Source organism: Oryctolagus cuniculus, chromosome 4 (genome assembly GCF_964237555.1).
Source record: "Oryctolagus cuniculus chromosome 4, mOryCun1.1, whole genome shotgun sequence".
Taxonomy (NCBI): domain Eukaryota; kingdom Metazoa; phylum Chordata; class Mammalia; order Lagomorpha; family Leporidae; genus Oryctolagus; species Oryctolagus cuniculus.
In genome coordinates, this window is record NC_091435.1 from 143,655,609 (window position 1) to 143,726,761 (window position 71,153).

Consider the following 71,153-nt stretch of genomic DNA (forward strand, 5'->3'; position numbering starts at 1 on the left):
AAAAAGTTTATTGTTACTGCAGACATACACATTACACGCTCACTATAGAAAACTTAAAAAACAGAATAAAGAAAAATAAATGCCCAGTCCCAGCCCAGAAAGACAAGAACTTTTAAGTGTGGTTCTTTTCATTCCAGTTTCTTTTGTTTTCCCATGATTCAGATCATGTCATTATGCTGATGATTTTTTTTTCTGTTTCATGTGAAGGGGAAGCGATGTCTCCACCTACTTGTGCAGACTGCTTAAACATCAGTTGCATTGTTTGCATGATATTTCATCTGCACCATGATTTACTACCCTCCTGCTGTGAGAATTAAGTGTTTTTTTGTTAAAATTTCCTTTTCCTAGTTTTCCAGAACTGCAAACAGCTCCACATTGAACTGTGGGCTCACAGCCCTTTTTGGGGTGAGGATGATTTCTTGTGCCAGGTTGCTAGGAAAGGGATTAATGGTTCCCAGAGGATGGACAGCTGGGCCCTGGTGTGTGCTGCCAAAGAGACTATGAAGGGCCATTCAGTGCCGTGGTAAACTTGGGTAAGCTCCTTGCTGGGTTCTGTCTGTGCCATTGGTTGTGCCCTTCAGCAGATGTATCACGCCACAGAGCTGCTGGTGGGAGGACCCTTGCCGCCTTTGTAAGAAGACACAGTCACATCCATTCAAGGTTGACTTCCACAACGCCTCTACCCACATCGTGACCCCGCCCCGCCCCCACATGTTTGCTTGCAGCTGGAGAGTTTTGTTCCCCTCACCCTCTTCACTATGACGTAACTCCTGAGATGTGGGCAAACACTTCCAGCATCCTAAGGGGCTCGCTGGCCGGCTGGGCAGCCCATGCCCTGTTGTGGTTTCTTATTTACCTTCTGTCCAGACCGTGTCCTTCTTAGTGGAGGGATCACCATGGCAACCTCCCTCCTTTGGGCAATAAGTATGGGCGGCAAAGTCCTAGATGCTTAACATGGTTGATATTTTACCTTTCAAAAAATTCTTTGGGGAAATTCAAGTTAGCCCGCTGAGCAAAATAAATAAGCTCTTCATTGTCAACGAGGGCTACGGGCGGCAGCTTTGATAACAGGGAGAGCCTGGACTGGTGAAAAACCTGGGACCAGAATGACCAGGCCATGTCTAGCTCCACTTGAGACAAGAAAAGAATGGGAACCCTCTTGGTGCTGGTGGAAACGGACTCCATCCTACGCAGGGCTGGGACAGAAGCTCAGAGCTAAGGCAATCCCTGGGACAAATGAGTCTCTGGCCAAGCTCAGCCTTGGTCAGGGGGACTTCTGACTGCCCGTGGAGGGAACACGTGTTTCTCCCACAGACTGTGCACTCCAGGCGTCCTGGGCCTGCCCTTCTGGGTGGCCTCCCACCACAGTGCTCTCTAGCCTGGAAGCGCTTGGACTGCACACATGCCACACACCGCAGCGAGCACATGGAATGCTGTGCAGGGCGGGGACCAGGGCGCCTGATGACCTCCCCCTTCCTCAGCCTGTCTGGGCCCCATTTATGACGGACATGTTCAAGTTCAGCTTTTAGTTTCAATTTGAGATTTTAAAAAATTAGTTTTATAGAAAACTGTCTTTAAGCATTATGCCTTTGGCTTCATAGGCAGCTATTTTTTTTTCCTTTAAAGTAGATTTACATAACTCCCTCGGCTTGTTGGTTCTTTTTCACTCCCTTCCTTCTTCTCTTCCATTCTTTTAATGTATGTGTCAATTTATTTTGCTTCTTCAACGGGATTCCCTCCGGCCCAGTGGGGAGAGAGGCAGGTGCAGAGCCCGACAAGCCTGGTTGGAATCATGCTTTTCTGGTTGCAGCTTTAGTGCAGCCGCCCTGGTTTGCTTGGGGCAGAGAGGTTTTTAGGAAAGCAGGATTTTCAGGGCTGAAGCCAGGATGGTCACTGTACTTGGGCACTGTCTGCCTTTCTGAGCCTTGGGTTCTTCATCTATAAAAGGGGAGAATTTAAGGGGTCCTCAAAAAGCTTATGGAAAAATACATATTATGAAACAACTACATAGGGATTCCAATTACAGTTTAATTCCATCTTCCCACACATTTTTTTTTATTTTTAAATTTAATTTTATTTCTTTTTTTTATTTTATTTATTTTTTTTGACAGGCAGAGTGGACAGTGAGAGAGAGAGAGACAGAGAGAAAGGTCTTCCTTTGCCATTGGTTCACCCTCCAATGGCCGCCGCGGCCGGCGCGCTGCGGCCGGCGCACCGCGCTGATCCGATGGCAGGAGCCAGGAGCCAGGTGCTTTTCCTGGTCTCCCATGGGGTGCAGGGCCCAAGCACCTGGGCCATCCTCCACTGCACTCCCTGGCCACAGCAGAGGGCTGGCCTGGAAGAGGGGCAACCGGGACAGAATCCGGCGCCCTGACCGGGACTAGAACCTGGTGTGCCGGCGCCGCTAGGCGGAGGATTAGCCTAGTGAGCCGCGGCGCCGCCCCACACATTTTTTTTTTTAAAAAGGATTTATTTATTTATTTGAAAGGCAGGGTTACAGAGAGAAGGATCTTTCATCCGCTGGTTCACTCCCCAAATGGCCGCAATGTCCGGAGTTGTGCCGATCCGAAGCCAGGAGCCAGAAGCCAGGAGCTTCTCCTGGGTCTTCCACATGGGTGCAGGAGTCAAAGGACTTGGGACATCTTCTGCTGCTTTCCCAAGCCATAGCAGAGAGCTGAATCGGAAGTGGAGCAGCCAGGTCTCGAACCGGTGCCCATATGGGATGCCAGTGCTTCAGGCCAGGGCGTTAACCTGCTGCACCTCAGTGCCAGCCCCAAGCTTCCTCTTGTGACATCTAATACCATATTAGAGTGCCAGTTTGAGTCCCAGACACTCGGCTTCTAATCCAGTTTCCTGCCAATGTGCCTGGGAAAGCAGCAGAGGATGGCTCAGATGCTTGGGCCCCTGCCACCCACGTGGGAGTCCCAGATGGAGTTCCAGACTCTTGGCAAAGGCTTGGCCCAGCCCTAGGTGTTGTGACTATTTGGGGAGTGAACCAGCAGATGGAAGATCTTTCTCTCTCTCTCTCCTTTTCTCTCTCTCTCTCTCCCTTTCTCTCTCTCTCATTCTGCCTCTCCTGCGCTCTTTTAAACTCTGCCTTTTAAACAAACAAACAAACAAACAAATAAATAAAGTTTTAAAAAACATGAAAGTATTTTGGAATGTATTTCTTGCCAGGGCATTTTTCAATGCACTGTTTAATAGAGTAATTACTGGGAAAAAACTTCTCAATTTTAATGACTGTGTAGTAGTTTACTTATGCTAGAAGTCTTCAAAAATGTCATACAAACATGTCAAGTGACGGATTTGGGATTTGTACTAAGGCAAGGGATATGCCGTCAGACTTGAGACAGTACATACAGAAATTCTGGTGAAGCTGTTATGGTTCATTAATTGTGATAAAGATACTAACATGAGATGTTAATAGGAGTCATGGGATGAGAGGTATATGGGAACTCTTTGTATTACTACCTCACAATTTTTAATCCATAACTTTAAAATTATTCTAAAACAACTATTAAAAAAGAGAAAAATGCATATCAAAGCGCTATGTATGGATTTCAAATTTTTTTGTATCAAAATAAACTTAGCTTTTAAGTCCATGTCTATAAAATTTTGAAGCACTCATTTGGTAAAAACTATTATGTTGGATTTTTCAGTTGATGCAGTTATATAATCTTAAAAAAATTTTATTTTTATTTATTTGGAAGGAAGAGTTGAGAGAGAGAGAGAGAGAGAGAGAGAGAGAGAAGCTTCTATCTGCTGGTTCACTCCCCAAATGGCCACAAAGGCCGGAGCTGGGCCAGACTGAAGCCAGGAGCCAGGATCTTCTTCCAGGTCTCCCATGTGGGTGCAGGGGCCCAAGTGTTTGGCCCATCTTCTGCTGCTTTCCTGAATGCATTAGCAGGGAGCTGGAGCAGAAGTGGAGCAGGTGCCTATATGGGATGCTGGTGTTGCAGGCGATGGCTTAACCCGTTAAACCACATCGCCAGCCTTCAGTTATATAATTTTAAGCAATTGATACGTATCATCTGGCACACACATATATGATTATTTCCCTAAAAGAAATTCAAAGAAAAGCGATTGCTGGATTACAGGTTAAGCATTTTTAGCCTTCTTTTATATTAGATGTAACAATATTTTTTACATTTCTCCCCGAATCTAAGTTTAAAGGACAAAATGTAAGGTTTTCCATGTAAGGAACCTGCGTGTTCCTTGGGCTCTGGGAGGACTTCACCCTCCCCAGAAGCTCCCCCAGAGGAGGAGCAGTGTCATTAGCAGCCCTCAGGGATGAATAAAAGCTTTTGTCTTGCTTGGTCAGTCGGCACAGCAGCTGCCTCCAGTGTTTTGGCAGTGCACAGGCTGAAAAGCATCACTGCTAGAAACTTGAGAAACATTCACATAGATGCGCTGACTTCAGAATGGAGTAGAGGTGGACTTCAAGCATGGTGCTGCCGTCTTCTCTCCACCACACACTGTCTGCCAAACTGCCTGGGGCCTCTGCTTGTCTTTAGCTCTTCCCACTTCACCTGCTCATTGAACAAACCCTTTACTTTCCAACTGTGGATTGGGAGGAATGGAAAACCAGCCTGACCTCAGTGGAGAGGAATGGAATCATTCCAACACAGTCGTGGGGAGTAGGCAAATGTCTAAGAAGAGAAAAATTACAGGAATTCTGGTCCTTGATGAGGCCGGGGGAATCCAAGTGAGTGCATGTGTGTGCGAGTGTGTGTATGAGAGTGGTGTGAGAATGTGTGTGTGAGTGTGAATGTGTGTGTGAGAGCGTGGATGAAGGCAGTGAGAATGTGAGTACATGTGTGAGTGTGTGTGTGTGAGTATGAGGGTGGTGTGAGAATGTGCATGTGTGCATGTGTGAATGTGTGTGAGCATGAAGGTGGTGTGAGAATGTGTGTGTGTGCATGTGTGACAGTGTGTGAGTGTGAATGTGTGTGTGAGAGTGTGGATGAAAGCCGTGTGAGAATGTGAGTACATGTGTGAGTGTGTGTGTGTGAGTATGAAGGTGGTGTGAGAATGTGAGTGCATGTGTGAGTGTGTGTGTGTGTGAGTATGAGGGTGGTGTGAGAACGTGCATGTGTGCATGTGTGACAGTGTGTGAGTGTGAGTGTGTGTGTGAGAACGTGGATGAAGGTGGTGTGAAAATGTGAGTGCATGTGTGTGTGATTTGAGGGTCATGTGAGAATGTGAGTGTGTGAGTGTATGAATGTGTGTGAGTGTGATCCTTGCTGAGTGTCTAGGAGCACCCAGATTGGTCACAGGTTGGAGGCCAAGTGATAACATCTGTAAAGCTCTAGACACAGTACTGATTACCACAGGGACTCAGTAAAGAAAAAGAATAATGAAACCGTGTCAGTGGCTCACTGTAACAGACCTTGCAAAGTCACATGATTGGCTAGCGATGCGGTCAGGACGGGAAGGCCAGGCTGCTGACCCCCAGGGCAGTGCTCCTCCTGTGAGATGCATCAGCCTGGAGATACCAGGAGTCCTGGTAAGCATTACGTCTGTGCAGAGCTGACTGTACATAATGTCTCGTGGAGGTGGGAGGGGGCTGGGTAATGCCCAAGAAAAAAGAATTGGGCATCTCACAGAAAGACTGATGAAACTCCTTGCTTTGGGTGTTAGGGTGGACAAGTGTGGGCCCTCAGTCGTCAGCTACGGGGATTTTTTTGGACATATTATGAGTGTGTACTCATGACTTGGTTCATCCATTTCTTTGCACAAGGAGTCTTCCAAATACCCCTAAATTTTAGGAAATATAAATTTGAGTGGCTCAAAATTATGTAATTGAGGACACTTTTCTACAAACCACTTTCATAATGTTACTTATTTGAATTGAATGTAATGTTTCTTCTTTGACATTTTTAGGTCTTAATCAGTCATCTTTTATTTAAAATTATTTTAAAGGTAGAAAAGAGAGAGAGAGGGAGATGCAGAGGAAGAGAGAGAGAGAGAGAGAGAGAGAGAGAGAAAGATCTCATCTGCTGGTTCACTCCCCAAAGGTTCACTACAGATCTAAAGCCAGGAGCTAAGAATGTAATCTGTATCTCCCACATGGGTGGTAGGGACCCAAGTACTTGAGTCATCACCTTCTGCCTCCCAGGGTATGCATTAGGAGGAAGCAGGAGTCTGGAGCAGGGCTAGGACTTGAACCCGGGCACTTCAGTATGGGATGCAGACATCACACCTCTATGCCAAATGCCCGCTCTCAGTTTTCTTTGAGAACCAGAGTAATCTTTCAGATCCTCCATTTCTGTACAATATGCTATTTGGTAACTGGTCAGAGAGGGTTCAAATTTATACAACTGAAGCTCTTCTCAGAGTTCAGTTTCAACCTGAGAATACTGCTTTGGGGCCAGCATTGTGTTGGGTTAAGTCACAGCCTGCAATGCTGACATCCCCTATGAGTGCTGGCTCACGTCCCAGCTGCTCCAGTTCTAATTTAGCTCTATGCTAATACACCCGGGAAAGCACAGGAAGCCATCTCAAGAGCTTGAGCCCCAGAAACCGTATGGGAAACTGAATGTAATTCCAGGCTCTTGACTTTGACCTGGCCCAGCCCAGACTGTTGAGGATATTTGGGAAGAGAAGATCTTACTCTCCCCTGCCCACCTCACCCCGCCCCTCCCCTCTCTCTCTTACATTGACTTTCAAATAAATCAATAAATACATCTTTTTTTTTTTTTTTTTTTTTGACAGGCAGAGTGGACAGTGAGAGAGAGAGAGAGAAAGGTCTTCCTTTTGCCGTTGGTTCACCCTCCAATGGCCGCCGCGGCCGGCGCGCTGCGGCCGGCGCACCGCGCTGATCCGATGGCAGGAGCCAGGAGCCAGGTGCTTTTCCTGGTCTCCCATGGGGTGCAGGGCCCAAGCACTTGGGCCATCCTCCACTGCACTCCCTGGCCACAGCAGAGGGCTGGCCTGGAAGAGGGGCAACCGGGACAGAATCCGGCGCCCTGACCGGGACTAGAACCCGCTGTGCCGGCGCCACTAGGCGGAGGATTAGCCTAGTGAGCCGCGGCGCCGGCAATAAATACATCTTAAAAACATATCAAACTAACAAGTTTGCCTGATTTCTGAGGACTCGTGGCTTTTAGAATATGGTCTTTGGGGCTTTTGACAAATCACAGTCGAACTGCGGGCCTAGGTTTGGCCAAGTTAGATGCCACTGCTCTGGCTGTAGGAAGAGATTGGGGGATGGGTACATGACTCCAATAGTCCAGTGACTTTTATCAGGACTTTTTCTCCTACAGATATCAGAAAACAGCTCTTTTTGGCTAGATTTCCTGTCTGAAAGACGGCTTTATGCTTAGAAATATAAGCAGCCATCACCGTTACCCCGTGGGACAATCCTCTTGAGAAGTAAAGGAACAGAGAAGAAAGCACAATTGAGATACGGGCGAGAAAGGTAGTCTTGACCATGACCCAAGCTTGGTCCAGCTGTGCCCAAAACCAGTGCTGGCCTCAGATACTCCAGTTTCATAGGCCAATGCCATTTGTTGTAGAATTGTTCAGATTGGGTGTCTGCCACTTCAGTAGGTCCTTTAGTTGGATTATCTCATTATTCTTATCACCCCCACTTTGTAGATAAGGAAACAGAGACTCAGAAAGGTTTCTGCACTTCCCTTAAACTAACACAGCTGGGAAGGAGTGGAGTGGAGGCTGGGCTGTTCTGACTCTACAGCTCACGTGGTTTCTGTAGCCTGACCCTGCCTCAGTAAGTATTGGGTACTGGACTGGCCAACCCAACCCTTGTCAGCATCAAGAGGGAAGGCATTGGCTCTCTTGTTTACTGACCCATGGGCAGTCAGACAGGTTTCACTTGGTGCTTGGATCCCATGCTTCGTGTCTAGTTGCTCTGGGAACCCCAATTTAATATGGTTTCCCAATGTGCAGAGACCACTAACTGGGTTGGATCCATACCCAGTTGGCTTCCAGTCATCCAGGCTGCTGATGAGCAAACACAGATTCTGCAAGCCTACCCACACCCGGGCATATGCATTCAGATTTAAGGAATTGAAACGTCCTGCTTCCTTTTGCCCAAGCCTAGGAAAAATGAGTAGAAGCTATTCAAATGGAAGATAACAGTGTTTTTAATATTTAGGTAACAAAACATGCAGCTCAACACTCAATGCATATAAAATAAGAGCAAAACCAAGAAACTCCAAAGCACAATCTAATCATAAAGAGGCTGTCAGACACTTCAGTGTTTGATAGAGAATGTGTTAACTAAAAACCCAGCTGAGTAACAACTTAGGGCTTCAGACTTGACTGGGAACTTTGTGGTGCTAGAAGGGAGAGCTCATTGTGCCCAGTGACCTTCAAGCCAAAGGGATGACCTTTAATTCAAATCCTGAGAGCCCTCAACAATCTCCCTGCCATAGATTGCCCATTCCTCCCCACCCACTTTTTTTCTTGAGTTGATTTCCTTGTTCGTCTTTTACAGGCAATGATTCTGTGAGTGCTGTCTCTGATATGGTTGTCTCGGTGAGAAGGGATAATGGCTTTACTGCTCTTGCTCTTGCTGCACACAACTCATTACTATGGGCTATGATCTGGTCTTACCCCAGACACACGATACTCGGCCTGGAGACCCCATGAGTATTCACCAGTCCCCTTGGAGGGCACTTTCATGTGTACCATTTGATGTAAGGACATTTTCCCCCAAATAATAACCCAATGACCAGGTCCCCCCCAGGCACCAATGCTGCTCTTGATTTGGTACTTTTTAGAGACTGCCCTTCCCTAGGTTTCCTAGGGGCTTTGGTGCCGAGATGGAATTCTGGGAGCCCTGGAAAAAAGGCTTTAGTCTTTCTGCTCAAAAGGTCAGGGACGTGAGCACAGGGAAGGCGTGTGGCTGCAAAGGCTTTCGATTCTGCCTGGGCATCCAACAGGCAGACCACTCAACATGAATTAAGTGAAGGGAACAACTCTTGGAATAACACAAATGACCACAGCACCCAGTAAGCTCTACCCGGTAAGCTCAACTGGCAGCACATGTGGCCATGCATGTGTGGGCATGAGTCACATGGAAACACACCATTAAACTCATGCTCACCTTCTTTGTTTTGTTTTGCTTTTGAAGAACTGATTCTAACCTACTCTCTAGGGTTTGCTGTGTTTCATTTTTTTTACATGAGTTACACTTTTTATTATGTGTAATCAGAGTCATGGACACCTCGTAGGAGAAGAATTAGGATCAAAGAGCTTTTCATGAAATTCAGACTTAGGGGTGTGACTTAAGGAACAACATAGACAATATCAAATAACTCATTTTTTTCATTTTCCTTTATCAATGTGCAAAGGTGAGACTATTTTATTTTTAATGTATTACTATTCTAACTATGTTCTAGGACTTAGATAACCAGAACAGCTAATTTTCTCCCTTCTGTAGGGACAATTTCTGCCCTGTGCCGAAAGAGGACGTTGGTGGAGAGCTCAGGACACCCCCGGGATGGCCTTGCTGGGAGTAGCAGAAGGGGCTGGCTACCTCCACCTGAGAATCACTTTGGCCTGGCACCCATTGAGATCACAGAGTACGAACACCCGAGGAGGGGCTGGAGATACTATAGATATCCTTCCCCTATCTCCTCCTCTTCAAGTAGTGTTTATTAGTAACCCAGTTGGGAATGGGGGTGGCAACCATCAAACAGCAGAAAATGATGCCTTTTGGTTTACTTTCTTCTTTTCCTTTCAATTTTTTTTTTCTTGAGGATGAGCTGGGAAATAGATCAGCAATGGGCTTATTGAATGGAAAGATGGAAGTGGGGGAGCTTGTGTCAATCAGCATGGTGTCAGATAGGGCTGCAGACAACCTACTATCATCAGGTAGGAAAGGTTACAAAGAAGGGAGTAGAGGATGGAAAATGTGAACTACTGCCTCTCATTCACGCATGGGGACTCAGCCGTTTGGGGATGGAATGTTGAGAGAGAGACACAAGTGTGGCCAAGACCATGTGGTCTTCCTTACAGGTGAAATGAGTGTGTTCCTAACGTCCAGCTGGGAGTCAAAGCAACAAAGACTCAAGGTGGAATCTCCTTATGTTTTGGATGTGCTCTCTTTGGGGGCTTCCTCTGCCCGTGCCGGGAGGTCTTGGAGCATTACACGTAGTCGTACTTGGAAGGATGAGATTGTACCTCATCCTCTCCGTGGGCACCCCCATCATAAATCTTCTTGTTTCTGGTGTTGGATCCAAAGGCAGTGCTGGCCTTGAAGCCTCCTGGCTTGTAGGCCACGTTGTGGCCCGAGGCGTGGTAAGATACGGCTTTGTAGCTGCAAGAAAAAGAAACATTCCATGATTGTGAGTGTAGGAGGCCCAGCTTCTCCATTTACCTTGGAGTCACTCAGTTTTAGCACCGAAAATCCACTGTCCCCAGAATGCATTGATCTTGGTCAAATTGGACAGGTGGTCGCCCTAGCCTTTGGGACACTGGTTTTCCTGCCTCTGCAGTAGAGCAGAATCCTTGTTTTGTGTTAGAGCCTTGCTGAGCCAGTATTGGTGACTAGTGAGCACTCTCCCTAAGTCACTTAAAATGAAGCTGAACCCAAACACCACGTCTAAAAAACAGTATTTGGCAAAGAATCATAGAATTTGTGAGCTGGAAAGTGCCTACATGCAACCCGTTTTCTGCGATTTGCTTATTTTATGGACAAGGTAACAGGGGCTGCTATGGTCTGAATCTCCCCCTCTGAAGTTCAGGCTGAGACTTAATCCTTACAGGGGTGGCATGAAGAGGTGGCCTGTTGGGAAGGCATTAAATCATGAGGACTGCACCCTCATGATGGACAGGAGCCCCGTGAAATGGCTCCGTGTCGAAGGGCAAACACTCCTTCCTTTCCGAGCCCTCTGTCAGGCGAGGACGTAGCGTGGCCCCTCTTTGGAGAATGCAGCCTAAAGGCCGCATCTTGAAGATGAGCCCTAACACCAAACCTGCCAGCACCCTGGTCTTTGACTTCCCCATCTCCAGATCCAGGAGAAATACATGTTGATTGCTTATAAATGGCCCACTCTGAGGGATTTTGTCAGAGCCACCCACAGGGGCTAGGAGAGAGGCTGCGGGGGACCAGCTGACTACTGGAGGCCACAGAACCGCACTGGACTCCAGCTGTACCAGCTCCAGGCCCTTTTGTGCAGTGATCACTGTGTCTCTCAACAGCGGTGCTACTGGCAATGTGGAATGGATGCTTCTTCATTGTTGGGGCTGGGTTGTGCTTTGTAGTGTGTTTAGCAGCCTCCTTGACCTCTGCCCACGAGATGCTAGTACCATCCCTCCTCTCCCCCACCAGAGTGTCTTTGGATGTTGTCAGAGAGGCATCCTTCCCCGCAATGGGGTATGTGGAGGGGGTTGGCTCGATTTGACAACGATTGAGTTACAGTATGCTGGAGCTCCAAAGAAACCAGAAGTGTGTAGTTTTTCCCCTTCAAATAGGATCACACCTAAATTTGCCCAGCCTGAAATGTTTAGGTTGTGTTCTTTAAGTTCCTTACAAAAGAGAAAGTTAATAAACTTTTGGTTGAGAAAGTTCTTCCATATACCTAGATGAATTATTCTGGGATCCAAGTTATATGTGGAAATGGACTCTGAATTAACAAAACCTCTAACGGGGAGACTCACTTGGTTTCATTAGGGGCCAGGCCCCGGCAGGCGATGCACATCATGACACCTCCAATTAGGGTGAGGCCTCCAGCCACCCAGCCCACGAACAAAGCTGCACCAAAGGTGTACCTGAGTGAGGAGACAGCGGAAGTGAACGTGCTTGCTGCAACTCCCCATGCTCCGCCCACCGAACCCCGCTGCGGCCCCTCCCCTGGTCCCCCTTTTGGAGTAACCCTCCCCTCTTGAATGTTTGGCAAGAGAAGTTTGAGATGGAGTTGTTATTTCTTGATCCTTGTGTTCTCACGGTGGGCCCAGGAGCAGGTTTTAGCATTTTCCAAGGCTTCCTCTGTGGAAATGCAGTCCCATCGTGTGGTATTAAAAACCAAATAATTTATTATTTGCTATATACAATATTTGCTATTAATAATGTATATGTATTAAAAGGATGGAGACTTAATCCAGCTAGGAGGTCGGTAGGGTTGAGTCTCATGAGTGAGATATTTTGGATGTATAAGAGGGAGAGACCAGACAGACACAGATTTACACGTGGACCCCCCGACTCTTGTCTTGTGATACTCCATGCTGCCTTAAAACTTCCAGAAAGAAGTGGCAACCCTTTGACCTTGCACCTCCGAGCCAGGAGCCAAAACAAGCTGCTTGCCTTCACAGAGTCACCAGCCTCAGGTATTTCATTGTATTAGTGAAAAAACAAAGGTTTCTACACCTTGCAACCATCCACACAAGTAGGTAGGAGAACTATCTTCTGGAAGAACTAAGCTGAAGTGACCTGTCAGGCTTTCATTCATTTGATGACTCATTTGTTCAATGGGCACTTGTTGAGTTGCTGCTATGCACCTGCTACTGTCCTCTGGCACTGGGATAGAGGGCACCGTGTCCTCTGGCACGGTGCCTTTGTCTCAGCCCCCACTAGATTCCTAAGCGGAGGCATTCTGAGTGCAGAGTTGGTACCCTTCCCTTGTGAGATCCGCCTCCAACAGGACTCAGTCACATCAGGGACTGAGAAACAAAATCCTCCAAGAACAAAATGGCTGTGATTCTGGGTGGGCATTTTTTGATAGTGGAGAGGGATAGCCCCAGATCCTCAGTGACCAAAAACTATTAGGCTGTCAGTGGGTATTTCAGTGTTAGCTGATAACAACCCCCATCTGCAAGAGTCCTGCAGAAAAGGAGAGCCCAGCATGGCCGAAGCCTTCCCTTTGGGTGTTTCCCTTTCTGTTTCTTGTAGAGCCCGGGGACCACTGTAGAATACCACCATTGCTAATATGTTTGAAATCTGCTACATGAGCTAATACCGCTGGGCCAGCAATGGGAAGACAGCAATATCTGTGCAGACCTCTGCAAGCCATGAAAATATGATAATTCCCATGTGCTTGGGAAATACACACAGCTTGGTAGGATTGAGTAAACCACATAGGCCTCATGACCAAGAGGAATGTGTAGGGCAAAATTATTTGGCTGATACTAGCCCTTGAAGAAGTTCTGGGAGAAAATTTACCTGTAGGCTACTTTATTTCCTTTGGACTAGGAAAAAAAAGAAAACACCCATATTTGGTTTGAGTGCAGCTACCTTAGAATGAAAGACCCCCATTCCACCACCTCCTCCAACCCAGCATGGCTGGGGGCTAAACAGCAGGCCTGCTCCTTGGGGGTCCAGCTGGGGGGCTTCTGAGTGGCTTTCCTGGAGCCAGCCCTGGTTCCTCTATCCTGAAACAGAGTGCCTGTCCTTGATACCCCTATAGGGTAGAGTGGCTGCATATTGTACATGGTGATAACAACAACCAATCAGTGCCTTTCATGGAGCCCTTACTGATACTACAGTAAGCACTTTTTACCACCACCTCATTTAATTCTTTCAGTAGTTCCTGGGATGGGAGAGGGGGAGAATGAGAAGCTAAGTAATTTCTCCAAAGACCCAAGAAGGACATGGCCTTGTCAGGATTCAATTCAGGTCAATCTTCTCTCAACATTTTCATTGTTAATCCGTGTATGGGGAGCAAGGTGTCCCTGTCAACTTAAATTCTGTGAGTCAAGGATAACAAATTTGAATTCTTGGCTGAGACAGGAAAGCAACATAAATGAATGAAGTGAGTGACATATAAGAGAATAGTTTGAGAGGGATAGAGATAGAAGAGAGCAAGAGTGAGAATGGGGGGGGGGAGAGAGAGGGAGAGAGAGAGAGAGGGGAGATCTTCCATGTGTTGGTTCACTACCCAAATGCCTGCAACACCCAGGACTGAGCCAGGCTGAAGCCAGGAGCCAGGAACTCAGTCCAGGGCTCCGATGCAAGGAGCAGGAGCCCTCACTGCTGCCTCCTGGGTCTGCATTAGCAGGAAGCTGGAGTCAGGAGCTGGAGGTAGATTTCAAACCCAAGAATCCTGATATGGAATGAGTATCTTAACCACTAGGCCAACAGCCCACCTCCATCTTCCTGACACTAATATATGGGAGGGGGAGTCTCATATGCACGATAATAAATGGTCTGAGCGCTGGCCACTTGGGAGCATTTGGGATTGTGTGAGCCCTGTTGAAGGGCCCCAGCCTCTAGCTTAGAGATGGTTGTCATTTGAGAATGAGGGTACTGTGCTGTCAGATCTTCTGATTTATTTTGCACAAAGCTGGAGAAACGGGTGCATGTGTATGTGTGTGTGCATATCTCTGTGTGTATGTGCATGGCTGTGTTTGTGTGTGTGTAGCAGACGCCAATGGTGCTCTACCCCTTTAACCACTTCTGTGTGTCGTTTCCCCAGCTTGTGCACCCGTTTGCCTTTACTTCTCGGACCTCATGACTCCCTGCAGGCCTGGCTTTGGTCCAGCTCCGGAAGCCACTGTGCTCACATGACCAGAGGGCGACTGGCACCAGGGCACGGGCACGGAAGCCCAGCTCTCCGGTTTGCAGTGGAGACCACACTGAGTGTGCTTCAAGCTGCACAACTCCCTGGGGATGAGCCCTCATCACACCCTTGCCTGGCTACTGCTCCCCTTACTCTGTAACCAGTGCCCCGCCCCCCATTAATAAACAGATGCAACATGGAGTCTCTTCTCAGGATCTGTTTTTGAGGAACCCAGCCTGTGACACTTCCCATTTTTAAAAGTTGGCGATGAATTCAGAATATAAATGAAGTGTCTGGTCTGATACAAACTCCTTGCAGGCTGGGCGCAGTGAGAGGGTAGGCAGTCTGTAGCCCTGCTCCAGGGCTTAGGCTGAACCCTGCATACAGCACAGCAGTGATAGAGTAAGGGAGCAGGAGAGGAGGGGAGATTAGGACCAAATGAGATACTGGAGCCAAAGCCCTGTTGAGTTGACTGCCAAGATCTTTCTTGTATGACGTCTAGGCAGAGAAAGTAAGAAAATGGAAGGGGAAAGACAGCTGCCCATCCACGGAGAGAGAAGATTAAGGAGGAATTTCAGGATCTCGAAGCCTTTAGCCCACAACTAAAGCTGTCTGCCCAAGGGACAGGGCAGGTACGAGGGAGGTTGTGTGAGAGAGGGGCATGCCAGGTGGGTGGTAAGAGGCTCCTCTGGGCTGGGGCAGACATAAGGCATCCAGATTCTCTGGGCATTGCGAGCCCTTCTAAGTACGGTGACAAACCACTCTTCTCTGTCCACAGGGAGGAGGTTCCCAGGTCAAGTGACTTTTAATGCTAGAACTGGGGAAGTCTCCAGCACACTGGACTGTTATTCAGCCTACTTCTAAGCTGCCTCTGAAACCAAGGGGCCATGGGAGAATCACGGAGCAGAAGGGAAGCTTAGGGGAATCATCTTCCCAGCTTGGAGACACAGAAGACACATGGATGAGACTGGAGTTCTGAGGGGCTGGACAGCAATGGGCTTGTCACATCCTCACCCCTGGCCCCCTGTCTGCTGGTATGGCCAGAGAAAGGCCAAGGGAGTGCCTCCACCCCAGAGATGACAGGTGGGTCACATAGGTGTGATATCTGTTATTGCTGTCCTGGAACAAGATCTTTCTCCTTCAGGGTTTTGCTTTCTGGTGCTTGGTACGGGATCCGTGTGTTTGAGGTGACTAAACCAGTGCAGATGTTGGTATTGCTTTCCCATCTTTCCAAAGTTCTACCCTCCTCAGGCACCAGTTACAGTGGGGTCGCATCTTCCTGTGTTAGACTGTAACCTCCATGACAGTGGGGACCTTGTCTGTGTCCCCAGCCCCATGAACACTTCCCAACCCACAGCAGGTGCTTACAACCTTTGTAGAATGATTGAGTTAATGAATGAGATAAAGAAACAGCTGTGCAAGGAAGGACTATCCCTTTTTTGCACTTAACACTGCATCTTGCTCATTTCTATTCAAGCTTTTACCTGTTCCTAGCTGGGTCCCCATTATGGACGGTAGATGGAGGTTGATGTTCATTTACATGCCTGAGTTAATAGTGCCTGTTTCATTGCCACCACAATGGGGCCTGTGTAAGAGTGTGAGATAAATACTGTGAACTGTCACCGCTTTTCAGTGCCAATGTCAGATCAGCCTCAAGTCAGATCACCAAGGCTGTTTCACTGAAATTGAAGTTTATGAATTTACAGATCGCTCTTGATTGATGATATGGCATGGTTGCCTCTGATACATTTTTGCTGTTTCGGGCGCTGACAGTCACATTAGGCACATGTGTCTAATCAGATTCTTAGGACAATATTTGCCAAGGGCTAGAGAGACATGGATTAGGAGGTTACCTGGTCTGAACTGTCTGCACCATCCCACCCATGCCACTGTACATATTAGCTGTGGACATCCAGAAGTTAGTGACGAGCATGTTGGCGAACACGGACACTCCAACAATTGCACACAGACCTGTGAACAGAAAACAAGAGAGCCCCAGAGTCAGCTGTTAGAAATCACAACGCTTCTGCCGGCGCCGTGGCTCAATAGGCTAATCCTCTGCCTGTGGCGCCGGCACACCGGGTTCTAGTCCCAGTCGGGGTGCCAGATTCTGTCCCGGTTGCCCCTCTTCCAGGCCAGCTCTCTGCTGTGGCCAGGGAGTGCAGTGGAGGATGACCCAGGTCCTTGGGCCCTGCACCTGCATGGGAGACCAGGAGAAGCACCTGGCTCCTGGCTTCAGATCAGTGTGGTGTGCCAGCCACAGTGCGCCGGCTGCAGCGGCCACTGGGGGGATGAACCAACGGAAAAGGAAGACCTTTCTCTCTGTCTCTCTCACTATCCACTCTGCCTGTCACAAAAAAAAAAAAAAAAAGAAAAGAAAGAAAAAAAAAAGAAATCACAATACTTCTGAGGCACTTTATGCTTAAATGAGTTAGGTGAGCAAGTTTCAGAATTTTCCATTTGTTACAGACTGGTCCATACAAGCAATGATTGGATTCCTACCATGTGCTAGACAATGTGCCAGGTACTTATCTCCTATCTCACTAATTCTGGAAGGGTTTGTGTGAGTGCAGAAAGAGGCCTTCTACATATCTCGTGGCGAAGGGTAAGGTGTGGTAGGACCTCTACATTCAATCTGGAATCCCAGTGTTCAGTCATGGAGAGGAGCCACGTTTCCACCACCAGGACGATTTTGCTAGGACATTCTCAGAAGTGGGTGTGAGCATGGGAACCCCAAGCCCTGAGTTTACCTGAGATGATGAATATGACTCCGGAGGTCAGCGTCATGTTGGCCTTGGCAGAGTCCTCCATGCTGCCAATACGAATGCATTTCAGGGCGAAGATGGACACCAGGATGCCAAAGGCACCGAGGACGATGCCCACGACCATCAGAGCCCGTACCGCCTGCAGCATGGCTGTGGGACAAGGGGCAAGAAGCAGCAGACAAGTGAGCCCATTTCACCACGGGCCAGTATGCTTTGCTTTAACAAACACAGAACCCTCAGCTAACCACCGCAAAACCTCTGATCCGTTAAGCCCATGAACCACGCACCTTGTCTTTGTCAAAGGATGGGGGACTGTGGGAACTACGAAACACTTCACTCACCATCTTCTGACTGATGAAGGGTACACACAGATGTCTACAGAGTGAGAAAGTCATGGACATTTGGAGTTGGGAAGCCCTTGGAATTTGCCCACGTCAGTCTGCTCATTCTAAACCTTGATGCTCTAAGGTTCAGAAAGGAAAAATGACTTGTCTAAGGCAACAGACAAAATTACAATGAGGATTATGGTAAGACCGTGGAGCTCCGAGTTCTAATCTAAACACTTTCTTTTTTTGTCTTTCCATATGAGCTCAGAGGAGAACCAAGTATTAATTTCTAGCACACTTGTATAAGGAAAGCACTAAGTGATATACCAGGGCTACTCCACTTTTGTCCCTTTGCAAGAGGAACCTCTAAGGTATGGTGAACTGTGGGTTTTAGATGTTCATGGCAAGATCAGTATACAAACACCAGGCCTCTCTTCATGACCATGGTTCACCAGCAGTGTCCTTCCTAGCAATCAGTGGTAGCTGTGGGTCATGTTGGGAATCTCCTGCAGGGACCTCATCTCCAGACATGAGCAGGTTCCAGAATATTCCATCCCAGAATACCCCATGGTTGTTTCTAGTGCATTCTTAAAGTGTAGTGACTCATCACAACATTTTTTAAAATTGAGCCTGCATAAGAGGGCACAGGACAAAAGTTGTTAACAGATCATACATGGTCTCTATTCCCATGGAGCTTATGCTAACATGGAGAAAGATGGTTACCAATTGTGTCCATTGCAAGTAAAATGATTTTTGCAAGAAACACGATCAGTCCTTGGTGTCTTCCAGGGAGCAAGGACCCTGGTGCAGGTCGGTCTAATGGAGCTGAACCACGGAACTGTGTGGAGATATTAGTGGTAGGTGCCCATTGCTTTAGTCATCCAGTGTATCCACCCTTCCTCTCTTAGGCACATGATTTTTGAAGGAGCTGTCCTGTCTAACTTACACTAGTGCTTTTCAAACTTTAAAACAGGGGCCAGTGCTGTGGTGCAGCGGGTTAACGCCCTGGCCTGAGGTGCTGACATCCCATATGGGCACCTGTTCTAGTCCTGGCTGCTCCTCTGCCAATCCAGCTCTCTGCTGTGGCCTGGAAAGCAGTGGAAGATGGCCCAGGTGCTTGGAGGAAGCTCCTGGCTCCTGGCTTCAGATCAGTACAGCTCCGGCTGTTGCGGCCATCTGGGAAGTGAACCAACAGATGAAAGACCTCTCTCTGCCTCTCCTCTCTCTGTGTAACTCTGACTTTCAAATAAATAAATAAGTAAATAAAAGAAAAAAAACTTGAAAACAATTTAATTTCAAATCTGTCAAAAATTGATGCCCTGGAAAAAATTTTAAAAAAAATCACACACTTGATTGTTACAGACATGTCAAATTCTTAGAAAAGTGTAGAAATGTCTATCGTTAACTTTGGTAGCAGAACTGTTCAGAAGGATGAGGCAGCTCATGGGCCAGCAGGGTCCTCAGGCCACACTCTGAGCAGCATGATTGACCCTGATCTTTAGGCCACAACCCCACATCTTGTGCCTTGACCACAGTCACTGAATCCAGCATGGGCCCCGAACTCAAACTGGGCAGCTGAGACCCTTATGGAGAAGGCTTGTACTCTGATACTGACAGCATCAGGTCAGCCTCTCTCCAGGGGCTGAGAGTGTGAGAGGCAGTCCTGGGAATCCATGACTCTCACCAGCTGGAGAAAGCTGGGGAGCCCCGTCCAGTGGTGAGCAGTCCAAGGGGAGGTGGGGGACAGTGTTTGAGCTCCTTGTGCCAGCTATTCCTGGAGCCCAGACACATTCTGTCCTTGGGTTACAGCAGCTACCCCAGCATCATCATTAAAAAACAAGCTCTTACCCATTTGAGGTAATTGAGGTTGTGGTTCTGTTACTTGGAGTCAAGTAGTTCTCACGTGTGCAGTGTGTAGAAATGCTAACCTCTCAAGCCTGAGTGTGGGTGCAGAGTTTCCATCCCTCTGGGGTGCAAGGGCATGGCCAGAGCCTTGCTATAGCCCCTTGCAGATGTGAGGGACATCTGGCAGTGTGGTGTCAGAGCAGGTGGAAAGGCCAGCATTTTTCTTTTGCTTGAAATAGCTGAACACTTTTCTATTTTTTTTTTGACAGGCAGAGTGGACAGTGAGAGAGAGAGACAGAGAGAAAGGTCTTCCCTTTGCAGTTGGTTCACCCTCCAATGGCTGCTGCGGCCGGCGCACTGTGCTGATCCGAAAGCAGGAGCCAGGTGCTTCTCCTGGTCTCCCATGGGGTGCAGGGCCCAAGCACTTGGGCCATCCTCCACTGCACTCCCCAGCCACAGCAGAGAGCTGGCCTGGAAGAGGGGCAACCGGGACAGAATCCGGCGCCCCGACCGGGACTAGAACCCGATGTGCCGGCGCCGCTAGGTGGAGGATTAGCCTATTGAGCCACGGTGCCAGCCTGAACACTTTTCTAATTCTATGAGCAATAAGCGCTCACTGCAAAACCTTCAGAACCCATAGAAAACCATAAACAGGGGCAAAGCCCCAGCAACTCATTATCTCCACCTGAGGCAGTAACCACCCTTTCACATTTGGTGAGCAGTTTTTCAGGAAGACGTTTTTTTAAAAAAGGGCAGAAGCAAAACCTTAGTGGGGATTTCACAGCCCCTAGAGAACAAGCCAGGAACTTGCTAGACATGCAAATGGGTGAAAATCTTGCAAAGTTCTAACAACAAGGGTTGTGGGATCCTTGCAAAGGAGTTGTCCCTCCTACCCTCAAGAGGACAAGATAATAATGTCCAGACAAAACCACAATTTGAGAATGGAAAAGAAGAGAAATACTTAATATTTTTCCCCTTGAAGGTGATCATGGGGGGATCTGCTTAAACTGCTAGAGGCAAAAGTGTCAGAGGAGCTCTAAGCAAAACAGAAAGCTCTGTCCTGCCCTGCTTGCTATAGCCCCCTGCTACTTTGGATTAACGGCTATTGGGTAGGGGCTTTTCAGACATCAAAAAATTAGGCAATCCACATACAAAACTCAGCAATGTGGATAATATAATTTCCTTTTTATAGTTGAAGAAATTGAGGGTCAGAAGTGAAGTATCTGCTAAGGACACATACCAAGGGAAAGGCAAAATTGGGTCAGACCCAGAACTGTCTCCTAGCACATTGTTTTGAGGTCCAATGCCCTGGAAAAGCAGGTGGAGGTCTGGCTGCCGCCCAGGCCCAGGGATCTGGAGGGAAGCTCCTTACACAGTGACTCCTCCAAGCTTGGAGACCTAGACATAAGATGTCAGCCCCTGAAATGAATGCCCACAACGTACAAAGGAGCATTCTCGGAAAATAATGTGAAGGAAAACTTGTCCTGGGAGATGATTTGGAAACATGACTCTCAAGAGAACTTCCACCCATCCCCATGGAAGATTTCCATCTCAAATAACCGCCGGCATCAGCGGAGCTGCCAGCTCACCCTCGTGGATTCACGCCTGCGGGTGCTGCTATCCTCACAGCCATAAATTAACATATTCTTGAACTCAGTTGTTCATTTGTCAAGTATTGCAGAGCCCAGGACCTCTGCCCAGCCCTTTGCCCAAGACTGCAGGAAGTACAAAATCTCTTGAGAAATAATCTCTGCTTTCAAGTGGTTGACAGTCTGGAAAGACTGCATTTTTTCCAGGAATCCTGAACTGCAAATTTCTTTCCACCTTGGGGGTACTGTGGCTGAGTTAATAATTTGTGATAGGGGCCAGCACTGTGGCATAGTGGGTAAAGCCGCCTCTTGCAGTGCCGGCATCCCCTATGGGTGCTGGTTCAAGTTCTGACTGCTCCACTTCTCATTCAGCTCTCTGCTATGGCCAGGGAAAGCAGTGGAAGATGGCTCAAGATGGCTCAAGTGCTTGGGCCCCTGCACCTATGTGGGAGACCTGGAAGACACTCCTGGCTCTTGACTTCAGATGGGTGCATCTCTGGCCATTGCAGCCATTTGGAGAGTGAACCGGATGGAAGACCTCTCTCTTTCTCTGCCTCTCCTTCTCTCTCTGTGTAACTCTTTCAAATAAATAAATAGGTCTTTAAAAAAATACTTTGTGATAGTGGCATAGTGGCTAATGGTGTGCTTCTAGGCCTATTTTTTAAAAAAGATTTATTTATTTATTTGGAAGATTTACAGAGAGAAAGGTCTTCCATCCACTGGTTCACTCCCCAGATGGCTGCAATGGCTGGAGCTGCGCCAATCTGAAGCCAGGAGCCAGGAGCTTCTTCCAGTTCTCCCATGTGGATGCAGGGGCCCAACCACTTGGGCCATCTTCTACTGCTTTCCCAGGACATAGCAGAGAGCTGCATCAGAAGTGGGGCAGCCAGGACTTGAACTGGAGCCCATATGGGATGCTGGCATTGTGGGTGGCAGCTTTACCTGCTATTCCACAGTGCCAGCCCCTTATAGGCCTTTTTAACACACACAGGTTAACTGTGAGTTACACCTGTGGTTCTGCAGACACCCAGAGGACACTTGTGGGGCAGCCTTTGCCTTCAGGAAGTTTTCTTAAGGCTGTGCTGGTTCTGGATGTCATGGCCAGAACACTGGACAGATGAGAAAACAGAAGGGAACTTCCATGTTCTTTCCACCGGCTTCTTACAAACCTCATTACAAATCTTTTTACAAACCTTCTTACAAACCTGCCTGTGAACCCGCTAGAGGTTTTGAAAACTGCTCTAGGTCTTATTTGTATTTTAAGCCTGAAGCTACCCAGAGAATAAAATCTTTTGTCTCTTTGAGAAGCATCTGGTTAAAATGCAAACACAATAAAGCAACTAACCAAACCATAAGAATTAACCAAGTAGGATTTTAAGATGTCCCTTTCTCGTTCCATGAAAAGTTACACTCATGATCCTCAGCAAAGGATGAGGTCGTTGACTCCCTTTAGGGTGGTTCTAATGTTTGTCATGTGTGTGCTATGACTGTGGCTGAGGTCTGTGGCCTTTCCTGCCATTGCTGTCTCAGGCACCACGTGATGCTGGCAGGTGGGCCGCTAAAGTGGTGAGGCCTTGCCTGACTTGGAAAGTTGCTGCCAGTATGCCACAGCAGCCCCCTGGTGGCAGGGGTCCAAGCACTTGGGCCATCTTCTGCTGCCTTCCCAGGTGCGTTAGCAGGGAGCTGGATCAGAAGCAGAGCAGCTGGGACTCAAACTGGCACCCCTATGGGATGCTGGTATTGCAAGTGGCAACTCATCCCAGTGCACCACACCAGCCTCCTGGGCAGTTTTTGCCTCGGGCTCTCAGATGCTCTCTTGCCTCTCCTGGGTCAGGTTTGCATGGTGCAGTCTGGCTTCTTTCTTGCTGTCATGTGACTTCTGGGTTTCTGCCATACCCTGACTCCGCTTTGAACCAGGGGTCCACCCTGACCCTGAGCTCCTTTTTATTTTTTTAGCACCTCCTTTCAGCTTGCACCACCCCTTTCTTTTAGCCTATAGCTGGGAAAGATAAAACAGTGTGTGTGTGTGTGTGTGTGTGTGTGGTCTTCTGAGAGTAGGAAATGTGAGGGGGCAGGTGTCAAGCAGTGGTAGAAAATGCTCCCCATGACTCCTTGCTAGAAACACCCTATGAGTACTAATTGCCAAGGGGCTGCACGCTGGTGATCTGAGCTTCCTTTTTTTTTTTTTTTTTTTTTTGACAGGCAGCGTGGACAGTGAGAGAGAGAGACAGAGAGAAAGGTCTTCCTTTACCGTTGGTTCAGCCTACAATGGCCGCTGCGGCCGACGCGCTGCGGCCGGCGCACCATGCTGATCCGATCTGAAGGCAGGAGCCAGGTGCTTCTCCTGGTCTCCCATGCCGGTGCAGGGCCCAAGCACTTGGGCCATCCTCCACTGCACTCCCGGGCCACAGCAGAGAGCTGGACTGGAAGAGGAGCAACCTGGACAGAATCCGGCGCCCCGACTGGGACTAGAACCCGGTGTGCCAGCGCCGCCGGCGGAGGATTAGCCTATTGAACCGTGGCGCTGGCCATGAGCTTCCTTTTGAGTTGAGAGATTTTGCCAACTGGCATCCGCCTCCTCCTGCACAGATAGCTAAGCAGAGAACCGCCTTCCCACCCCTCACCCCAAACAGGCAGGTTTCTCTTTTCGCCATTCTGTCTCCTGTTCAATGCTCTGATTAAGAGGTCTGGGCTTATCAACTGATAACAGGTGAGTCAGTGGCTCTATAGCCTGATTCCCTGCACCAGAGGTGTGCCGAGCATTCCTCCCAGTGAATAATGAGGCGTTATCAGACCCGAGGGGCGGGCAGGATTCAGGGCTGGAAGAAGCAAATACAAAAAAGGGAACTCAGTGTTCTCTCCCTATTGCAAAATACCTTATTCCCCCAAAGGAGCTGCGGACTGACAGGTGAGGAGCCTTCCCGTGTGGTTCTCAACGCCCCCAAGCCCCCTCGCACCTGTGCGCCACCTGGGGCAGCTTTTCAAGAAACAGGAAAGTTTTGGCCTCTGAGATTTTTCATCTGGATGTTCAGTAATTCAAGGAGTAAGATGAGAGAACTTCCCTATAAAAGGCGTTAGGAGGAGGTGCGCAGATGAGGAGTTGAGAGAGGAGAGAGCTCCCAGGGACTGATGCCACTGGGTTGATGAAACTGCAACTCACTAGCAGTCAAAGGCCTGGGCAGGGGTCTCCGTGGGGCAGGGGGATGGGAGGGAAACATCTCCAGGCAGAGCCTGGCCTCCAGCTGAAGGCAGGAAGAGCTGGTGGAGGGGTCCAGAGGCAGGGAGGGAGAGGCCCAACAGGGAAAAGCTTCTTTAAAGAAGTTGCAAGAGACTTGATTCTCTTGAGATGCGAGGGACCTGGCAGGGAGGGGCTGTGCAGCTCCTGAAATCCTACAGGAGAGTGTGATGCCAGGGGCGCGTTGTTAGGGAGTCATCTGACCTCACTGCGGCTGAGCTTTCTGGAGGGGACAGAGAAATCTCCCATAGAGAGATGCTTTGAGGATCAGGCTCCATACAGACGAGTTTTCTCCCCTCCCCTGGCCCATCCCACACAGCCTTGGCTTGCCCTGCCTGGAGGCATCCCTGAGTCCTCCCACAAGGCAATAAAACATGGGTGAGGATTTGAGACTCCTGTGGGTGCAGGATTGTGATGGGCAAGAGAGGAAGAAGGTTTGTGGAGAGGAGGAAGAGGAAGGCCTGGGCCTGATGGCACTGAGGAAGGAGGGGAGACCAGGAAAGAGAGAAGCAAGGTCTGGCCAGTACTGGAGCTGGGGAGGTGCTGATGGTGAGGCCAAGGGGGAAGCTTCGCATCTGCACTGCCCTTCCCTCTCGCCTCTGCTGTGGTGTGAATGCGTACATTCACGTTGAAGCTTAATGCTCAGGGCAGTTATGCTAAGAGGTGGGGTCTTGAAGAACTGATTAGGTCACATGATTGGTTTAGGGTTGAGGGGGTCTGTATCTTTTCCTCTCTGTCAAAGAGGACCCAGTGGTGGTCCCCTCTACCCCGTGGGGATGCAGCCAGAGGCACCGTCTTTGACGAGAGCACGCTTCAGCAGACACTGGCTGCTGGTGCCCTGGGCCTGGACTTCCCAGCCTCTAGGATGGCGAGAAATACTTATATTGCTTACAAATGACCCAGCCTAAGGTGTTTTTTGTCAGAGCAGTAGGAACTGACCCAGGCGATCTCCAAGGTGGGACCCAGCGACGTCACCCTGATGATGTGTCTTTCTCCAAGAACTGGTGCACCGCTGAGCAGGACACCCCAGGGCACGGCACTGGGAGGTGACCACGCCACCAAACAGCAAGTGCCACAGCCACATGCTGAGTGTGGGGTCCGAGCCCTGAGCCTGAGCTTTGCCCATTGAGAAACAGGCACAAAGCCTCGTCTCATCCCCGAGTTCCAGATTCTGCTGGGCTTTGCAGACTCGCAGTCAGTTCCATGTATTGTCTGTACACCATGTAGGACAACACATACATGCTGAGACCTTTCTACACCCTTACACAGGCATGCTTGTGCTGAAGCACTTTTCCTTTCAACAAGAAAGCAAGCACCTGGACTGAAAACCAAGAGGTTCCCCTGGATCTTGTTTTAATTTTATAACTAACTTATAACTGCTTCACCTCCCGGGTCAGTTTCTTCCAGTGTAAACTGGGGAAAGATAAGTTGGTTTCATGAGATTGTGAGCACTTGGCTCAACACAGAAACACTCCATCAGTATCAAGAGGGCAGCTCCTCTAGAAAGGAAACTTTAGTCTCATTTTTTCCCTTATGGATTTGTTTCTTTAAGATTTTGGGGAACTATTCTCTAGTTAAATGTGGCTTTGTTAAAAGCCTTAATTCGAGTGTGTGTAAATATGATTGATAGGTTGATGAAAAATTCCCTAACTCTCCCAGTGGCTTTTGTTATTGAGTTAGGAAGGGGTGTGGGTGGGGGGTGAGAGTGTAGCTAGTCATATGGAAAAAAAATCAAGGCCCTCAGTGCCTGCAGAGGGGCTGAGAAATAGTGCAGTGATCAGAACACAAGTGAGATAGGTGTGAGAAAGGAAAAAAAAAAAAAGATTTGAATCTTCGGATATTTGCTTCCATAAAAGGTGCTTGATTTTCGAGAAGAAAAAAATGTGGAAGGGCCAGTGTCTGAATTGTTCAAGAGCTTTGGGGGGTACAGACACACATTTCCCCAAGGCCAAGGTCCAGATCTTGTGAACGCATTGCAGACCATATACACACAAGTGCCTGTTGTGAGACATCTCAGAGACGGGGAATGTAAGAGCAAGGGATGGAGGTAGCCAGCCCAGGCCTTTGGTTCCAGCTCACATGCCCCTGAACGTGGGGCCTGCCACTGTACCAAATGCAGCCCAGCGGTTTGCAGATACACGAGAGAAAACCTGACTCGACTGTGGTATCATCATGGAGCCAGGCACATCTGTTTGCCGGGTCTTTGCCTCCTCTCCACCCTGCCCATGGGTGCCCCCTGCTCTGCTCTCCCACTACCTCGAGAGAGGAGAAATCGGAGTGATGTGCAAGTCACCCACTCTTTAGACTTGCTGGCCCTAGCTGTGCACAGTTAGCGATATTGCTCTGTGTGGATCAGTGTGTGATGTAGCCTCCGCTTCCCTCCAGCTCAAGTCCAGACTGCTGCCTTCAATCCCACGGCAGCCATTCCTAGCTGGAAAAGAAACAGGGCTTGGGCAGGGGCAGAGGACACAGGCTTGGAAGTCTTTCAGCCTCGTGTCCACATCCTGCTCCTTCCATCTTCCCTCCAGGGGCTTGGGACAAGTTATCCTTGTCCCGCCCCGCAGCCTCAGTTTCTGCCCTTAAAAACAAAGGTAACACATAGAAGCATTCCCTTGCAGGGCTGTGAAGATTAAATTGGAGAGTCCTTGTGTCATCCAATAAGTAATGGCTCTCTTTCTCTTTGGGCGCTGTCCCCAGAGCCGTGCATTGACTGTGCCCCAGAACGAGAGGCTGTCTTGGACCATCAGTCACACAGAGCTGTAAAAAGTCTTGATACCGCCACCATCTACTCATTAGCTTATCTGTAGGTTATAGGATGCAGCCTCTTGAATTGAATTAAGTTATTCTATGGTCGTAAGATAGAAATAGAATGATATGGTCTTTGTCAGAGGGATGACACGTTAAGTGGAATTCTGCAAGCCAAGAGCTTGTACTTGGGAGGAATTTAATACCCGGGAGTTATCCTTCTGACTGTTGGCTCAAGTAGTCTAGGTATGTGCAGCATGCCTTTCCGTGGCCACTCTAAGGCACTCACTCCTCTCTGCTGGAGGGCGGTACTTCTAGGCTCTCTCTGCAGCCTTCCTCTTTAACCAGGAGTTTCACCCAGCAACTCCGCTGCAGGTCCCTCTTCCCAAGCCCTTGTCACACTCAAGGAAATGCTCTCAGCAGCTATTGCTGCTAACTCGTCCTCTCCAGGCATCGGGGCCTGGCTGGTCAGTGTTACTCCTCCAGCTGCACCAGGGGCCCCCTAAGTGTCCCTGTGCCATGCTGCCACTTCTCCCTCCCGTTTGCTCCACTTCTGTACGTTGCTGCAATCAGCTTTTGAGTTTGCCTCCTAGTTCCGGCCCATTCCTTACTCCAGTTGGCCAAATCTAAGTCACCCAACACACATTTGTATTTCAAATGCCAGTTTATAGTGTAGCCACACCTACTGCCCGAGGACTGGCTGCTCCTAAACCCATTCTGTCCTCCAATGGCCACAACTGCCAGTAATTTAAAGCATCTTCTTTTGTGCAGACTCAAACCTGGGACGTTTTCTCCCTGGTTTTCAGTAGAATCCTTCACCCAGGCACGCAGGACTGGGGAACGCCGTTGTGGTGGCTACTGGAAACTGTCCCCTGGTTCCCATGCTGGCTCAGCCCAGAATTTTTTTTAAAAGTCTTCATTTCTTTTTTTTTTTTTTTATTTATTGGAGGAGGGAAGGAGCAGGAGGAGAGAGAGAGAGAAGAGAGAGAGATCGCTTCCAAATGCCAGCAATGTTCAAGACTGGGCCAGGCTGAAGCTGGGAGCTGGGAACCCAGTCTAGGTCTCCCATGTGGGTGGAGGTACCCGGCCACTTGAGCCATCACCTGCTGTGTGCATTAGCAAGAAGCTGGAGTTGGGAGTGGAGCCAAGACTGGAACCCAGGCACTCTGATAGGAGACACAGGTGTCTCCAGCAACCTCCTAACCACTGGGCCAAGTGTGCGGCCACTAGATTGCTCTTTCACAGCATAGCTGGGAGATGGCACCCAGAAGCAATGCTACTCCCAGGCGCCAATTGCCCATGACTTTGTGGCCAGCAGTGAGCAATGTGGGAGAGGCAAGGCAGGCGTGTCGGCGTCCTCGGCTGCAGCTTACGACAGACAAGAGTCCTAGAGGCTCCGCTGCAGGTCCTGACACTCACGGTCACAGTTCACGAGATGTGAGAGGGGACAGTCCTTCCTGCCAGCTCCCTGTGCCCTAAAGCTCTCCTCAGAGAGCTCAGCGTCTCTCCCTGGGTGGGTCTGAGACATCTCAGGGGTCCCTGACATGGAATCAAAGCACCCAGCTCTCCCTAATCTCTTTCCTCCTCCCCGCCTTCCTTGTCTCCCTTCTTCCCTCTCTCTCTACCCCACTTTCCCTTTCTTTTTTCCTCCTTACTTTTTGGAACTGCTTTTCTCTCATGATCATATTTCCATCCCTCTGCCGTTAAGTGCAGGAACATTTTACAACACAGATGCTCACCTCAAACCCCACCGCCTTCTGCTTCCAGGCGTCTCCCACCAAAATGCCCAGCTTCTGAAACCGCGTGCTGTGGATCTTGTATCAGACCACCTTCTACACATGGAGGGATTCCAGATACCTGTCTGAATGGGAGTCCCTGGTGTGTGTCTTTGGCATTCTTCCTGGTTTTCAGTATTTGGTGCTCAAAGGTATTCATTATTTCCAGCAGGACTGACACTAGCATGGTGGGAACGGTGCAGCCAGGCAGGGACTGTCAAGAGGCAGCAGGAGCTCACTTAGTATGTCCTACATCTCCCAGCTCCCTGGGCCATGTGGCGAGGGCTGGCCAGTGCACTCTGAGTGGGAGGGACATGTGTCACCTCCAGGAAGGTGCAGTGAAGAGCCGTGGTGCCTTCTTTAAGCTTTTCTCCTCCTACTCCGGCCACTTTGAAGAGTGTAGCACCAAGGAGGCTGCTCCTCCCACTGTGGGCTTCAGTGGGCAGGAAGCAGACTTCTGTGGGGTTAGGCCCTGGGATGTTTGTATTTGTCAGCTGAAGCAGGTGACAGTAACTCCTCTGGTTAATAAAGGCCCTGAAACTCTAATTCCTGTTACATATTAGGCATGAAAAGATATTTGTGGACTACACGGTTGGATGAGCAAACGAATCAATTTCAGGCAGGGGAAGAACAAGATCTTTTTTCTACCTAGAGCCATGATGGCAAAAATTTAGTGCAAAGGCGATCTACTGTCTGGAGGGTGGGGGTGGGACCCTTGACTTGTTTTAGTTCACATGGCTTGAATACACACTTAAGACAGAATATTCTTTGTTTCTATTTAGTTTATCAACCATTGGCTGAATATTCACTCTCCCAGCTCTTATGCTGGGAACCGGGTTAGCTATTGTGACCGCGCTGGTGGGAACTGAGTATCACTGGAACAGCTAAAGTTCAGATGAGACAGAACTCCCTAGTAACCCCACCCTCATTCCCCCTCTCACTCTTCCCACTGTTTAACCCCTTTCCTCCTGGCACTCCACACACCTGTGTCCTAGCCCCACGCCGCCACATGGTAGTTTTGCTTTGATAGTCATGCACACGCCTGTCCCCTCCCCTGGGCTTTGCAGCTGCAGACAAGGCCCCTTGTAGGTATGCGGCCAGACTTCTCAGACTTGTGAGCCATGCACAAAGTTCAAGCAAACATGCTACTGCTGTGAGTGCTCTGGGTTTGGTACAGACATTTGTGGAGGCTTATCCAATTTGGGGGTGTGAGGAGGCTTTGGGGGAAGATTTGCAGAGAGGGTGGTTGATTGATAAAGGCCCTGAACCTCTAGTTCCTGTTGCTCAGTAGGTATGAAAAGAAATTTGTGGGATTTATGGCAGGATGAATAAATGGATCTGTCTGAAACAGGGGCTTTGGGAACAGCGGTGTCCAAGACCAAGCCCAGAACATAGTATGAGGAGAGGCAAAGACGTTGGAGGGGAAAGAGGCCTGGTAAGAGGCAGGTGAGGGAAGCCGCAGGGTGCTGTGTGCCCTTGGTTAAGCAGTGAGTGGGGAGTCATGGTCGGGATATTTGGGTTTTGAAGTACCTAGGGAGATGCACTAGGAACTGGTGACTGGAAGACTCCCCCGACTCCATGCCGCTGTCAAAGGAGCAAACAGAGGTAAAGGAGAGAAACCAGATGGAGAAAGGTTCAGAGTGGGGCGTGGTGGAAACACATGGTCTTAATTTTGCTGTCGGTGACCCAGAGAGGACAGAACTTGACAACGACAAGATCAAGGGAAGATTTTTGCAGGGGATTAGGACATCAGCATAAATCAGCCGAGGAGGTGACAGGGGTCAGAAGGAGAGTGGCTGACCACCAGGGCCCTGTCCAAGACAGGATGGCGCAGGGCCTTCGGATGGCTGGTGGGGTGGGGCGGTAGATCTTGCTCTGTGAAGCAGAGCTATCAAGGGTGACAGGAGAGATTCCGAGAGGGGCTGTGAGGGTGCGATCCCTTAGTAGAAGAGCAGGGACAAGTTAGAGAGTGCAGGCAATGGGGTTTGGCCATTTAGGAGAGTGGTATATTGGGGTCCCCAAGTGTGGCAACTGATCCATAGTGATCCAGAGACGGACACTGTGCGTGCGTGGGACCCTGGGAAGTGGTCCTGAGAATCCTCATCCTCTGGGCTCCCTCTCCTCTGGTAGGCTTTACCTCCCTCACTTCCCTACGTGGGTCTTGGCGTGGAGTCAGGATGTCTGTTGGTCCCACAATGAGGGACTTTGCAAAATGGAATAAATAACCCCCTTCTCTGACTCTGATACTTATCTTCTACTTCCTTCTGAAAAAGGAAGATGAATGAGTTGAGTCACTTTTCACAATTTCAAGGACTCCGCAGCCTCTTGACAATTTCTTGCAAATGTGTTTTGCAAATTCCTATTTGCGAGGCATTTGCTTCAGAGAGGCAGAATCTAGCATCCCTCCTCTTTTGATACCACACTCCCATCTTGCTCACCCCTCAGAGCCTCTGATTGCTTGATAGATTATTTTCATTTTTTGGTTTTAAGGAAACCACAATAAACAGCAGGCAGGTAGGCTGTGCTATTTTAAACAATTATCTGGATTCAAAGGCAGGGGTTTAACTTATTTCATCTTCTAGGGTGACAGGATGTCACATTTGTAATTATATTTGTATTATGACATTATTATAATGTTGTAATTACAGCTGTGTAATTATATTCCAACACACAGAGGACAGCAGACCTTTTCAACAAAAATAGAGAAAAAGGATCTTTATAATTTAACAGCCATGTGATTTCTTTTTGGCACCTACAGAGACTCCAACTTTTCAAAGAGCAAATTTAATTGCATCAAAATGAAATGAAATTAGCTCCCAATAAACTTTTCCAGCTATAAAAAAAAAATGCACCCCTCCCCTTACCCCCAGGTGTGTGGAGGGAAGTTCAAGTCACACACCACGCAGAGATGCACACAAGGGATTTTCTCCTTGAGAAACATGGTATTAGGAGCGTGCCCCGCGCTGTGGACCCATTCTCCCTCCCACCCCGCCTGCCTCCTTCCTGGCAATGCCTGGCGCTTGGGTTCGCCTTCTCTGATTTCTCGCCTGCGGGACTTTTGCTCTTTTTGACAAGGCGCCAACCTCTCCTGTTATTCACACCTTTGATTCCGCATCGGAGCTGCCAGGGTCACGCCCAGAGGCAGGAGCGCAGCCCAGGCCCTTCCTGCGTGCTCGCCCGGTCCTGCCCCAGGGCGCGCCCGGTGCCTACCTGGGAGGCCCAGGATGGTGAAGTAGGGCCGGCACTCGGTGAACCCGGAGCTCTGCCTCACGCAGCTCCTCCAGAGCCCTTCGTACTGGAACACGGAGGTGACAGGGTTGTCGTACAGGTCCTGGGTGCTCCACGTGTCCATGCCCGTGGCGGCGATGCAGCCCGCCAGCCCCAGGGCGGCCAGGAGGAAGCCCACCACTTGGTACGCGGTGGTGGACATGGCCTCAGCCGCCCTGCAGCCGCCAAGGTGTGCGCCCGGCGCGCCCGAGGGGAGCGCGGCTAATCAGACAGTTTGCCTTGGCTTCGGGTGTTTGCTCACAATGTTTTCCTTAGATAGTTCAGTTTCACTCGTGGTTCAAGGGCATTATTTTTTCATTTGTCAGGGAAGCGGCCCCAAGAGGCACTTGTCCTCTGGTTGGTGCTGCGCCGCCTGGGTGGGCAGAAGGGCGCCTCCCTCCAGGCCGGCCCAGCTCCACCCATCGCCTCCCTGAGCGCGCACCACCATCCTGGGGAAAGGGTGCCGGTTCCACCACTGCCGGGGTCATCACGCGAGACCCATGCCCAGACACGTGCAGGGGCAGGCAAGGATGTCTCCATGTTGGAAAACAGGAAGCAACTCCTAGAGTTACACTGCTCTTGGTCCACAGGCATTGGAACTGGAGTGAGAAGGAGCCAGGGATCCCATGGACCTCCATCTCACACCCTGACACGTGCCATGGGGCCACGTGCCACAGGGCCACATGAGGATCATGTGGCAGACACAGGAGGTTCCAGGAAGGCCAGAGGAGGGAACTTCCTTTTTCTCCAAGGCTTTGTAAAAGCTCCTCTGTCTTGTGTTAAATTCATGCCTATGTGTTTCCAGTTTTAGATTTTGTTCCACTAATCTGTTCACCCTGATGCCAAAGCACCATGTTAATGACCAAGCTTGAACATTTGGGTGAGATGCGGGCTTTTGGCCTGGTGAGTAAGAGGCTGGTTGCTGGACACCCGCCTTCCCCCTGGGAGTGCCTGCCTTTGAATCCCAGCTCCTGCTCCTCACTCCCAGCTAATCACAGCACAGACCCTGATGGCTCCCACCATGCGGGAGACCTTGATGGAGCTTCCACCTTGCACCTCCCAGCATCGGCACAGCCCAGCCCCAGCCCCAGCCCCAGCGATAGAGGGCATCAGGAGAGTGTACAAGTAGATGGGAGTCTCTCTCTCTCTCTCTCTCTCTCTCTCTCTCTCTCCCTTTTATAAATACATAAACAAATGAAGTCTCCCTGAAGATCTGGCAGAGCTAGCCCACCACGTCATCGTGCCTTGCTCCTGACACTGCCACCGACACCCTGTGTGCTGGAGGATTCGAGCCATCTCCCAAGCCCTGGGAGGTCCCAGTGTCTTCATCTGGGACGCGTGGTGACTCCATGGCAGCACTTCAGAGCCCTCCCAGAGTCCCCGCACTATCAGCACCCACACGTTGCAGGAAGCTGTCACCGCAGTCGGCAGATCATGGTAAAGCGAGGCATGGCTGTGGAGATCAGGTGCTGTGTTTTTGTCTTGCCAGCTCCATTTCGGGAGAGAATTGATGGATCTGCTGCTTCCTGAGGGTCGTGTGTGTCTGGCTTCTGAATCCAGAGCCACTTCAATTAGACCTTCTCAAATCTGTATGTGCAGGTGCTGAAACACACACCTACCCCCCACCCCTGCCCTACATGCTCACTACGATCTCTCAGCACTGCGCGTTCTCCAGGAAATGAGCCGTGCGCCCGTACATTTCAATGTTATCTGGGCTGCACCCAGCCAGTGCTGCTACACCTTTATTCTCAGCAAACACAGAAGGCAAATAGGCAAGGCCTCCCCCTGACTTGGATGGAGGCAGCACTCCCCTTGACTGCCCACCGTACGTTAGATTCTGTGATTATTTTCGTGGAGAATGGAGCACGGGCTAGAAATCCCGACACAAGGCCGGAAGCAACCGTTGGAAGACCCCAGGTGCCATAGTGTTGATGCCTGTGCATCCCCTGAGTAGAGCTAAAGGCTGAGTCTATCTGAAAGGTGGGAGGCACTGAAGAAGTGGCGCTGCTCCCTGCTGGTGGACAGGAATTGACTGTTAGATGGGACAGTGTTGTTGAAAGGATTCAGGAATGATTCTGCCACTGTTTCTCCAGACAGAGCACATCTTACTCTTGTTTCAACTGAGAGGCACTTTTTTTGTTTTTTAATTTCTTAAAGAACTCCATCAGTTTGGCTTTTAACTCTTCAGTTTTTTTTTTTTTTTTGACAAATTTAGACAGTGTGAGAGAGAGAGACAGAGAGAAAGGTCTTTCTTCCGTTGGTTCACCCCCCAAATGGCTGCCACGGCCAGCACTGCGCTGAAACGAAGCCAGGAGCCAGGTGCTTCCTCCTGGTCTCCCATGCGGGTGCAGGTGCCCAAGCACTTGGGCCATCCTCCACTGCCTTCCTGGGCCACAGTAGAGAGCTGGACTGGAAGAGGAGCAACCGGGACTAGAACTCGGCGCCCATGTGGGATGCTGGTGCCGTGGCACCGCAGGTGGAGGATTAACCAAGTAAGCCAAGGGGCTGGCCCCTAACTCTTCAGTTAATGATGTTTATCTAACACCCCCTTGTACTTCGGTTAGAATGCCAACAATATAATAGATTGAGAATACAAAAATAAAAGAATAGGTTGTTTTGAGTCTGTTCTCACAACAGTTTCATCACCCACTTCTTGCAAATTTTTTTAATGCAAAATTTCAAACGAGAGAAGAAAAGTATTTAGGTGATAATGAATTTTTCCTTTCTTGGTTGAAATGGTGACAGTGTCTTTAATCTTAAGTTCATATTCAAGGATAAGCTAAAATTATTCATCTAGGGAGAACACCGAATGAGGGGAGAGAAATTGCATGTCTGTACACTTCTTGTTGTACAACAAAGACTGACGTGTTCACCTGGAAGATGTGAGTTTTCACTTCCGGGTGAGTTTCCTGCCCACTCTGAAATGTGTGGGCCACTACTTTAGTTGTCTCTGGCAGGGAATGAAGAGGATCCCCAGAGGAAAAGCCAACTTCCTTGTTCGTGGCAACAGGCCTTATTGAGATATATCAAATAGAGCCCTTTGGGCCAGTCCTGCTCTCACTCTGCTTGACAGCAGTAGGGCTGAACTTTGTTTAATCAGCTACAAAATGGAGCAAACATTTTTTTTGCTGTCTTCCTAGGAGAAATCTCTACATTCAGGTTTGCACATGGCTCAGAAAGTGTCACTTCAGATGGTAAGTTTCCAGGAGCTTATGACTTTTTAGGAATACGAGTATGATATGAGTATGATTATTTATGATAATTAGGCAAGATGGTGACCCAAATGCCAATTATAAAATATTATAGCTAGAAATTATGGAGGAAGATGATTAGTATACAAACAGAAAAAATCATTGACACATCTATTAGTTTTTTTTCTTTCAAAGTATTACTACATTATACACTCTTAATTTCTGACTCTGCCTTCTGGTGTTCATAATAGAAAATTTCAATGATTACTTAGTCATAGTCATAGTCATTTAGTCTTACTTCTAAATCCTACCTAAAACATTTGGCATACTTCTTCACCAGTTTCCTGCATATATTTTTACACGGTCAGGGAACTGTAGAGTCAGTTTTCTGTTCTACTCTTCTCACCCAATCGTATTCGTGTTATAAAAGCTCATGTAGCCATCATTTCACAGGACTGTGCTGTATTCTAGTACACAGAAGTGCTCTTATTCATCTACATGGTGTCTGTTTTTATCTAGTTACATGGTACCATCTCCTAGGTTTTTAATTTCTTGTAATAAAGGCATTGTTCTGACATTTTACACATATTTTGTTGTCAGTATTTCTAATTACTCTTTTAGGACAGGTTACTAGGAGTGGAATTAAACTGTCTAAGGTTGGGGAGTTTCGGGGCTGGCACTGTGGTGCAGTGGGTTAAAGCCCTGGCCTGAAGCGCCGGCAACCCATATGGGTGCCGGTTCTAGTCCCGGATGCTCCTCTTCCAATCCAGCTCTTTGCTATGGCCTGGGATAGCAGTGGAGGATGGCCCAAGTCCTTGGGCCCCTGCACCTGTGTGGGAGACCAGAAGAAGCTCCTGGCTCTTGGCTTCAGATTGGCGCAGCTCTGGCTGTTCCATCCAACTGGGGAGTGAACCAGCAGATGGAAGGCCTCTCTCTCTGTCTCTACCTCTCTCTGTAACTCTTTCAAATAAATAAAATAAATCTTTAAAAAAAATTGTAAAGTTTCAAAAAAATCTTTTTTTTTTTTTACATAGAACCACATTTCTTTCTATGAGCTTTATTCCTAACAGCTGTATTATAAAGATCTTATTTCACTTTAACTGAAAAGTGATCCCTGTTAAGTATAAGAGTGGGAATAAGAGAGGGAGGAGATGTACAATTTGGGACATGCTCAATCGGACTTGCCCCAAATGGTGGAGTTAGAAATGTGCCAGGGGATTCCAATACAATCCCATCAAGATTGCATGTACCAATGCCATCTCACTAGTCAAAGTGATCAATTTCAGTTCACAATTGATCACACTGATAGGTCTATGAGTCAAAGGGATCACACAAACAAGACTAGTGTCTGCAAATACCAACTGATAGAATCAAAAAGGGAGAGAATGATCCAACATGGGAAGCAGGATACACAGCAGACTCATAGAATGGCAGATGTCCTAAACAGCACTCTGGCCTCAGAATCAGCCCTTAAGGCACTCGGATCTGGCTGAAGAGCCCATGAGAGTATTTTAAGCATGGAAAGCCAAGACACTCTGGCAAAAAAACAAACAAACAAACAAAACAAAAAACAAAAAACAAAAAAACAAAACCTAAATGAAAGATCTCTGTGAGTGAGACCCCAGTAGAAAGAATGGGTCATCAAAGAAGGAGGTACCTTTCTCTGAAGGGAGGAGAGAACTTCCACTTTGACTATGACCTTGTTTAAATAAGATCGAAGTCAGCGAACTCAAGAGGCTTCCATAGCCTTGGCAACTCATGACTAGAGCCTAGGGAGATTTCTGACGCCATAAACAAGAGTGTCAAATTGTTAAGTCAACAACAGGAGTCACTGTGTACTTACTCCTCATGTAGGATCTCTGTCCTTAATGTGTTGTCCAATGTGAATTAATGCTATAACTATTACTCAAACAGTATTTTACACTTTATGTTCTGTGTGGGTGCAAACTGATGAAATCTTTACTTAATATATACTGAATCGATCTTCTGTATATAAAGATAATTGAAAATGAATCTTGATGTGAATGGAATGGGGGAGGGAGCGGGAGATGGAAGGGGTGTGGGTGGGAGGGAAGTTATGGGGGGGAAAGCCATTGTAATCCATAAACTGTACTTTGGAAAATTATATTTACTAAATAAAAGTTTAAAAAAAATCTTATTTCACTACATCCTTATCTACACTGGGGATTTGTCAAGTTCTACTTGGTCATTGCTTTAACCTGCCTGCCTTTTGTCGCTCCCCCTCTTCGTGGAGGAACGACACAGGACCCTGCATTGTTCTTTTGTCTGCTCGGCCCTTCCCGGGTTTGCTGCTGGTTCTTCCCGGGTTGGCTACCGTCCTTCCACCTCCGTGGAAGGGCGGTTCCCCCTGCCACTTTCCCCACTTCTGCGGGGGAGTGGCACACCGCCGGCCGGCTCTCTCGGGGGCTGCTCAGGTGTTCCTTCAGATAGATGTTCCTCGTGCATGTTGTCTCTCTCCTCCTTTGTAGTCCTCTTCCACCAATCCCAACTCTGCTACCCACACGCCGAGTACGCTGCTCTCCTCCAATCAGGAGCAGGTCCTACAGTTTATTGGTTGAACTGGAGGCAGCTGTGTAGAAGCTGTTTCCTCCTCTCCCAGCGCCATATTGTGGGAGAGCAGATGCATAGAATAAGTCTTAATTCCAGTAACTTAGTCTAGTCCGAGTTGCTCCCAGTTGCTCCCCACAGCCTTTGATTCCTAATGAGTTTGAAACTGAAACCCAAATCTTTGTGAATTTTTAAAAAGTATTTTTCTTTTTGTGAATTGTCAGTTTGTGTTCTTTCCCCTTTATTTGCTAGTCTTAACACTTTTCCCATCAATCTATGTGGACTATTTATTTGTCAAGGATCCAAACACTTTTACATGCATTACTAAAAATCTTTTCTCATTTATTATTTGCTTTTTAATTTTGTTCATGGCTTATATGAGCTATTTCATTGTTAAGGCTCTTAAGACATAACTATAATAACTAAAAGCATACCTTCCCGTTATTCATTTGTCCTGTAATTTCATTTATGGTTTTAGAAAGTAAAATGTGGCCGGCGCTGTGGCTCAATAGGCTAATCCTCCGCCTTGCAGTGCCGGCACACCGGGTTCTAGTCCCGGTCAGGGCGCCGGATTCTGTCCCGGTTGCCCCTCTTGCAGGCCAGCTCTCTGCTGTGGCCAGGGAGTGCAGTGGAGGATGGCCCAAGTGCTTGGGCCCGGCACCCCATGGGAGACCAGGAGAAGCACCTGGCTCCTGGTTTCGGGGCAGCACGATGCGTCGGCCGCAGCACGCCGGCTGCGGTGGCCATTGGAGGGTGAACCAACGGCAAAGGAAGACCTTTCTCTCTGTCTCTCTCTCTCTCTCACTGTCCACTCTGCCTGTCAAAAATTAAAAAAAAAAAAAAAGAAAGTAAAATGTGCTTGCCAGGGTGTGGCGCTTAAAACGTGCTCTGTAAATATTTCCCGAGTAGTGTCGCCAAGTGTACTTTCCTTTAGGCTTTCCGCCATTGTTTTTCTGCTTAGAGAATTATTTCCCACTTATGGATAAAATTATTTTAGAATAATTTTTTTAATTAGAAGGATTTTAAACATTTAATTAATATGGATTTATTTTGGTAAATGTGTTTTTGATGCTGTAATTCTGTTTTTCCTTCCAAAAAAGCCAATCAATAATTTCTGCAATGCTTACTGAATCATCTTCCACTTCCCCATTGCTTTGTAAAAGCTCCTCTGTCTTATTTATTTATTTTTTTGCAGCACCCTCTTATTGGTTGTAGGCAGGCTTTTTTTTTGACAGGTAGAGTTAGACGGTGAGAGAGAGAGACAGAGAGAAAGGTCTTCCTTCTGTTGGTTCACCCCCTAAATGGCTGCTACAGCCAACACGCTGCACCGATCCAAAGCCAGGAGCCAGGTGCTTTCTCCTGGTCTCGCATGCGGGTGCAGGGCCCAAGCACTTGGGCCATCCTTCTACTGCCTTCCTGGGCCACAGCAGAGAGCTGGATTGGAAGAGGAGCAGCCGGGACAGAACTGGCGCCCCAACTGGGACTAGAACCTGGGGTGCCAGCGCCGCAGGTGGAGGATTAGCCTAGTGAGCCGCGGCGCCGGCCTCCTCTGTCTTATTCTTATATTAAATTCACACACTTATCTTTCTAACTTCAGATTTTGTCCCATTAATTGGTTTTTCCATCCTTGTGTCAAAGCACAATTTTAATTAGCAAGCTTTGAAGTTTGGTTGACTATCTGGCAGAGTTAGGTCACCATTTCCATTCTCCTTCTTAAAAAAATAACTTTCCATGTGTCTCATCTGCCTCTTTCTTTTTTAATTTTTGAGATAACATACTTTTAATCTACATTGTAGTCAAAGGTTTAATGCTACGTTAAATAAAGAGTTCAACAAATTAAAAGTAAAAAGACCATAGTTCAGCAGGAATCTATCATCCGCCTCTTTTCGTAGACACACACTTCGTCAAGCTCCTGGAGGAAAACTCTTCCCTGGCTTCAGTCCATGAATTGTGTGGCTTTTCTGAAGGGGTTGCATTTACATATTTTTAATCAATGGGTTCAAAACTCATTGACACTCTGTCTCAGAACGTCTTTAATTCTGCTTCTACATTTTAAGGTGGAGCAGGGGAAGGCTTCGAGGGTCTACTTCTCCTCACCGCTCTCGCAATGGAGAAGAGCTCGGGCTCTGGAGAGTCGGCTGGGTTTGAGTCTTCACCCTGCCACTTACTACCACCGTGCTCAGTCTCTCTGTGCCTCAGTTTCCTCATCTGTGAAATGGAGATCACAGTACTTACATCATGAGGCTGTTGTGAAACTTGAAGTATGTATAGGTAATTCATTTCACTTTGTAAAGTTATTTAAATTATTGAAACTAATGCATGTTAATTTAGTTAAACAATGCCTGGTACAGAGGAGGGTCTTAGTTCTAATATTATTATTATGTATTAATTAGAGATGAATGCACAGTTTTATAATATTCCCATCTAGGAACTGTAGTATTTATTTCCATGTTAGTCTTCTATGAAATTTCTTAGGGTAGCTTTCATATTCATTTTGATTCTTGCCAAACAGTCAAGCATGTTATTCTTAAATAGTTAACATTTTTCATTGTGCTGTGTTGCCTGCCTTTTTCCCAGACAGAACAAATTTCTTTAAATTCTCTTGCCATGTATACTCTCATGTTACTGTGTCTTGTCCAAGGTGATGGTCTCTCTTTCTGGGAAGTCTTTCTGGGAAATGTGAGTTAGGTAACTCACATGGGTTGGTTTTAGTTCCATTCAGCTGCCACTTCTTTCTGGGAGCCTTGTCTTTCTTCAGAGTCTGCACCGTGCACCATCCGTGGCCTTTAATGTGCTTGTTGCTATGGTTCTCCCCCAGGGATGATTTTGCACCCAGAGGCCATTTGGCAATGTCAGCAGACATTTTTGGCTGTCACAGCTGGGTGTGGAGGCAGTGCTATTTCCATTTCATGGGTACAGGCCAAGGTGTCTACTAACTATCCCGCCGTGCACAGTTCCCCACAAAAAGAATCGCACGGCCCCAAAGGTCAACAGCGTTGAGGTTGAGAAGCTCTGTGCCGTTTACTGCACGTCTCTCTTTCTAGATTTATGAGCCCCTGGACATTCAATTGCCCGTATATGGACAGCCTGGGGCATAGTAGGCACTTCACAAATGTTTGTTGAATGAATTAGGTATTTCTTCTAATGCCACTCCTTCTGTGTTACTGTTTGTTTCCTATTCTGGGTGTGGGTATGAGAGGACCAAAGACCTTTGCTTTTCCTTCTTTGTGACCCTCAAGATGGAACCTTGTCTAAACCCAGCCAGTGTGGAAGAGGTTGGCTACTGGTTTTGGGTCTGGTGAAGGGACTTTGCACCAATCCTAAGCCTAGGATTTCTCTGAAAGGCTTGGCTGTGCCTGGCTTCTCTATAAGACCAAGAATTCTTAGGATCGTGTAACTTCTGAATGGAAATTTTAAAAATCAGTGCTTTCATTTCAATGGCAATGGAAACAAGCATGCTCATCTCCTCTGCTGGCCACTTAGGGTTTCTGTTCCTGCTGGTGCACCGGGGAACAGCCAGAGGACGCCCTCAACTGCTAGTGAATGAAGGGTGCACGGTAGCCCAAACAGGAAGCAGAGTAGGAGGGATTTCTCCCACCCAGCGGTACTGGCTCACCAGGTTTCAGTGCTGTGCCCTGCCCATCCCCACATTAGCGTCATCTGCAAGCATTTCCCTGTCCTGTCCTTGTACCTACTTGATTGCAGCAATTATTCCTAGCAATAGATCGGTGGTAAAGAACTTTGTCCACTTCCAGACATTATTGGGTTAAAACAGCCACTAGCTCTGGATTTCAGGAGCTCACCACAACCTTTCCTCAAGGGAGCAAGGCTGGTGCAGAGAACTACCAAGTCACGAAGTCACAGGTGCCACAGGGCCACAGTGAGAGCTGACTGCTTGAGGGAGCTTGGGCAAAGCGTGAGATGTGAGGTCCTAAAGTGACTGACACCACGCTGCGAGACAAACGTGGATAGAGAACCCGTGCCAGTAATACTGCAGTCAGAACACAGAAGTAGGGGAGGCACAGAACCAGGCTTGAGGCTACACCTTTGTCCTGTTATCCCCCAGAGGGAAATTAACACTATCCCTCACACTAAATTTTCAATTTGGATTTACTCATTTTTTGTGTAATTTATATTAGATTTGCAAACATGTTTTTTTGTACGTGTGTAGTAGATATGCATAAAGAATTTAAATCTATTGAATATAGTAGAGTAGCCTTAAAATAAACATAATTTAAATCAACATTGAGGATGTACCAGAATGTTTCTCTATTAAGAATGTTTTCTTTGAAACATATTTCTCAGCCGGTGCTGCAGCTCACTAGGCTAATCCTCCGCCTTGCGGCGCCGGCACACCAGGTTCTAGTCCCGGTCGGGACACCAGATTCTGTCCCGGTTGCCCCTCTTCCAGGCCAGCTCTCTGCTGTGGCCCAGGAGTGCAGTGGAGGATGGCCCAAGTGCTTGGGTCCCTGCACCCCATGGGAGACCAGGATAAGTACCTGGCTCCTGGCTTCGGATTAGAACAGTGCACTGGCCGCAGCGGCCATTGGAGGGTGAACCAACGACAAAGGAAGACCTTTCTCTCTGTCTCTCTCTCTCTCACTGTCCACTCTGCCTGTCAAAAAAATAAAAAATAAAACAAACAAACAAACAAACCCCCCCCCCAAAAAAAAAAAAACAGAGAGTAGCTTGGTCTCCATCTGGACACTCTGATGTGGGATGCAGGTGCTCTGAGTGGTGGCTTCATTGCTGTGCCGAACATTGACTCCCCCTTTTCTCGCTCTGTTCACAGGTCCAGCTACGCCCATTTTCATCACTACCAGCTTTTGTTCCACTGCCTTGAAATGGTGCTTTCCCACAGGCAGGCCCAGCCTGGGAAGCTTTGTTTTTCTTTCCTTTTCCTTTAAATCTGCGACCTTCTGAATGCCACTTGTTTGGGGACTCCTGATGATCTTGTTGCTCCTAGTACTTTGCAAGTCACTCCTTTGTTCCTGAGTTGCAGGTTCCCATTGTTGGCATCTTTGGCTTTATGCAGTGCCTTCCTGGCTTTTTCTCTAAATAAAATTATCCTCTCTTTTGCTCCTTGATAAAGTGTGTCCATTTAGCTAACCATGATTTAAGAAAATACGGACAAGTTTTCTCTGCAGGTCAGACCGTCTGTCTCCTGAAATTTAACAAGCATCCGATTTTTCCTGATAGAGAGTTCATCTCAGCATCCTCTGCTAACTTTACTTTTTCTTCTTGCTCCTGTTTAATTCTCCATTTAGTCACCACTTTATTTTGATTTCTTTCTATTTTTTTTCTTTTTTTGCAAAGTAACATTCTTTGAAAAGCGTTAGCCGGTCCATGTTCTGTATTTCTGGGCTTAGGGCCTTTACACATTTTCAACAGATTCATTGCTGCCGAATAGCAAGTATCAGTCCCATAAGTGCTTTATGCGAGGCTCTTCGCATCGGAATATCTAGCATCGTGACTTCTAACAATTCTCCTATGTTATCAAGGGTTGCATCGGTAGGAAAGTCTTTGATATACACAGATCTGGGTATTTTTAATACTATTTTTTTTTTTTACTCATCAGTCACTTCAGGGAAGAGTTGTTTTGGGGATCTTCTAATTTTAGTTGCTGTTCACTGATTTCCATGAATTCTGGGTTGGATTTGCTTCAACTACTACTTTCATATCTGTTCCTAGGTTGATCTGTTGAATTTTGTCATTTTTGCCAAAGGTACCCAACTTTTATCCAGTTTGGTCTGCTCTTTTAAAAATGTGTCCCTCGGCAAATCAAAGTGTGTAGACTACTGTTCAATCTGAGGATGGATTTTGGCTTCTAGTGTTTTCAGCAGGTGTGGCTCTAAGGTCCTGGTCTCTCCGGCCTGTGCCACAGGCTGCCTAACAGCGAGGGCAGTGTGGCTTCCATGGGGGGGCACGTTGGCAGACGTGGTTTGTCCAGGACCCCACCCAGAGATGTCTGTGTCTGCAGCACCAGACTTAGGCAAGAGGTGAAGGCAGGAAGTTACCCCTGCCCCTTTGAGCCAGAAGAGATTTCTGCTTTGTGTCTTAATGCCCTCAGCTCCCTATTAAAGTTATGAGCCCGAACTTAGGCACAGACAAGACAGGGGTTGAGCCCCAGCTACATCTGGGGGTGGCTCGGTGCAAATTACTCAAACTCAACTTCCGTGTCGCAAAGACAGGATGATCCTCGCACCGAGCCCGCAAGACGGTTGTAGAGACTACACAGACTACTGCATGTTGCTACTCACTCAAGGCTGGTGTGCAACTCACCATGGTTATTTTCCTTTTGTGAGGCCCTCGCACGTCCCTGCAGTCAGCCACAGGCTGGTTCTCTCCGCCATGACTTCTAGCTCTGCGTGCACCCAGGACCCAGCCTCTTGGATGGGTTTTGGGTGTTTTGCACCTGAGCTAGGGGAGACTCTCAAGGGCAAGTAGTGTATCCAGAGCTAAGGAGGAGTCAGCAGGCCACAGGACCACGAAGCCATCCCAAGAAGCATCGTGACTGCTACATCTAACCCCTGGCCCATGCATTGCTATTTTGGAGGGTGCCAGGCCTGCAGAGTCCCAAGACTCTCGGGTGCTCTCCATGAACAAATGTTGGGCGAATGAAAAAACCAATCACTGTGCGAAGCCTTCGCGTGTCACCTTTACCTGACCGTGTGATAAGAAGACGAGTTCTTGTTTTCTATTTCTGAGCCTCCTTCTAATGCCCCCCTTCTACCACTGCCCCTGCAAGACCTCGATGCCCGTTCATGGAAGGAACAAGTAAGCAGCATTACACATGACAAGACAACCTGTTGTCTTATTATTAGCTGAGCGCAAGACACTTTTAACATTCTCTGCTCTTGAGATTGAATTTTTCTTTAAGTTAAAATGACCGATGTACTAAGCAAACGAACACATATTCTTTGTGCAGCCCGTGTGGCAGCCGGGCAGGGACATGGCAGCCTGTAGCACCTGTTCCCACTGGCACAGAGGACCCGAGCACAGAGTGCCCGCAGTCTGGCTCCTTGTGACTGATACTTTCTGGAAGGTCAGAAACCCGGAGCCCCAGGGCCAGGCCACCCCTGCCCACCCCAGAGAGACCCAGCCACACAGTGCTTCCTCTCTGGCCTCTGCCTCCACCCTGTTCCTGTTGCTCCTACACAATCAGAGGTCCCTGGAAGCCTGGGGCCACCAGGCAACTGAGAGTTGGAACTCTGTTCAGGGGACCAGCAGTCCCCGGCTCAGCGGGGCAGGATCCTGGGGTGAGAGGAAGAAGGTGGCTGAAGGCTGGGCCTCCTGAGTCTTGGCCCTCTGGGTGCTTGAAACTAAGTTATTGCTCACACGGAAGTCATTTTTTTTTTAATATGCCTCTTAGAACAGGGCACCATCCAATTGTGGGAACAGTATCTCCGACCATTCCAGAAGGTTCTATTCCGTAAGGTCCCTGCCCTCCTATTCCAACCCTGCCATGGTGGCTGTTGCTCCTGCCAAAAATAAATCACAGTTTCTCCCTCCCCAGAGATCCTTCTCACAGGGCCCAGCTGTCTCCTCACCGCCTCCTCCTCTCCTCACCTCCGCCTCTCCTCACCGCCTCCACCTCTCCTCGCCTCCACCTCCCCCTGCCAAGCCGGCCAGGTGCCCGGCTCTTACCTGGCAGCCCCAGCAGGGTGAAGTAGCCGCGGCACTCGGTGAAGCCAGAGCTCTCCCGGACGCAGGAGCGCCACAGCCCTTGGTAGTTGTACACGGCTGTCACTGGGTTGTTGTACAAGTCCTGCGTGCTCCATTGGTCCATGCAGGTGGCAGCAATAATGCCCGCAAACCCGATCAGTGAAACCACGAACCCCAGGCCTTGGCAGGCGGTCACGGCCATGGTGGGGTGCAGCGTCGACACACAGAGCTACCCGGCACACGGACAGCCCAGCTCTGAGGGGAATGAGTATAGGGATGGAGTTTTCTCAAAGAGGTCGGTGCTCACGTCACAAGTGGGCCGTGGGACGGAGGGGAGGACTCACCAGGGCCAGCTGGGCCTGCCCTGTCCTTTATCTCCCCTACTGAGATAATGTCCCCAACATGGTACCAAGAGCCATTTGTTTTCCATCATGTGTACACTCTATGCACTGTTTACCTTCCCGGGGAGTTTCTTTCCTGATTAAACCAGGCTCCCTCTGCAGAGGGGAAAGCAAGTGCAGAGGTGGCTGCCGGGGAGTGTTGCAGGTTGCTCAGGCACCCAGCGGCTGAGCCACAAGGAACCTGCAGAGACAGGGACTCCATCCGTGTGGCCATGCCATTCTGAGCGCAGGGACTGAGCTACAGCCCGGCTCCTTGGCCAAGAACTTAGGTCAGACTGGTTATGAGGCAAAATGCAGTAGATTCTCATTAATCGTAAGAAGAGTCTGCAAACTCTTAGGGGACTCTGAATTTGCCAACACTGATGTTACCCTTGGGTTAGGTCCCTGTGAGTCTCAGGTCGTGGTATTCTGATCCTCAATAGGAAACCTAATTTTGTATGCGTTTCTGTGTTAAGGCCCCAGTGAACGCATATTTTTGATGCATTAGCATTGAACTTACAATCGACAGCCGTGTGATTCATGCTAGAGCAAAGCTGACCCAACCCAGGTATTTGCTAAGGCGCATCACAGCCTGCTCCTGCACTGTGGACAGCAGGTCGACCCTGTGTCTGGGGCGCATTTTGAACAGGAAAATCAACAAAGCTGTGGAAAACGTGGCCGCCAGGATGCTTCGAAAGGGCACCTGTCTACTGTGTGGGAGCTGGGAGGAGAGGGCGGGGCCTTGCTGTGTTCACTCTCAGCTAGGGACTGGTGACTCAGGCAACTCAACGTTACACAAGGTGAAATAAGCCAGTCCCCAAAGGACAAATACTGTCCATTCTTCCTGCTCTGTGGTGACTAATAGAGCACCTAAAAGGCAATCCATAGAAGTGAAGCTGACATTTTGAGTGTGATGATTTTAAACAGCCCTTGTCTCGACTGCTAAGGAACAGGTTTTTTTCCCTTCATCCTATTTGTTGAACTCTTTACTTTAGTGTAGGATTAAACTTAACGTGTATAAAGTTAATTGAAGATAGGTCTTAGGAAAAAATAAGAATGAGAACAGGAGAGGGAGGAGCAAGAAGGGTGGGAGTGTGGGTGGAGGGAGGGTATTCAGTGGCTCAGATAGTGAAGGGATGGCCCAGAAAAACTCAGCTCACTTTCCCAGGGAGAAAACAAGAAGGCTTGTTAGGCTTAGCCTGAGCTGATTCATGCATGGAAAAAAAAAAAAAAGAAAAGAAAATTATCTTCTGAGACTGTGTTGCCACGAGCCGGTGTCTCCTGTGTGACTGGGGTTGATTTTACACACTCCACACACCATGGTCCTGAAGCTCCCTCCCTAAGGACGTAGTTGTAAGAGGCGATTCTCGGCAGATAGCACTTCTGCAATGGCTCGCAGAGGCGACTGTGAAACCCTCACTGCGGATTGCACGGGATTTCTACACTTACAGCCCTGTCAAACTTGAGCTGAAAACTCAGAATTTGGGGACAGAGGTTAAGATGCCATCTGGGATGCCTGCATCTCAAATCAGAGTGCCTGGATTTAGTTCACACTCTGCGTCTGATGCCAGCTTCCTGCTAATGCACACCCAGGGCAGCAGCAGGTGATGACTCAAGTATCTGGGTCCCTGCCACCACATGGGAGACCCAGATGGAGTTCTGGGCTCCAGGCTTTGGCCTGACCCAGCACTTGCTGTTGCTGTTGAAGGCATTTGGAGAATGAGCCAGTAGATGGAAGGTCTCTCCCCCCTCCCCTTTCTTTCAAATATGTAAAAAAAAAAATAAATATGGGACAGGCTTTTGGCACAGTGGTTTAAGTCACCTTAAATGATGCCCGCATCTCATATCAGAATATCGAGTCCCCAGCTCTGCCCTCTCCATTCCAGCTTCCTGCTAATATACACTCTGGGAAGCAGCAGGTGATGGCTCAAGTATTTGGGTCCCTGCCACCCACATGAGAGACTCAGATGGAATTCTGGGCTCTTGGCTTTGACCTGGTATTGCCCTGGTAGTTACAGGCATTTGGGGAGTGAACCAGTAGGTGGAAATTCTTTCTGCTTTTCAAATAAAATAAAAATAAGTAAATAAGCTATTTAAAACCTCAAAATTAATAATCTGTTACAAACAATGTTATACTTGTAAACAAGCTTCTAAAAAAAAGCCCACCCACTCCGATTTATAACACTTGTCAGTTTTCATGGTGTAAATTCTCCCACCATGGCTGATTTGAAGCTAGCAATGTGAATGTAGTCATTGAAGGCAAAGCTGGAAAGAGATTCATAGAATCAGTTCTGGCAAACTGACTTCCGCACATCACTGGTTATGAATAATAACATGAAATTTAATAAATGATGACAATGGGTCCCCCAAGAGGGTCAGATCCATTAATGACATAAAATAAGGAAATCATACCACATGAAAATAAAAGTCATCATACAAATAAAAGAACAGGAAGATTTCACAATCTCTCCCAGAATTTGTAGAAATTAAATATATAGATAACAAAGCAAAAATTCAATATTGGGTCAGGTAGGAGGCATAATTTTGACAACCTCTTCAGAAAGATCTCTTTTGGTCCTTGTGTTACCCCCCTAATTATAACATGAGCAGTCTTCCTAAATTTTATGAAAAAGTGTATTATAAAAAAAACTAGGCATGGACTTCAATTTTTTTGGCATCCAAATCAGTTTATCTTTTAACTTTATTTTCCAGGGACTTTATGAAGTACCTTCATACATTAAGGGGCAGAAAGATTTACAGATGTAATTAAAGTATTATGCAGCTGATGTTCAAGTAGGACAATAATCCTAGGTTATCCAGGGAGGCCCAGTGCAATCATAGGGACCCCAAAAAGCACTAGAAGAAGGCAGAATAGGAAGTAAGAGATACATCAGTGAGCTAAGTCTGAGATATTTGAAGAGTGAGAAGGACTGGAAGAACAATCATTAACTCAGAGATGAAAAGACTCACATGCCAAGGAGACAGCGGCCTTAGTCCTATAACTGTAAAGAACTGATTCTTCCAACCAAAAATGAATGTGAAAGAGGACCCCAAGTGCCACATGAGAACCACTGCTAAGTTTCTTCTGGCAGCAATAGAAAACAAACAATTGTCAGCTTAAACACTGGTGAAGGTAGTCTTCATTAGCTAAAAGCACTGAGCAATGATGTCACATGTGCACAGAGATAAGGAGAAATGGAAAATAGGAAGCAGCAGGGAGAGGAGTGGAGGAGAGAAGGAGAGGCTCAGCATCTCTCTAACGGGAGCACCAGAGAAGAGAAGAAATCACATGGGAGCTGATAAGCTATGGGATAAGGGTTTTCTAAAATCAGTGAGGAGCATAAATCTTAGATTAGGATTGCACAATGATGAGGCCAGCACTGTGGTGTAGTGGCTAAAGCCACTGCCTGTGACACTGGCATCCAATCTGGGCACCTGTTCATGTGCTGGCTTCTCTACTTCTGATCCAGCTCCCTACTAATGGCCTGGAAAAGCAGCAGAAGATGGCCCAAGGGGTTGGACCCCTGCCACTCCTGATCTGGATGAAGCTCCTGGATCCTGGTTCCTGCCTGGCCCAGCCCTGGCCATTGTGGCCACCTGGGGAGTGAACCAGCCAATGGAAGATCTCTCTCTGTTTCTCCTTCTGTTGCTGTATCTCCGACTTTCAAATAAATCAATAAATGTTTTTATAAAATTTAAAAGAAAATTGCACAAAGAGTTCCAAGAAAGGTAAATAAAATAAAATCACACCTGGATGCATTAAAGTATTATAATAATAATAACATATAATATAATAACAAAGACAAAGAGAAAAACCTTTTCAAAAAAACTAAAAGACAGGAATTATGGCTATTTATCAATTAAAACCAGAAATTGACAGAATTTTGTCTTTAAAGACTAAGAATAAAAATAACTATTAACCTCAAAACATTGAGAAGACAAGTCAAAAATTGAGAGAAAAATTTGCAAAAGATATCTCTGATAAAAAATTCTTATTTAAAATGTGCCAACAGCTTTAAAATACTTAACAATAAGGAAACGAATAACTCAATTAGACAATGGAAGTGTTAGCAAGGCCAATTTGACAATGAAAAGATATAAAAGGCATCCAAATTAGAAAAGAAGAGGTAACATTTTCTGTGTTTGCTTCTATATGTAGGATACCCTAAAGACTCCACAAAAAAAAAAAAAAAAGCCATTAGAACTAGTAAAGGAATTCACTAATGTAATAGAATACAAAATAAATACACACAAATCAGTTGTGTTGCTTTGTAGCAATTATTATTTGTTCAAAAGGGAAATCAAGAAAAACATTTAGTTTATAATAATATCAAAGAATGAAAAATACTTAGAAATTTAATCAAGAAAGGTGAATGTTTTATATACTGAAAACTATAAAACATTGATGAAAGAAATAGAAGACACAAATAAATGGAAAACTATTTTCTGTTCATGGATTGGAAACATTAAAATTGTTAAAATGTTCATGTAACACAAAGTGATATATAGATTCAGCCCACCCTTTATCAAAATTCCAGTGGTATTTTTCACAGAAATAGAAAAAACAAATCTGAAACTCATATGGAATCACAAAAGACCCTTTTTAAATTTTTTTTTTTTAATTTTTATTTTTTGACAGGCAGAGTGGACAGTGAGAGAGAGAGACAGAGAGAAAGGTCTTCCTTTGCCATTGGTTCACCCTCCAATGGCTGCCGCGGCTGGTGTGCTGTGGCAGGCGCACCGCGCTGATCCGAAGGCAGGAGCCAGGTACTTCTCCTGGTCTCTCATGGGGTGCAGGGCCCAAGCACTTGGGCCAACCTCCACTGCCTTCCCGGGCCAAAGCAGAGAGCTGGCCTGGAAGAAGGAAACCGGGACAGAATCTGGCGCCCCGACCGGGACTAGAACCCGGTGTGCCGACGCCGCAAGGCGGAGGATTAGCTTATTGAGCTGCCGGCCCACAAAAGACCCTTAACATGAAGTAATCTTGAGACAGAAGAACAAGGTTGGAATCATCCCATTTCCTGATTTCAAATGATTTTACAAAGCTATAATAATCAACATGGTAAGGTACTCAGCATGAAAACAGACACGTACACCAATGGAACAGGATAGAAAGGCCAGAAATAAACCGAACATACCCGTTGATGTACATTGTCAATGAAGTTTTGATAATGGCTCCATGAATACCCAAAGGGGAAAGGACAGTCTTCAATAAGCAGTATTGGATATTCCCATGCAAAGAATGGATTGGATCCTTGTCTTACACCATACCAAAAAATCAACTAAAGATTGAAGGCTTAAGTGAAACATCTGAAACCTTAGAACTCCTAGAAGAAAAAATAGGGGAAAAATCTTGACATTTGCTTTTGCAATTTTTTTTTTTTTTTGAATATGACACCAGAAGCTCAGGCAAAAAAAGCAAAAGCAGCTAAATGGGATGACATCAAACTAGAAACTGCTGCATGCAAAGGAAACATCAGCAAAATGGAAAGGAGAAAATACATTGGGATAAAATATCTGTAGATTATATATCTGATAAAGGGCTAATAGCCAAAATAATAAGAATTCATAAACTCAATATCCAAAAACAAACCCAAACCCAAAATGCCCTGATTTTAAAAAGAGTCAAAGGATCTGAATAGGCATTTTATTTTTCTGAAAGAGGCTTACAAATGGCCAACAGGTCTATAAAAAAATACTCTACATTATGAACCACTGGAAAAATGTAAATTAAAGCTTTAACGAAACATCACCTCGCATCTGTCAGGAAGGCTATTATCAAAAAGATAGATGATAACAAGCTTTGGTGGGATTGTGGAGAAAAGGGGACCCTTGAAAACTGTTGGTAGGAATACAAATTAATACAGCCATTATAGAAAAGAGTTTCCTAAAAAAAACCAAAAACACAGAAGTACCATATGATCCAGCAATTTCTCTTCTGGGAATATACTCAAAGGGAATGAAATCAAAACCTTGAGGAGACATCTGCAGGCTCCTGCTCACTGCTGCGCTGCTCACAGTCACCAAGATACGGAAGCAAGCTAAGTGTTGACTGATGGAAGACATTATGGGAATTTGCTAAGAGTAGACCTCAGAGACTGTCTCTATACACACACAAGGTGACTAGGATATATTAATTTGCTTGACTATAGTAATTGTCTCACTTTGTATATATATATCAAAACATCACATCATATACCTTAAATATTTATACTTTGTATGAAAAGTAACAAGTGGACAAACGATCTGTACAGAAGCCACTTCAAAGAAACTACCGAGATGGTACATAGGATCCTGAAAAGACGCTCAGCTTCCTGTGTCAGGTTTCAGTAGGGGCAAGGAGTTGGAACTGGAGGTGACCATGAAAATGCAAAATTCCTAGTATTTTGAGAGATTTTCCTAGGTGTGAAATGAGGACCAATCTCAGGGACAGGAGAACTGCTTGTTAATCCCAGTTATTTGACAAACTGCAGGAATTGGGGTCCTAACTTGGTGAAACGCAGCAATCAGGGCACACATCGAACTCCCAATAATCAGGTGCTTATGAGGCCTGGCTTGGGAAGATAGACTTGTTCGAATGCCTTTCAGTGACCAGGTGGCTGACTCCTTGTAGCTCTGCCCCTCTGGATGCCAGGGTCCTGGACAACTGTCCAGATATATACCATAGACCTGTGGCTGGGAGGACATTCCTCCCTTCTCCTTCTCCTTCTCCTTCTCCTTCTCCTTCTCCTTCTCCTTCTCCTTCTCCTTCTCCTTCTCCTTCTCCTTCTCCTTCTCCTTCTCCTTCTCCTTCTCCTTCTCCTTCTCCTTCTCCTTCTCCTTCTCCTTCTCCTTCTCCTTCTCCTTCTCCTTCTCCTTCTCCTTCTCCTTCTCCTTCTTCTTCTTCTTCTTCTTCTTCTTCTTCTTCTTCTTTTTTTTAAAGATTTGGTCATCCATTTGAGAGGTAGAGTTACAAATAGTGAGAGGCAGAGACAGAGAGAGAGGTCCTCCATCTGCTGATTCACTCCCCAAATAGCCACAATGGCCAGAGCTGGGCTGCTCTGAAGCCAGGAGCCAGGAGCTTCTTCCAGGTGTCCCACACAAGTACAAGGGCCCAGCACTTGGGCCATCTTCTACTGCTTTCCCAGGCCATGGCAAAGAGCTGGACTGGAAATTGAGCAGCCAGGACCTGAACCAGCGCCATTTGGGATGCAGGCACAGCAGGTGGAGGCTAAGCCTACTCTGCCACAGTGGCAACACTTCCTCTCTCTGTTCTTATGTCCAGATTGTCAGCAGTCAAGGATGCTTTGGAAACTTGCAAGTTTTTATTTTTTATCTGCTAGATCTTAGGGAGTCGGGGCAAAGCAATCTCAGTATGTGTGATAACATAACATAAGAAAAAGTGCAAGTCCTAACTTCAATAGTATTGTGGAATTTTACTTTTCACCAAGTGGGGCCTGTTTCCAGAGAAATAGATGCTTCCTGTCCACGGTATAAGGACAATAAGGAAAACACCAGGCTGAATACCATTGTGTTCAGAGGTCTTCAGTGCTAAGTGGGCTCTACAAAAGCAGATCCAAATTTTCAGAAGTGTGAGAGCCCACCTGCTCTTCCTAGGGGAGATGTCCATCCCAGATCCCACGGGAGAAACTCAACATGTTGCTGTCACGTGCTCATGCTACCAGGGCAGATATGACTCAGGAAATGACCACAACCCCGAGTTTCAGCCTAATGTGGGTGTTCCTAGCACAGGATTCAGTCACGCAGTGACTCATTTCCACTTGGTTTGGCTTGTGGGAGGAAGGAGATAAAATTCCCCTGACTGTGGGAGTGGTTCTAGGACCCTACCCTACTTGGAGTCTCAAGATTTGATTCTGAAGCTGCAAAGTGTGACTAAGCAACATACTGCTCAATGTTCATTGGCCTTCTAGTTCAAGCTATGTATTTGAGCCCCACTTTGAGTGACTGATGGCATACGGATTTTCAATTAAAAATTCACACCAAAGAGCTTCAGCAGTTCAAGCATGTTTGGTAAGGAATTTGAACAATGCGTATGCATTCAAGCTAGACAGGAAGCAGGTTTGTATTTGATTGGCAAGCAGAGTTCCAGCTGGAAACCTCAACTATGCACATTCCCACAATCCCACATTTTTCCTGTTGGCAGCACAGGTGTACCCTGTGATAGAGGAGGCCTGCTTAGGGCAAAGTGTGAGCACAGACTCAGCTCTTGGCCAGGGTGTGATGTCATCACACATAGCGCTCAGGCTCTCCCACCCTCATTGTCTGTCTGTCTCTGAGATCTGCCCTCTTCAGGCACGCTCCCGGCACTCTCTCCCTAATACCTGCTAAAGTCATGGTGATTGGGAGTAAGGTTAAGCTCTTTTGCACCGTTTGCACATTACCCCAGGAATCACCTCTGTCCACCTTAAAAACAAATGAAACAAAACATTTTCCCCTGACTGATGGCTTGGTGATCCTCAGACTTTTGGATTTTATCAATGAGTGTATTTTTTTTATTAATGACCTCAGGACCCAAAGAGGATGGCTGTGTAAGGAAAATGGCTAATTACCACAATCACGTAATTTGTAAGACAAAATATTTTAATATAAAAAGATTGAAATTTAAAATATATTTATTTGAAAGGCAAACTTATATATATAGAGAGAAGGAGGGACAGACTGAGAGATTGTCCATCTACTAGTTCACTCCCCAAATGGCCAGGGCTATGCCAGGTTGAAGGCAGGAGCCAGGAGCTTCTTTCAGGTCTCCCACGTGGGTGCAGGGACCCAAGCACTTGGGCCATCTTCTGCTGCTTTCCCAGGTGCATTAGCAGGGAGTTAGATTGGAATTGGAGCAGCCAGGTCTCAAACTGGTGCTCATAGGGGATGCAGGCCCTGCAGATGGCAGCTTAACCCAATATGCCACAGTACCAGGCCCCAAAAAAGGTAGAAAATCTAGTCTAAGAATAAAGGGTGGTCATGGACAGCAAGAATATGTATGTTTACTGTGTCTTTACATTTCAAACATTCCACTTCGCCCTCATTGTTTTCTATTTCTTTTCAGTGGGCTGGGGGGACCATCATCATGAGTCAGCATAGTCTATGAACCCACATGCATGCAGGAGCCTGGGGCTGGAGGCCATACCCATCCCATTACCACTGAGATGCTCACTGCTAAGGTTTGTTGAGGAGGGGCAATGCCAAGATGTGGGGGCCAGAAATATGACTCTTGAAAGGGAAGTGAGGATGGGCGTTTTGCTGATCTTAAGTGAATGTGCTAACTTTGGGAAGAGAAATAATGGGATAAGATAGGAGAGCCTGAGGACTTTGATGGCTGGGAGTGGGGTAGGGGCTGAGGTAGGTGGAAGTAGGGGCAAGGAGCCTGGTGGAAAGAGCCAGGTGCGGAAGAGAAGGGAAACAATTTCAAGTTCCTAAGGTCCATGATTATGAGCTTGAACCTTGAAGAGATTGCTTGAATGTTCTGTGGGCAGAAAGTAAGGAACACAACTGATTGACAGGCTGGTCGGTTTCCTGTGATGGAGTGGAATCATTCATGGATATGTCTGTTAAAAAGCAATTGTTGAGAGGCTGGCTCCATGGCATAGCAGGTAAAGCCAACACCTGTGACTCTGGTTTCCCATATGGATACTGGGTTCATGTCTTGGCTGCTCTTCTTCCCACCCAGCTCCCTGTTAATGGCCTGGGAGAAGCCACAGAAGATGACCCAAGTGTTTGGGACCCTTCACCCACATGGGAGATATGGATGAAGCTCCTGGCTCCTGGGTATTGCAGTCATTTGTTGAGTGAACCAGTATATTGAAGATCTCTCTCCTTCTCTCTTTCTCTCTCTCTCTTTCTCTCTCTCTCTGTCTCTGTAATTCTGATTTTAAAAATAAATAAACATATCTTTTAAAAAAAGAAAGCCAATTGTTAAGCAAGAAAGTGTGCTAAGCCCTGGGGATATGGAAATGAATGAGTTACAGTTCTCATCTCCAGATATGGATGTTTATTTCTGAATGATATACATGTGTTAATATCTGTATGTGTTATATATACCATAAAACATATCCTCACATGAAAATTAAAGGAGGATAATACAAAATTGATTGTAAAAAAAGTTCTAAAATCATCTTCCATGTGCACCTCAGTGGATTATTTTGTCTGTACCTGGGATATGCACAGTCCCTACTGGAGATTATTGGCAAGTCAGGAGTGAACAAATTAAGAAACGAACAAAGAGAAATACTGATGGCTTCAGGAAGAGGAATGTGCATGGAGCTGAAGGACAGAGTAAACCAAGTTTTGGGAGGCTAAGGAGAAAAGAGGGAAAGAGTGCACTGGAGTGAATTGAAGCCAAAGAAGAGAAAAGATCACAGAGCTTGGAGCTGGGGGAAGTAGAGTGAGGAAGACACCGGTGAGTGCCATTGGGATGGAGCCTACCCACATTAAAGGAGTTTGACAGTGGGGTTGGAAAGGATCAGGCTCATGTGGATACAGCTATGTGAGCGGCATGAGGCTGGGTCTGTGGTCACCTATTCTCCATGAGTTGTACCCAACTCTGTACCATGCTGATCACTGACAGCTTGTCTTTAACTGCAGGGTGCAGGGTGGGAAACACTTACATCGGCCTGAAAAAGGAAAAAGCCATAAACCTCAGGGAAGAATCTGGCACTGATTCTGATACACAGGTCACAGGCACTGAGGCTCGGTGTTAGCTTTCTGAATCATTTGACAACAGCTCAAGGGTGACCAGCAATCCTGCCTTACTCAGGACTGAGTTATATCACTGGAAGCCCTAAGTCCTGGGAAACTGCTCAGTTTCAGGTAAATGGGGACATTCGATCACCCCCAGTTATAGCACCTTGCTTGCCCTTTTGAGGAGCAAAGTCTGATTCTTCTCAATCCGCTTGGTTCCAGTAGTTTCCTCCTTAGAGATGGAAGGTGACTGAGGTCCAGCCACTCAGCAATGTTCACCTCCTTGGCCATTGTGATTGGATCATATGATACAAACCATGTTTGCAAGACTCCATTCTGGATATTTTGTTGGAACTATTGGGAAAGAAAAGGATTGTTTTCAATGGGACTTCTGGCAACAAGTCTAATGAATGCTTGAAAGGCAAGGAGCAATTGGAATCTTGATTAAGCCAACATAGAGAAAAGAAGACAGGAGAAGGAGAAGAAGACTAGACCTTGATGATATCTGAGCCCTGTGCTAGATCACAGCTGAGGAGAGCTTTGTCCTTAAATGTTTTCAGTTATATGAGCCAACATGTCTGTTTCCAGCCAACTCTTGCTCAAGCCATGTTGATTGGGTTTTTCTAACTTCTAACTGGTAGAGTCTTGGCAAATACAGCTTGTGGTGGCCAAATAGAGATAAGCAGATACTTATTGTCCTACCCAGAAGGCACTGTTTACTCTGCACCTTGATGCTTTGGGTAAGGGGTTCAAGCAGCTGCCTGTCCTCTCTTAAGCAAGGTAAAGGAGATAACTGTGGTTGTGCGGAGTTTAGTGGTCAGGAATCAAGCTGGAGAACTGGTGTCTAATGGGACTTAATGACTAATTCAGATGGTAATTTGACAGAGTGATGCAGCAACAATGTTAGAAAAAATTTGGGAATTTTCAGACTCTTGTTATCTCATTTTATTTGTATTTGTTCACCTGTCTGAAGTAAGATATTTAGAAGAATTATTGAATTTTTATTAACATGTACTATTTGTGTATTTTATGGGGTACTATGTAATATATCAACACTCGTATACAGCATAAACTGATAAAATCAGGTAACTGTCAACCCCCCCCCCCTTTTTAAAAGATTTATTTACTTGAAAGTCAGAGTTACACAGAGAGAGAAGGAGAGGCAGGGAGAGAAGTCTTCCATCCGCTGGTTCACTCCCCAGTTGGCCTCAATGGCCAGAGCTGAGCCAATCTGAAGCCAGGAGCCAGGAGCTTCTTCCACGTGGGTGCAGGGGCCCAATGATTTGGGCCATCTTTTACTGCTTTCCCAGGCCTGAGCAGAGAGCTGAATTAAAAGAGGAGCAGCCGGGACTCGAACCGGCACTCATATGGGCTGCAGGTACTGCAGGTGGTGGCTTTACCCGTTACGCCATAGCGCTGGCCCCTATCATTCCCTTTTTATAATCTTTTCCTTATGTTTGTAGGCTGTAAGCGTCTTTCTTCTCACTCTTCATCTGATGTGCAATTATTATTATTATTGAGAACTATCATTTCTCCCCTACACGTGGAACACCAGAACTTTTTGTTTCTGGTATCTGTTATCCAGCCTTCCCTCCCCCTTGCCTGCCTCTAGCAATCACTATGCTAAGTTCAGATCAGTTTTCCCAGCTTCCACATATGAAACACAACACACAAGTATTTGTCTTTCTGTGTATGGCTTATTTTGCTTAATATAATGTTTAGAATTAAAAAATAAATCTCAGTAGATGGCACTGCACTCTGCCTGATTTGGTTTTATAATTTCAATTTTCAGTGACAGATGGTTTAGGCAACAGTTAATGGACTGGCTCTGGGAGATGAAGTTTAGCAGAAAAGAGATGTTAGAGAGATGTGCTTAAACTTTTTCATTGGAACTCGTGAGATTAGTCCGTTTTCCATCAACAAAGGGGTTGTGTAAGTAAAGCCGAGTGGACTGACACCATCCTTCCAATGCATTCAGTGATGATTTAATCTCACATGTGAATGACCACAGCTGTCAGTCGCCTGTCAGCCTGGCCCTGATGCAGCCCTGGAGGTGGAGGTGGTGGCAGAGGCTTCACCCCTGATGCTGCAGGAAGAGGAGGCTGTGGAGAGAGGAGGGAGTGCTCACTTGCTGGCCCCAGAGTCTGAAGTAGAAACTCCATGTCGGGAGGCTCTTGTCTCTAGGATCGATAGGCTGGGTTGTTTGATCAGCCCTTATGCTGGACACAATTTTAAAGACTGAATAAAATATTAAGAAAAAACTTTTTTAAAAAAAGATTTTATTTATTTATTTGACAGGTAGAGTTACAGACAGTGAGAGAGAGAGAGAGACAGAGAGAAAGGTCTTCCTTTTGCAGGTTCGCTCCCCAAATGGCCGCAATGGCTGGAGCTGCGCCAGTCCAAAGCCAGGAGCCAGGTGCTTCTTCCTGCTCTCCACACGGTGCAGGGGCCCAAGCACCTGGGCCATCCTCCACTGCTATCGCAGGCCACAGCAGAGAGCTGGACCAGAAGAGGAACAACCAGGACTAGAACTGGCGCCCATATGGGATGCCGGCTATGCAGGCAGAGGATTAACCTAGTGCGCCACTGCACCAGACCCAAGGAAAAACTTTTGAAAACATAATAAAATAAAAAGATAATACAGAATCACCAGGCTGAAACTGAAGGAAAAATAGTCTTTCGACGTAAATAAGCATGGAAGTCAATTTTGACCTGAGAACATTTACTGACTCTGAATATCAGAATCTTTCCTTGACACTGTGGGAGGCATGGGCGGAGGACAAAAATCAAAGGTCCATGAGAACTGAAGCTAGGGAGGTAAGAGACTATTCCACAATGAACTGGGAACCCCAAAGTCTACACCTTCAGGGCAGGGGTGATCCAGAGATCAGAATTTTAACTTAAAAAATTCCGTGGTATTCTAAATAGTTTGGCATAAGATGTTTTCAGACTGACACTGACCTCAGGTACCTGGCATAAAGCAAGCTCAAATGTTTTCCTGGAGGACTTTCTTTTTCTTCTTTGTGGACCTCAAATGATTCCTTCTGATAGTTTAAAAAATATATTATATAACACGTAGTCAAAGATAACTAGACATACTGAAAAATAAGACTCCATGAAAAAGAGACAGCAAAAGCAAAACACAATAAAACAGCAAAATTGGACACAGTCAAAAAAGGAGTTAGTAAACTGAGAGATCCATCTAAGGAAATCATCCATAATACAGTGTGAGGATAGAGGAAGAGCGAGAGTACGCGCGTGTGTGAAGTGAGAGAGAGAGAGAGAGAGAGAGAGAGAGAGAGAGAGAAAGAGAGAGAGAGAGAAAGAGTCTTGGAAGAAATAGTGATAAGACATAAGTATATGCCAATTTGCCATCAAAAAGGAGAAGAGAGAATGCAGGTGATGTGTATTTGAATAGGTAAGCATTGATAAGTCTCCAGAACAGATGGGGCATCAATTAAAATTCAAGAAGTCCCGAGATCCTATGCAAGATATATTGAAATGAATACACTCTACACACTATCATCTATCTCTATAACAAAGGTAAGGAGAATTGTTAATGGTGGCCAATGGAAAAAAGATTATCTTCAAAGGAGCAGCAGAAGACTAGGAGCAACGATGGAAATAGAGGACATTGGAATATTTCAAGAAGCTGAAAGAAGGTAGTCACCAAGTTTGAATTTTATATTTTGCAAACATATCATTTAAGAATAGAGATAAAGAAAAAAAAAAAACACTTTCAAACAAAAGCTGAATGAGTTCTCCAATAGCAGATCTGTAACAAAGTAAATTCTAAAGAAATGTTTTAGATCGAACAAAAGATTCTGAACTTTCTACAAGTTGTTAAAGATCATTTATGAAAAACCCACAGCTAATGTTATTCCCAATAGTGAAAGACTGAGTGCTTTCTGATGAGACTAGGAATAAAAAATGTCTGCTGTCACCCCTCCAGTCAGCATTTTATTTGAATTTCTAATCAGTGCATAAATTAGGCAAGAAAAGGTAGCTTTCTCTATTTGCAGAAGACATGATCTTATATATAGAATCCTTATATGTAAGAAAAACTTAAAAACATCCACTCAACCAACAGAGCAATAAATGAGTTGAACAAGGTGAGGGTACAAAGTCAATATACAAAAATTAATTCTAGGGGCCGGCACTGTGGAGTAGCCGGTAAAGCTGCCACCTGTAGTGCCGGCATCCCATATGGGAACCGGCTGCTCTACTTATGATCTAGCTTTCTGCTGTGGCCTGGGAAAGCAGTAGAAGATGGCCCAAGTCCTTGAGCCCCTGTACCCGTGTGGAAGACCCAGAAGAGGCTCCTGGCTCCTGCCTTTGGATCCGCCCAGTTCCAGCCATTGCAGCCATCTGGGGAGTGAACCAGCGTATGGAAGACCTCTCTCTGCCTCTGCCTCTCCTATAACTCTGCCTTTCACATAAGTAAATAAATCTTTAAAAAATAATTCTATTATATATTCTTGCAATTAAAAATCTGAAAATGGCATTAAGAAGATGATTCTATCCCATATAGAATAAAATAATATAATACTTAGAAATAAATTCAAGGTTGAAATAAATAAAAAAAATTAAAAAACCCCTCATTGCTATGAAGGTTGCAATATATCCCAAATGGATCTTTAGATTCAATTCAATCCCTACAAAAACTTTGGCTGATTTCTTTGTATAAATTGACAAATTCATTCTAAAATTGATATGGAAGCTCAGAGAACCCTGTGTAGCCAAAACAATCATGATAAAGAACAACAATGATTTCAAAACTTATTGCAAGTCTACAATAATCAAGAGAGTATGGCAGAGGCAAAAGAATAGACATATAGATCAATGGACTGGAAATAAAGAAAGCAGAAGTAAGTACAGCATTATTGTCTACTGATTTTTGAAATAGTGCAAAAGCAATTTAATGGGGGGGAGAATGATCTCTTCAACAAATAGTACTGGGACAACTGGATGGCCACATGAACAGGAGCGAGGTTGAATCCCCTGCGTCACATCATATACCAAATTAACTCAAAATGGACCAAAGACTTAAATGTAAGATCTAAAGCTAGAAAATCTTTAGAAGAAAATATAGACATAATTCTTTATGCTCTTGGAGTAGGCAATGGTTTCTTAGCTATAACACCATAGGCATAAACAACAAGGGAAAACAGAAATTGGACATTATCAAGATTAAATTAAAAAAATTTTTTTATTTGAAAGGCAGAGTTACAGAGAAGCAGAAACAGAGGCAGAGGTAGACAGAGAGAGATCTTCTATCTGCTGTTTGCTCTCCAAATGGCCACAATGACTGGAGGTGGGCTGATCTGAAGCCAGGAGCCAGAAGCTTCTTCTAGGTCTCCCAGAGAGAGAGAGAGAGAGAGAGAGAGACAGAGAGAGAGAGTGAAGTCTTCCATCCACTGGTTCACTCCCCAGATGGCTGCAATGGCAAGAGCTGGGTGGATTGGAAGCCAGGCACCAAGAGATTTTTCAGGGTCTCCCACAAGGATGCAGGGGCCCAAGCACTTGGGCCATCTTCCACTGCTTTCCCAGGCCATAGCAGAGAGCTGGACTGGAAATTGAGCAGCCGGGATTTGAACCAGTGCCCATATGGGATGCTGGTGCTGCAGGTAATGGCTTTACCCACTAATCCACAGTGCCGGCCCCTAAATTAAAATTTTTAACATCATTTAATTTCATTTTGATTTGAAAGGCAGAGAGAGAAACACACACAGAGATAGAGACAGACAGAGATCTTCCATCTGTTGGTTCACTCCCCAACAGCCAGATTTGGGCCAGGCCAAAGCCAGGAGCCAGAAGCTCAGTCCAGGTCTCCCATGTGGATGGTAGGGAGCCAAGTACATGAGCTGCTGTCTCCCATGGCACACATTAGTTGGAACTGAATGGGAAGAGGAGTGGCCAGGACTCTAACTAGGCACTCTGGCATAATACACAAGCATGCCAAGTGACAACTTCACTGCTAAGCCAAATGCTCACTCTGCCAAATTAAAATTTTTGTATCTCAAAGGAAACTCTCAAGAAAGTGAAAAGAAAACTGACTGATAGAATGTTATGCTGTAATTTTTCTTAAGAATGTGAGGGGCGGGTGTTGTGGTGCAGTGGGTTGAGCCCCTGCCTGTGATGCTAGCATCCCATAGGAGCTCTGTTTTAACAAAGCTCTTTAAAGAAAGCCTGGGTGCTTGGTTCCCAATCCAGTTCCCTGCTGATGCGCTTGGGAAAGCAATGGATGATGGGCCGAGTGTCTGGGCCCCTGCCACCCAAGTGGGAGACCTGGATGGAATTCCAGGCTCCTGGATTTGGTGTGGTAAAGCCCTGGCTGTTGCAGCCATTTGTGGAGTGATCAGTGAATGGAAGATGTCTGTTTTTCCATCTCTCCCTCTCTCTCTGTAACTCTGCCTTTCAAATTAAAAAAAAATTTGAAAGGCAGAGTTTCAGAGAGAGAGAGAGAGAGAGAGAGAGAGAGAGAAAATCTTCCAACTACTAGTTCACTCCCCAAATGACTGCAATGGCCAGGGCTGTGCCAGGCTGAAACCAGGAGCCAGGAGCTTGATCTGGGTCTCCCATGTGGATGGCAGGGACCCAAGTACTTGGTCATCTTCTGCTACTTTCCAAGGTGCATTATCAGGATGTTGGATCAGGTGCATTAACAGGGAGCCAGGACTCGCCATATGGGATGCCAGCATCTTAGGCAGCAGCTTAATCTGCTAGGTCACAACGCCAACCCCAGTAAATAAGTCTTAAAAAAAAAAAAGAATTTGAAATGATTTCTTCCCTTGAGAGAATGTGGTAAGCCAAGGGAAAGTGCATTGCTGTGCACTGGGCTGGTTGAATGGGCCGTGATGCGTGTAAAGGGGCTGTACAGTGGCTGCGTTTTCCCAGGAAGAGTCCCTCTGCAACATCTGATTAGTTTAAGTGTAAAAACCAATTGAGTGGCCGGCGCTGCGGCTCACTAGGCTAATCCTCCGCCTTGCGGTGCCGGCACACCGGGTTCTAGTCCCGGTCGGGGCGCCGGATTCTGTCCTGGTTGCCCCTCTTCCAGGCCAGCTCTCTGCTGTGGCCAGGGAGTGCAGTGGAGGATGGCCCAAGTGCTTGGGCCCGGCACCCCATGGGAGACCAGGATAAGCACCTGGCTCCTGCCATCGGATCAGCGCGGTGTGCCGGCCGCAGCGCGTCGGCTGCAGCGGCCATTGGAGGGTGAACCAACGGCAAAGGAAGACCTTTCTCTCTGTCTCTCTTTCTGTCACTGTCCACTCTGCCTGTCAAAAAACAAACAAACAAAAAAACAAAGAAACAAACAAACAAAAACCAAAAAACAAATCCCAATTGAGTGTGACATCAAAGTACCTTTAGTTAACAGACGTCTAAGTTCACTTTGTGATGACAGTAAGATGAGCGGAAATCCCCCAGGTGGGCTTTCCACTCACGCAGCGGCCACACCTCATCTGAGCCCACGTTCAGTATCGGGAGGCGGCCGGGCTGTGTTTCCTGCTCTCAGGAATCAGGAGGAATGAGCAAGAAAGCAAACAGGTGGGGAGGGCTGGTTTCTGTTTGCCTAGCTGCAGGCCTGCTGGGCTTCCTGCTGGCTCCCAGGATTCAACACCAGCTCCACGGTCACCTTCGCGTGCGTTTATTCCAGGGAGCTGAAAATGCACTCTCAGTTGGTGAGTCGGGGCGAAAATGAAGGCTCCGACTTGCATTTCCCTTCCCAAGGATTTCCCTTCATTGACAATGCTTACTTTTTCTTATCACAAATATAATTTATAACACTACGTAATATAAAATGGTAGAAAAAAGTGAAGCAATTTTTTTTAAATACAAAAAAAGGGAGGCATAGGGGAAGCCTCTGTCATTGTTTAAGAATCTGAGTGCTATTGCCCAATTCAATCTTTATAACAAAGCCAGGAAATAGAGGCTTTAAGTACACCAACTTAGCAGGCAGAGAAACGAAGGCCCTGAGAGATTAGGTACAATGTATGTGCAATGTTTACTTAAGCATTCACTTATTCAAAAGAATCAGCAAGCATCCTAAGAATTCCACAAGTGCTCTGTATCTTCCTACCAGGTGGACACGTGTCCTTGCATGCTTGCCAAAACCTTAGGAGTGGACCACAACCACGATGAACCCCACGGCAAATGGCGGGCTTTGGATGATAATGATGTATCAATCTAGCTTTGGGGGCTATTGCTCATGCGGGGGTGGAGATATGTGAGTGGGTTGTGTAGAGATAGGGTGTATTTGAGAAACTCCTATAGAATGAACAAAGTCCAAGTGGCAGGTGTTTGGCATGACAGTTAAGAGGCTCCTTGGGTTGCCTGTGTCCCGTATTGGAGCGCCTGGGTTTCAGGCCTGGCTCTACTCCTGATTCTAGCTTCCTGCTAACTGGCACTCTGGGAGGCAGCAGGTGATGACTCAAGCATTTGGGTCCCTGCCACCCTTGTAGAAGACACGGATAGAGTTGCAGGCTCCTGGTTTCCGCCTGTCCCAGCCCTGGGTGTTGTGGGCATATGGCCAACAGTCCCGTGGATGAAAGATCTCTGTCTTAGTAGCTGTCTCTGTCTCTCCGCCTTTCAAAACAAATACATAATTTTAAAAGAGTATAGTAAGAATTAATTAAAAGGAAAAATTTTAAAAAATCTGAAACCAAAAGGAAGCATAGAGCACTCATTGATTCTACCTCTAAAAGTCACCATTATCAACATTTTGTGTTGTTTACCATTAGTCTTCTTTCCCTGAGTGCGGTTCACGTGTTTTTTTACCTAATTGGAATCAGAAGGCACACGCAAATTTCACCGAGCGTTTTTCATTTGACTTCACATTTGTGAAAAATATTTTTACCTTATCAAAACCTCATTGCCGGCATAAATGCTGCTCTCTTATCTTGTGGGTGTACCCTGCTTGCTGAACCTTTCTCCACTGTTGGAGATGTAGGTTGTTTCCAGTGTCGTAGACCGAGAATGTAAGCGTTCTGATGGTTAGGGAAATTTTTTTTTTTTTGGATGTAATTGGAATTGTGTCTCTGCAGAAATTGGTTGGTTTGGTAAGGAGAAGTGGAAGGAATAAAAACTTCTTTTTTTCTCAGTTTGCACTGAGCGCCTAAAGTCTAGTTGTTTCTCTGAAAGTGGTCACGCACGGCTCTGGCTGTGCGGTGGTTACGAGCGCGCAGCCTGCTGAGGTTTGAGATGGCTTCTGTCATTCACTGCCTCCCTCACAGGTCCTGAAGTCCTGCTCAAGATTTCTGTGATTCCCTGGGGGCATTACGTTCTCGTTGTCTTAGCTGTGGGATCCTGCTTTCCTGCCTCTGTTCCTGGTCCATACCACACACACCCAGATTTGAAATCCAGCGTCTCCCTCAGTTTCCACAAATCAGTTCATACAGAGCATCTCCATGTGAAGAACTAATAATGACCACTGACACTTACTGTTACTTACACTGAATCATGCATTGTAATTTTAGTCGAGCTGGCACTGTGGCATGGCAGGTAAAGCTACCGCCTGCAGTGTCGGCATCCCATGTGGGCGCTGGTTTTAGTCCCAGCTGCTCCTTTTCCGTTCCAGCTCTCTGCCAGTGTTCCTGGGAAAGCAGTGGAGGATGGCCCAAGTTCTTGGGCCCCTGCATCCACATGGGAGACCCGGAGGAAGCTCCTGGCTTCTGGCTTCAGATTGACTCAGCTCCGGTTGTTGTGGCCATCTGGGGAGTGGGCCAGTGGATGGAAGACCTCTCTTTCTCTCTGCCTCTGCCTATCTAGAGTTTGGCATTTCAAATCAATCAACCAATCTTTTTTTTTTTTTTTTTTTTTAAAAGAATTTTAGTGCTGGGGCCGATGCCTGTGGTGCCAGCATCCATACGGGTGCTGGTTCTTTTCTGGCTGTTCCTCTTTCTATCCAACTCCCTTCTATGGCCTGGGAAAGCAGTAGAAGATGGCTCAAGTACTTGGGCCCCTGCACCCATGTGTGAGACTGAAGAAGCTCCTGGCTCCTGGCTTCAGACTGGCCCAGCTCCAGCCAGTGTGGCCATTTAGGAAGGGAACCAGTGGATGGAAGACCTTTCTCTGTGTATCTCCCTCTCTCTCTGTAACTTTACCTCTCAAATAAATAAATAAAAAATTCTAAGAAAAAATGTAGTGCTATTGCTAAATTCAATCTTTTTAACAAGCCCAGGAGATAGAAACTTTTAGTACACCAGCTTTACAGGTAAGGAAATGAAGGACTGAGAGATCAGGTACAATTTATATGCAATATTTACTTATGCATTCACTTATTCAAAAAATTGTTAAGCATCCTAATAATTCTACAAGGGTCTGGAGATACAATGATGAAAAATACAGATGTAGTGTTGGCCCTCAGAGAACTTACACTCAAGAGGCAGGAAACAGACGCTAGGGCATTGTTATTTGGTGGGTATTTGGTCTAGTGGTTAAGATGCCCACGTCCTACACCAGCTCTAGATCCTGATTCCAGCTTCTTGCTAATGTGGACTCTGGGAGGCAGCAAGTGATGGCTGGAGTAGTTGGGTTCCTGCCACCCACATGAGAGGTGTGGATTGAGTTTCTAGCTCCTGGCTTTGGCCTGACCTCGCCCTGGCCATTGCAGGCATTTGGAGACTAAACAAGTGGATGGGCGATCTCTCCCTCTGTCTCTAGATCTCAAATGATAGTAATAATAATAATGTTAATAAAGAAATTTAAAAAAAAATGAAATAAAGAATTTGACTTAGTCTTTATAGTTGTAGAGACTTTTTGAATGAAGTGATAAAGGAGACCCGAAGCACGATTGACAGTGAGCCGGAAGAGGGAAGAAGAACTAGGCAGAGTGTTCTAGGCAGAGGGCAGTTTGTGCCTATGCTAGGAACAAACAACGTGGATGATGAGGACCACATACCGAAGGAGTCTGGAACGGCTGCAGCACGCAGTGAGGTGGGCGAGTAGGGAGAGAGAGGCCAGGGAGTTGGGCAAAAGCCCAGATATGGGGATTTTGTAGGCCTGGTAGATTCCAGACCATTCGAAGGGTCATGACAAGCCAATGCAGGATGTAAGCAGGGGAAGGACATGACCATATCTATACCTTAGAAGGTTGCTTTGGTTGCACATAGAGAATGGAGTAGACTAGTGGGCATCTCAGTAACAGCAGGAGGCCCACGAGGCTTTGCATGGGCCAGGCAAGAACTCATGGTAGCCTGGACTCCTTGAGTTGAAATTCAATGGAGGGAAGAAGATGAGTTTGGGATTTACTTAGAAGGTTATATTGGTTAGAGCCCTTAGTTTAACTACTACTTTAAAAATTTAATTATTTCATAGGAATAGAGATAAAAAGATAGAGATGGAGATAGAGATAGAGAGAGAGAGGGATAGAGATGGAGGTGGAGATGGAGATACATTCCCCTCATCTGGTTCACTCCCCACATGACTGTAATGGCTGGGACTGATCCAGGCTGAAGCTGGGAGCCAGGAACTCAATCCAGGTCTCCCATGTCCATGGCAAACACGGAGATATTTGAACCCTCACTGCTTCCTCTCAAGGTCTATGTTAACAGGAGGCTGGAGCCAGGTTTTGAACCCAGACACTCTGATATGGGATGCAAGTATTTTAATCACTAGGCCAATTGTCTGCCCCTTCAGCACCTTTTTTTTTTTTTTTTTTTTTTTTTTTTTTTTTTACAGGCAGAGTTAGTGAGAGAGAGAGAGACACAGAGAAAGGTCTTCCTTTTACTGTTGGTTCACTCCCCAGATGGCTGCTACGGCTGGTGCACTGCACCGATCTGAAGCCAGGAGCCAGGTGCTTCCTCCTGGTCTCACTGCCTTCCCAGGCCACAACAGAGAGCTAGACTGGAAGAGGAGCAACATGGACAGAATCTGGCACCCCAACCAGGACTAGAACCTGGGGTGCTGGCGCCACAGGTGGAGGATTAACCAAGTGAGCCACGGCGGCGGCCCCTGGGATTATTTTTAAAATAAATTAAGGTGCATCTATATGATGGAATAGCATGTAGCCACTATAAAAATCAGATAGATGTATATACTTTGGTTGACATGGAAGATGTATGTTCAGTGAGAAAGGAGGCTATAAAATAGCATGTTTAGTATGAATTCATTTATGTGAAGTATGTATGTGTAGATAAATACACAAAATATCTAGAAAGATGATAATGGGACTTTCAGTTTTGTCTTTCTAAGTGTGCATTTATAAAGGAAGGGAAAAATCAATAAAGAAATGATCTTGGAAAAGGAATAATTAAATAATTAAAATATAATTAGTTTAATAAAATAATATTTAAAATAGAATGATAACCTGACTCAGTTTAAATTAAAAACATTCCCTGCAATTTTAGATGTGCTTTGAAGGGGACTCAGCTGGAGACGGATGAGGCTGGGGACAGGGTGGGACAGGGCTGGGGGCACCAAGGGAGAATGCGGGCTGGATAGGGAAGCGAGCTCCTTCTTCTCCTCTCTCCTTGGGCTGCAGATGGTGGACCCTGGGTCAAGAGGAGTGCATTTCCATTTGTGTGAAGAGACAACTGCTGGGCCCTGCATTATCCGAAGTTCACTGTAGATTCCGTCATTCAGTTATCTTTCTATTTGCTCCTGAGTTTATTCACTGTCTCAAACACCATCTATTCAGCCACTCATTCATTCATCTTGTTCTTCATCTACTCACAGTGCACACACACTTTGTTCATTCAGTCAGCCTTCATGTGCTGGGCACTGTGGGTGTGAGAAGAGACGTGAGTGGGCTCAGAGCTTGCCCAAGGGCACACCGGGAAGCCACATCTTCCTTTTCCTGTACACTTGCACTTGGCTGATGGCTGCCGAACTTGGCGCTTCTCAATCACTGACGTCCACGCGATTCACCTGGGGACCACATTCACCTGCAGATTCTCATGCGTAGCTCTGGGTGAGGCCTGAGAGTCTGTTCCTGAGAAACTTCCACGTGAGACCCATGCCGACCGTCCTCAGACCAGATTCTGAGTGGTGGGAGTTTAACAGGTGCTGTCCTGTAGGCATATTGGGGTCGCCAGATAAAATACAGGACACCCAGTTAAATGCGAGTTTCAGATAAACAGTGAGTTTTATTTTTAGTATAAGTATATCCCAGATATTCCATAGGACACATTTTTTTACTAAAAGCTTACTAAATATGCTAAATTTGTGGGCTTAATCAGAAATTAACATTTAACTGGGGATTCAAATTTTTTAAAGAATATTTATTGTCTATTTGAAAGGCAGATCTAGAGAGACACAGAGAGAGAATGAATCGATCAATATTTTTATTTGCTAAATCTGGCTATCTTACATGTAGTCTGAGCCACAATGTGAGTCACCTGTGTAATTCTTAATTTTCTAGTAGCTCTATTTTTTTTAAAGATTTATTTATTTATTTGAAAGTTGGAGTTACCCAGAGAGAGGAGAGGCAGAGAGAGAGAGAGAGAGAGAGAGAGAGAGAGGTCTTCCATCTGCCTGTTCACTCCCCAATTAGCTGCAATGGCCAGAGCTGCGCTGATCCGAAGCCAGGAGCCAGGAACTTCTTCCAGGTCTCCCATGTGGGTGCAGGGGCCCAAGGACTTGGGTCATCTTCTACTGCTTTCCCAGGCCACAGCAGAGAGCTGGATGGGAAGTGGAACAGCCAGGTCTCGAACCGGCACCCATATGGGATGCTGGTGACTCAGGCCAGGGTATTAACCTGCTACGCCACAGCACCGGTCCCATAGCTCTATTTTTTTTTTTTTCAAGATTTATTCATTTGAAAGGCAGAGTGAGAGAGTCAGAGGGAAAAACAGAGAGAAAGAGATCTCCCATCCATTGGTTCACTACCCAAATGCCCAAAACAGCCAGGGCTGGGCCAGGCCAAAGCCAGGGGCTGGGAATTCCATCTGGGTCTCCTGCATGGGTACAGGGGCCCAAGTCTTTGGCCATCTTCAGCTGCCTTCCAGGTGCATTGGCAGGAAGTAGCTTCATTTTAAAAAGTAAAAAGAGGGGCAGGCATTTGGCATAGGGGTTAAGACTCACTTAGGACATCTGTGTCCCATATTGGGGTGCCTGGGTTCAGGTCTTGGCTCTGTTTCTGATCCTGGTTTCTGGTTAGTGTGCATCCTGAGAAGTGTGCAACTAGCACATGATGGGTCAAATACTTGAGCCTCTACCACCCACTTGGGAGACCCAGATTAAGTTCCTGGCTCCTGGCTTCAGCCTGGCTCAGTCCTGGCTGTTGCAGGCATTTGGGGCACGAACAAGTGGATGGAAGATCTCTCTCTGTCTCTGTCTCTTTGCCTTTCAAATAAAATGAAAATAAGTAAATTAAACACTAAAAATTAATAAAAAGGTGAATTATTTCAAATATGCTTTAGCCCAGTATACTACAATACCATTTCAACATATAATTGCTATGAAAATTATTAATGCGCTATTTTACATTCTCTCTTTCTCTCTGGTTTACTGTCTGAAATCTGATGTGTAATTCACGTTCCCATCGTATCACCACTCAAGCTAGCCACATGTCAATGCTCAGCGGTTAGGCTGGTGTGATGACTGCCGGCCGTGACTGGTGGCTGCTGTGTTGGGCTGCCCAGGGCTCCATCTCCCCAGGTGTTCGGGCTTTACAGATCTGGGCCAAGGTGATTCCAGTTTGCCAGCAGATTGCCTCCAGGGCTCACAGG

The 71,153-nt window shown here is 46.7% G+C and overlaps 1 protein-coding gene, 1 long non-coding RNA gene and 1 pseudogene across 2 annotated transcripts; 1 reads left to right on the forward strand and 2 right to left on the reverse strand.

Annotated features, from left to right (window-relative positions):
• Nucleotides 1-4,323: 4,323 nt before the first annotated feature.
• LOC138849504 (uncharacterized) lies at nucleotides 4,324-14,663 on the forward strand. Its single transcript, XR_011388392.1, has 2 exons — nucleotides 4,324-4,705; nucleotides 14,379-14,663. It is a non-coding gene; the product is annotated as an uncharacterized lncRNA (long non-coding RNA).
• On the reverse strand, nucleotides 8,082-32,310 carry CLDN18 (claudin 18). The gene is made up of 5 exons (XM_017346667.3): nucleotides 31,953-32,310; nucleotides 17,213-17,377; nucleotides 16,316-16,433; nucleotides 11,629-11,739; nucleotides 8,082-10,285 (listed from the first exon to the last, which is right to left on the reverse strand). The coding sequence occupies exons 1-5, from the start codon at nucleotides 32,170-32,172 to the stop codon at nucleotides 10,114-10,116; spliced, it is 786 nt and encodes a 261-aa protein (XP_017202156.2). The 5' UTR covers nucleotides 32,173-32,310; the 3' UTR covers nucleotides 8,082-10,113.
• Nucleotides 32,311-42,511: 10,201 nt separating this feature from the next.
• On the reverse strand, nucleotides 42,512-45,635 carry LOC127482793 (lupus La protein homolog pseudogene; annotated as a pseudogene).
• Between the last annotated feature and the right edge of the window lie 25,518 nt (nucleotides 45,636-71,153).

Excerpts from the sequence above, each read along its gene's own strand:
- CLDN18 (XM_017346667.3), bottom strand. The coding sequence starts at position 32,172 with ATGTCCACCACCGCGTACCAAGTGGTGGGCTTCCTCCTGGCCGCCCTG. Across the intron at positions 16,434-17,212 it reads AGTCATATTCATCATCTCAG|GTCTGTGTGCAATTGTTGGA; the intron begins GTAAACTCAGGG and ends TTCTGTTCACAG. Across the intron at positions 10,286-11,628 it reads CTGGCCCCTAATGAAACCAA|CTACAAAGCCGTATCTTACC; the intron begins GTGAGTCTCCCC and ends TTTTTCTTGCAG.